Here is a 72,089-nt window from a genome sequence, read left to right as displayed (position 1 = left end):
AAAAAAAAAAGTGTGGCGTGCATTTGTTTTCAGCCCCCTTTACTCTGATACCCCTAACTAAAATCTAGTGGAACCAATTGCCTTCAGAAGTCACCTAATTAGTAAATAGAGTCCCTCTGTGTGTAATTTCATCTCAGTGTAAATATAGCTGTTCTGTGAATCCCTCAGAGGATTGTTAGAGAACCTTTGTGAACAAACAGCATCATGAAGGCCAAGGAACACACAAGACAGGTCAGTATAGCACAACTGCAAACCTACCAAGACATGGCCGTCCACCTAAACTGGCAGGCCGGGCAAGGAGAGCATTCATCAGAGAAGCAGCCAAGAGGCCCATGGTAACTCTGGAGGAGCTGCAGAGATCCATAGCTCAGGTGGGAGAATCTGTCCACAGGACAATTATTACTCGTGCACTCCACAAATCTGGCCTTTATGGAAGAGTGACAAGAAGAAAGCCATTGTTGAAAGAAAGCCATAAGAAGTCTTGTTTGCAATTTGCGAGAAGCCATGTGGGGGACACAGCAAACATGTGGAAGAAGGTGCTCTGGTCAGATGAGACTAAAATTTTGGCTTAAAAGCAAAACACTATGTGTGGTGGAAAACTAACCTTGCACATCACCCTGAACACACCATCCCCACCGTGAAACTTGGTGGTGGCAGCATCATGTTGTAGGAATGCTTTTCTTCAGCAGGGACAGGGAAGTTGGTCAGAGTTGATGGGAAGATGGATGGAGCCAAATACAGGGCAATCTTAGAAGGAAACCTGTTAGAGTCTGCAAAAGACTTGAGACTGGGGTGGAGGTTCACCTTCCAGCAGGACAATGACCCTAAACATACAGCCAGAGCTACAATGGAATGTTTTAGGTCTAAGCATATTCATGTATTAGAATGGCCAGTAAAAGTCCAGACCTAAATCCAATTGAGCCTAGGTTCACATTGGAGCGATTTGGCATGCGATTCAAATCAGCTGCAATTGCTGGCAATGACACCATCCGAATTGGTGCGACGCTGCATTTGCGGCCCAGCACCGATTTCCAAAAGTAGTTTCTGTACTCCTTTGGGAACCCGCACAGATGTCTCTGAAATCGCCCCCGAAGTTGGGACTTGCATGCGGTAATGAAATCGTGCGACTTCAGTTGAACTCGCACAATTTCATTCCCATTGTCAGTGTGAACCTGGGCTGAGAATTTGTGGCAAAACATGAAAATTGCTGTTCACAGACGCTCTCCATTCAATCTGACAGAGCTTGAGCTATTTTGCAAAGGAGAATGGGCAAAAATGTCACCCTCCTAGATGTGCAAAGCTGGTAGAGACATCCCCAAAAAGACAGTTCTACAAAGTGTTGACTCAAGCGGGCTGAATACAAATGCACGCCACACTTTTCAGATATTTATTTGTAAAAAATTTTGAAAACAATTTATCATTTTCATTCCACTTCACAATTATGTGCCACTTTGTGTTGGTCTCTCACATAAAATCCCAATAAATACATTTATGTTTGTGGTTGTAACATGACAAAATGTGGAAAATTTCAAGGGGTATGAACACTTTTTCAAGGCACTATAAAAGAATGATGAATGATGTCGGCATCCCAAGCCGATTAGTCAGTCTACTTCTGATGCAGGCACCGGCATTGTAAGTAAGAGAAACCGGCAGCCAAGCCATCTGAATGGTTCCGTAGTCTTCTGAGACCTGTGTGTGTCCCAGAAGGCAGCACGTGCGCGCGCGGGGGGGGAGCGATCTTGGAGATCGCTGCGGCAATCTTCCCAGAAAGTGGAAGCGGTTACCTGTCAAAACCATTTACCCACTCCCTCCCAAAAAGTGCCAAATGTGGCAGTGGAGTGGTGGAGGGTTCGAACAATCAGAGCTTACCCTTTTGTTGAGCCTGTCACCTGGCTGCAGATTACTTGTCCAGCTACTTCTTCCTCATTAGGTGTGACCTGTCTTAGCTGCTGAGGAAGAGAAGCTATGGAATTTATACTCTGGCCACTTTCAGGAATCCAGGGAGTTGTGGGAAATGGAGTTGAAGGAGCCTGTGCCTGCATCTGAGCATGGTGAGTAATTAGGAACTCTACAATAATCCCAGATCTCACTCAGACCTTTATGCCCTGTACACACGAGCGGAATGTCCGACAGAAAAAGTCAAACGGAAGCTTTTCATCGTCTAATCCAATCGTGTGTAGGCCTCATCGGACTTCTTTTTTTGAAAATTCTGACGGACCTAGAAATGGAACATGTTCTAAATATTTCCGACGGAACCAATTTCTATCGGGAAAACCGATCGTCTGTATGCTGTTCCGACGGACCAAAAACGACGCATGCTGTGAAGCAAGCACGAGACGGAAGCTACTGGCTATTGAACTTCCTTTTTCTAGTCCCGTCGTAAGTGTTGTACGTCACCGCGTTCTGGACAGTCGAACTTTGATCGGACTTTGTGTTGACCGTGTGTAGGCAAGCCCGCTTGAATGGAATTCCGTTGGAGAAACCTTCAGAGTTTATTCCGACGGCTAAACCAGTTGTGTGTACGTGGCATTAGAATGTTTGACTCTTGATTAGTTATTTGAGAGCTTTGACACTTTCTACGAGTCATCATCCATTGTTATATTAGAGAAGATTTTGGTAAACATACAATCATTGGGCCTCATGCATACTGGATGTTTTTACAGCTGCTCCTAGGGTGTCTGGCATTTTTTTTTCCTGCCTCTAAACTCCCCTGCATGTTAGCTTATGTGTCCATGCACACATAAACTTTCAGAAGTGTTTAGTGGCAGGAGAGTTTAGAGGCAAGAAAAAAATCCACTGCCAGTGCGTCCAGGAGTAGCAGAGCTTTGGTAGAAAAACGTTTGTAAGCACGTGAAAATGCTGGACGCGCGAAAGCACGTGTAAACGCGCATTACTGCTAGGCGAGTTTAGAGCTTGAGTGTGAATTCATTTCAATGGCCAGAATAAATATTTTATTCTGACCAATGAAATAAATTGACGCCCAAATGCTTGATGCGGGTAAACGCGGCTAAACGCGTTACACACTTTTACAAGCGTCGGGTGTCTTTTTTTGCCAAAACGCTGCTGCCAGGAGGAAGGCTTCTAGAATAGTTTAGAAAATGTCCTGAATGCATTAAGCCTAATGCCGCGTACACACAAGCGGACTTTCCGGCATACTTGGTCCGGCGGAAACATGTTTTAAATCTTTCTGTCGGAGTTTCTGGCGGAAAGTCCGCTCATCTGTGTGCTGGTCCGACGGAAAGCCTGCTCGTCTGTATGCTGGTCCAATGGACCAGATACGACGCAAGGGCAGGGTATTGCATTCCAGCCGGAGAGAGCGTCGTGTCAACATCTGGAGAAGAGAAGAGGGAAGAAAACAAGAAGCCCAGAAGTCCAGACCTCCGCTGGCAAAAGAGCGGCCTGAAGACAGCGGAGGAGCCGGCCGAAGAACTGGAACGCCAGAGAGAGCGGAGAAGAAGCAACCGGACGCCGGGAGAAGAGGAACCGGAGGGACCCCCGAAGCCAGAAGAAGACCCCCGAAGCCAGAGGAAGACCCCCCCCGGAGCTGTTTAATAAATTATTTTAAAAACCTGTGTAGTGTGTTTTATTATTGACGCTTTTTCCCTAGGTGAATGGGTAGGGGTACCATGTACCCCATACTCATTCACATAGGGTGGGGGCAAGTCCGTTCATTCTGAAAATCCGCCGTAACTCCGGCGAAAGTCCGTCGGAAAGACGGGCGGACATAGCCCGCCGGAAAGTCCGGTCATGTGTGGGCAAGTCCGTCCGTTTTAAAGTCCGGTGCACCTGGTGGACAAAGTCCGTCGGAAAGTGTGCCGGACCAAGTACGTCAGAAAGTCCGATCGTGGCATTAGGCCCCTTTTACAATTGTAGAACATGAAAGTCGCGTGACTTTGACGCACGACTTTGCTGCGACTTTGACATGACTTGAAGCAATGCCTGTGTAATCTTGAGGTCTATGGACCTCAAGTCGCATTAAAGGCGGACCAAAGTAGTGTAGGGACATTGATGTGGCACAGATATGAACAGTACTCATTGGAAATCATGGGGTACGATTTGTCATGCGACTTTGCAGTCCCAAGTCACAGGACAAGTTGCACAAGTATGAAAGGGGCCTTAGTCTGCAGTTGTGCTGTACTGCAGCAGGAAACACGAAATGGAATGTGGGCATAAAAACCTAGGAATAATGAAAAGTGACAGTGTTTCACTTGTCTTGTGTCGACAGGGTTTTGTACAAGCCGAGTGGGTTTTGCATTCCTGCACAAGTCTACAGGAATACAAAACTTGCTTGAAATGGTAAAATTTAGGTCAGCCCGACAACACATGCCCATATACTCACCTTACCTGTGCTCCCTACTTTTCTGCAGCCAGTGAAAAATAACATATTTGTACTTACTGTAAAATCTTTTTCTTGAAGTCTATTGAGAAACACAGAAATGTAGGTCATACTGCTGCCTTCAGGAGGTCTGGACACTGGCAAATGAAAAATGTTAAGCCAGACCCAGTGTAGCTCTGCCTCCAACCATCATGCCTTAATTTTGAGGGCAAGCAGTTCGTAAAGCAAAAAACACATAGGGGCGGGACTTATGTTCATGAATGTACATCAAGAAAACAGAATATTAAGAGTAAAAGCCAAAACCTAGGATACCTAACCCTTGACTTCAGGGAAAAGAAGCATGGGCACAAAAGGAATGTCCAGACCAAAAGACCAACCAGTTAACAGCCAGAGCCTTAAGCAGAACACTCTAAACCCCTGACAGCAGGCAGACAGTGATCCATCATATAAGAGATAAGAAGGTATCTTTCAAACTCACACCCAAAGATGTTTCAGAGGTGTGATAGCTACAATTAGGGGAACTATGCATATATATATATATATATATATATATATATATATACACACATAATACACAGTACTGTGTATTAGGAACGAAAATATTTGTTTTGTTTCGGATAGATTCGTTATGTTACTAATTTATTAGATTAGTTGATTTGTTTCGGAATTTGTTTAGTTTAGTTTTTAATTTTCTAATCAATTCCAAATTTTCAGAACGATTTGAATTTGGTGTGAAGAATAGCTGATTGTTTTAAGAATGGGCTGGGAAGATGGCCACCGCGTCCTTAACAACTAATGATTAAGCAGCTGTCAGCGGGCTTCCCCACTGACAGCTGAAATGTAAACAAAAGAATGGCGGCAATGAACAATGCAGAACAAAAACAGCCTGGGGTCCCTCCCAATACATACCAGCCCCTTATCCGAACATGCAGCCCGACAAACCAGAAAAGGGAGGGGTCGAGCGAACCATACCAGGCCACATGCCATTAACATGGGGGGCTGCTTTGGGGCAGGAGCAAAGCACCTTGCACCATAGTACTCCTACTCATTCAGCAAAAAAGTGTAAAACGTAAATAAAAACACAACTGTTTTGACAAGTCCTTCATTAAAAAACAAAAAAACCCCAAAAAATAAATGGCCCCGAAGTAGATCCAACTTCAGTCATGATGCCTACTGCAACCACCGACTCGAAAAAAAAGCTCTGCACCCAACAAAGGCTCCTGCCGTTTGACATTCCTTTAATAACTAAGGGGCGGGACCAACCGGACCCCCCACCCCCTTGTGACGTCAACCCAGCAGGCCCCAGTCGATGATGTCACAAGTGGGCGGGGTAATCCGATGACATCACTGAGTGGCCCGCTCCTTAGTTATTTAAAAGCTGTCAGACGAAGGAGTTGTCAGACAATGGGATATGGAAGAGAGCTGGGTTTACACTGCTCCAAAGGCAGCCTGTGAGATCCCATGCACTGCTGGGAAGACCAGGGTGTCTGCCTGGTCGGCAGCCAAAGCAATCTGTGGAAAATGAAGAAGTCACCCCCTGCACCCCCACAACCACCAGGCCAGGGCCCCAATGTTCAGGGCATGTGGCCTGGTATGGTTCAGGAAAGGGGGGGCCCTCGCAAATGACTGGGGTAGTGATATTACTACTACCCGGGTCACCAACACTGACAAATATGGTGCCAGCTGTGATCAAGGAAAGAGGTGTGAGGGAGGTGAGTTGAGGTAGGCATCGGGGGTCAGGGGATGTCTGCTACACAAAAACTGTCACTTTGCCCTGCAAGGACAAGGTAACAGTGTCTCTTTAAGCCTCAATAGATTTACCAGAAACCTGACACACAGATCTCTAATTTAAACCATCAAGGACAGATTCACATGAATATTTCTCCATTCAGGATTCAACATGTATGTTGCATGAATTTGTGACAGGCATACAAAAAAAAAGCAAAGGCTGCACATTCCACAATGTTCTGGGGACTGACTTTTAATCAGTGGATCACAGAATCAGACACCAAAGCTGAGTGTAGATAGTAATACAATGTATGCTTACTTTCCCAACTTATTTTATACTTAAAAGACTAAGTTGTTGAACAATACTAAACACAGACAATTGTGTGAAATTCAAACATGCAACCATTGCATTCTGTATAATGAAGTGTATTTAAACCCAATAACTAAAAATGTGTATATTACACCCTACCAGTCCTTAGATGTGCTGGCTGCATTCATTTTTTTTTTTTTTTTTTACATGTAAAAGTAAAACATTACTGCGCCACCCGACTGGCTGAGTAAGCTGCTGGCACTACAATTAGACAAATTGTGTGAGGGGAATAAGGGGTAAAATGAAGAGCTAAATGTGCAAACAATAAAGTGACAGTGCAAAATTATAAAAATGACCAATATTATCACCTGCAAGGCAAAAATATTATACAAAACTGTGAAAAAACATATGAGTAAATATATGAAAAAGCATAATGTCCATCAAACTGCATCAAGGGACACGTGAATAAGTCCAAGTAAGTGTAGAAGTAAAAAAGTGATTCAATCGGTGGAGGGAAAATATTCAGCCTTCAGGACGGAGATCACCCATATGAATATGTACTAAGCTCCTCAGAGGGGACAGCCAAAGAGAAGAATCACCATCCAATGTGCAATCACTACCAATGAAGGTATTAGGGTACTCTTATGCTGCGTACAGACGATCGGAATTTCCGACAACAAATGTTCGATGTGAGCTTGTTGTCAGAAATTCCGACCGTGTGTAGGCTCCATCGGACATTTTTTGTCGGAATTTCCAACAAACAAAATTTGAGAGCTGGTTCTCAAATTTTCCGACAACAAAATTCGTTGACGTAAAATTCCAAGCGCGTGTAGACAATTTCGACGCACAAAATTCCATGCATGCTCTGAATCAAGTACGAGACAGAAGCGCTGTCAGGTCACCTGAGACCAGGTGACAGATACACTCCGTGGAAGTCTTAAGTGCACCGCTAAGGTAGTGGACCCTAGGACTGACTGCTGCGGACTGAACCCTGGGAGGTTCAGGAAGCAGGTCTACTGGATCACTGACACAGATCCCACTGGGAGCTAGAGCATAGATTCCCCAGGGCGCGGAGTCTAAGAGCCAGCAGGTGTTCACCAGAGCCTCTAGTGGTGAGGATGGACTGCGCTGCAGTCTGGCTCCAGGTCGCGGCCCCTAGGGTCTCACAGCTCACGGTAGACTACAGTAGAAGAGGTAGGAGGCAGCAGGCTGGAACAACAAGGATAGTAAGGGATAAGCCAAATGTCGGTGACTAGCAGACAAGGATAAACATAACACGCCAAAGGTCAGGGTCACAAGCAGACAGGGATAGTCGAGAACAGGCCAAGGTCAGTAACTGGAATCAGAAGTATGAAACACAGCAAGTACACACGAAAGCTAACACACAATGGTTGATCAGCAAGGTTGGCTTGCAATGCACAGGTTAACATAGTGTTTCTAATTGGAGGCTGAGGTGGAACTATGCTGAGGGAAGATTATATAAGCAGTCAGGTGAGAGTGGCTGGCCTCTAAAGGTGAACACATGGAGGAGGTAAGCTGACAGACAAAGATTACTGCATAACCATGACAAGAGCTCGGTCTGGTAAAACTAGCGTTCGTAATGGAGATAGCACATTCATCACACTGCAAAGTTTTTAAACTTTTAATGCAGCACATTCTCGTCTTCTTTATAATGCTAGAATAATGAAGTTGTTTTGCTGTTGATATTCACACAGAGTTCTGACAAACTGATTTCTTTATTATTTCTCGTGATCTCATGAATAATCTTTATTATTTTTATTTGCCAGATCTCCAGAATAATGTTTATATTTTTTTTATAGTGATCTACTTTTTTTATTTTTTTATCAAGATCTCCTGCTTTTTTTGTTTTTTTTGTTTTTATAGTGATCTCCATAATATTTTGTTTCATTTTGTGTGTCAAGTTACCACAACACCATTATTATCTTGTATTTTTCAACCTCAAAGAGATTGGTTGGTGTTGGTGTCCCTTGTTAATTTGACATTGTGACATTTGACATTTTGAAATGTACCTGCCGACTCACAAACAAACTGTCCTTTTTGAACTAAAACACATAGCCAAGTATTTTTGATAAAAAATAGACATTTATTAGGGGTCATAAAATAAAGAGGAAGGCAACGCTGGATAAACTGGTGAAATTGGCGAAGCCTTTGTACCCCAGGGCAGACTTCAAATATTTGACAGGCAAAATTGGTAGCCTGAGGAGTCCATTTAATAGGGAGCACAATCCGGTCAAGGACTCTGAGAGATCAGGAGCAGCAGCAGATGACATGTATGTCCCCAGGCTGTGGTCATACAACAGTCTGCGTCTTTTGTCAGACCAGACTGAACCCAGGCCATCACACTCTTGTCTTCCTTCCACGCTTGCTTCCAGGCTGTGGCTCTGATGTTGGAGTTGTGGCAGAAAGTTGAGGATGTGGAGGAGGAGGATGATCCAACTCGCACAGGTGGGTTTTGCTTGTGAGTTCGCCCCTCAACCACTTATTTAGGGCCAGATACATCACTTCCTCACAAATGAGGCGTTGGCCCACCTCCATTTCCTGAATTTTGCTGGCAGCCATGCAGGCATAGGCCTCTTGAATATTGGGGGTGGTTCTAAGGGCCACAGTCAAAGAAATCAAAGAAAGCGCTGACTCCTGCACGTTCCTCCCCTTCCTTGTCCTTTTTGTTGGAAGGCAGAGGGGAGGAACCTGGGATTCAGTCAGGCTACTGGGCCCGGCCACCTCCTGGCTGCCACTTACCCCCGCCACCTCCTGGCTGCCACCTCCTGGCTGCCACTTTCCCCCGCCACCTCCTGGCTGCCACTTTCCACAGCCTCCTCCTGGCTGAGGCTTTCCTGTGTATGAAAATGGGACATAGTTTTAGTTTATTGTTCATCAATTAAACACAATTTTGAGAAATATGTTAAACAATACCTGACTCAAGCTGGGCTCCTCCACTTCTTCCTGGGTGGAAGGCCCAGGTTGGACGTCGGAAGCCTCAGCTGGGGTGGAAGGAAGTGTGGAAGGAAGGGTTGAGAGTGATGGCCTGATTTCAGTCTGGTCTGACAGAAATGGCAGTCTGTCGTAGTACCACAGCCTGGGTACATAAACATCATCTGCTGCTGCTCCTGATCTCATGGAATCCTGGACCTTCTTGCGCTCCCTATTATATGTGCTCCTCAGGCCACCAATTTTGACCTTCAAATAGTTGATATTTGCTGTGGGGATCTGCGGCTTCACCAATTCCAACAATTGATCCAGCGCTGCCTGCCTCTTTATTTTATTAGTATAAAAGGGGTGTTTTACCTGCCACAAACAGGGCAGCTCTCTGTACATATCAATGGATTGGGGGAGGAAGCTGTGATCATTGAATCGATCCATTTTATCTGCAAGACACAACACAAGACAAACCCTAAAGTCAGGCTAAACTCTCATAATCTTGTCCCATTATAGGCCTCAATCTATAAGTAGTATAGACCACTGATGCCCCAAGTTCAGATTGTACCTTCGTTATCATGATCAGCACTTACGCTACTCCGTCCTCCACTCACAGATCGTACGTACGACGCACGCGTGTTATGCATTATATACACTGCACACGCGTGAAACTTCACCTGTCCCTGACCTTCTTTCTTGTATATTCCCCGCCCCTTCTTTTTCGGCGCAGTGGGAGAGCACATGGTGAAGAAAGAGCAGGTGCATGCAGAGGAGAGCAGCAACAAGGAGGACGACGAAAGCCTGGAGCCACAAACGTCACGATCCCAGAGGAGATTTAAGGCCTCAAATATGTCCTTTGTAGAGATGGTGGAGATGGTGGACATCTTGAAGAGGGCCGACTATGATGGGAAGCATGGACCTTACCTAAACCCAAATGTGAGAAAGGCCAAGATCATGGCTAAAATTGTGAAAAGTCTGCAGAAGAATTTTGAGGTACGGCGATCCAAGGATCAACTGAGGAAACGATGGTCAGACCTCAAATTGAGGGAGCAGGATCAGTACAGAAGAATCAAGAGAGTGCTGCAAAGAAGTATTTTGTCGTGTGTTCCTATTATTATTATTCCTTTTGTGCTACTCCATGTGCTTTTCTTTACTGTTGTACAGTTTAAAATGGCAAGTTTCAGGTTCATGGGCACAGTAATTGTTTGTAGTAAACATCGTTTGTTCGGCCACTAATACGATGTTTTTGGCAGATGCAGGTTAACTACATTTGTTTATGCCTACGCCGGCGTATAACACGCACCCCAAGTTTAGGAGGGAATTTTAGGGAAAAAAACTTTTAGGAGGGAAGTTTAAGGAAAAAACTTACATTTAAATGCCCATCAATTCAGCCTTATCAGTGTCCATCTGCAGCCTTGCCAGTGTCATTTGCAGCCTTGTCAGTGTCATTTGCAGCTTTCAGTGTAGCCCTGTCAGTGTACATTGTCAGTGCAGCCTTGTCAGTGTACCTTGTCAGTGTAGACTTGTCAGTGCAGCCTTGCAGTGTAGCCTTGTCAGTGTAGCCTAGCCTTGTCAGTGCAGCCTTGTCAGTGCAGCCTTGTCAGTGTAGCCTTGTCAGTGTAGCCTTGTCAGTGCAGACTTGTCATTGCAGCCTTTTCATTGCAGCCTTTTCATTGCAGTCTTCCAGTTTAAAAATGGCGCGGGGTCCTCTCGGGGGCACTTGGGTCCTCTTGCAGTCCCGAGCTCCGCTCACAGTCACGCCCAGTCCCTGTGTTATGTCCATCATAGGGCGGGACTGGGCGTGACTGTGAGCCGAGCCGAGCCGAGCCGAGTACACTCGGCTATGTATCTCGGCGGCTCGATTCTCCACTCACAATCAGCGGGGGATCGGCATATAACACGCCCCCACAATTTCCCCCTGATTTTAAGGGGAAAAAAGTGTGTGTTATAAATATGGTATTTGTATTAAAAGAAGGTTAGTACATTGTTGTCTAGATAGGTTTGTAACTAGAATGAAATGCAAACTTGATTCAGTGTAAAGAGAGGACACTCAGCAGCTGTTTACACATCTGGACGCAGGAGCACTACTGTGGGACACCAGAACACCCTTTTTAGGGTGTCCCACACAGATGATCCAGTGGATACTAGGGGTGTCTCCATGTGTGAAACTTGCACAAAACAGGTAATTATTCCAGCTTTAGAAAGGGAAAAAAAAATAGTTTTCAGCTTGGAACTCTGCCAAAACAGACAATTGTACGACACTTCCAAGCAATGTTTCATATTCCTAATTCTGGCCTCAAATATCTGTGTGCCCCCAACCTCATAAAGAAGGGGAAGTCACCACACCACAATCTCAGGATGTGGAGGAAGGAGAGGTTTATGAAGTGGGCGAAATAGTGACCACAACAGGTGAGTGTCTGAGACCACAGCTTCAGGTAATAGATGTATGCCTGCATATTTATAATACATGGTATGTTTTTTTATTTTAGGTGATGTAGATGTTGTGGAAGAAGAATCTAATTTCACAAGTGCACAGATCCTCATCGGGAAGATAATGGTGTGCAATCGTGATTTACAGAATCAATAAAGTGGAAAAAAGACTCAAAAACATCATTGATGTTTTAGGCAGAATCGAAAACACACCAAAATTATTCAAGTTTGTTTTTATTTTTCAGATTTTTCAAACTTTTTAAAATTTTTTTGAAAGCCAAATTTTGAAGATGCACACAGTGTGTCAACATGTGCTATCTGCCATCACAGGATATCACTGTACGCGTTTTGTGGGTGCAACCCCTTCCTCGCAACTAAAGTAGCTGAGAGGAAGGGGTTGCACCCCCGAAACACGTCTATTGATCCCCCATGATGGGAGATAGCACATGTTGACATTAGGCATGGGATCAGGAGGAAAATCCCCATTTTGACTCCCAATTTGTGTGCATCTTCAAAATTTGGCTTTCACAGGGGTGACATCACCCCATCTGATGAAGGCAATATCAACACAGTTTGGACATACTAATGTCTGATATTGCCTTCACTTTGTCAAAGTTGAACTTTGTAAGTTCCTGAGTTGTGTATGTTTATGGTTTTAAACATGCCTGTTTAACCCAAAAAAGGCTATTTCTACTGTCAAACCTAAAAATGTTATACAACAAATATGTTGGTTTGTTCAAAAACCATTTTCTAACACACATGTTAATGTGCTCTGAGTAAAATGTTTTCTACTCAACAAAGTGTGGCTTCTTCTTTCAATACTCAATACCAGTTTTTGGAGTAATTTGGTGTTTACAGTGACAATGGGGGTTATTTACTAAAGGCAAATCCACTTGGCACTACAAGTACACTGGCAGTGCACTTGTAGTGCCAAGTGGATTTTCCTTTAGTAAATAAACCCCACAGTGTGCTAAAATTTTCCCCAATCAGGCCAGTTGTGGGACTCAAAACAATTAATTCATGGTGCTGAAAAGGATGTGTTTTTTTAATCATTAATGCATTACATACATTAACAACAAAAACAAGGTGTGTGTGTAGCAGACTCACAACATAATAATTAGCTGAAGAAGAGATTGTCACTGCATGTATCGAATAAATTACGTATGCACTATTGAAGAAAATGGCCAAAAAGAAAAGCCCATTGGAGAACCTAGGGGACAGCTAAAAGAAACACAAGCAGTAAATCAAATTAAATATTTCAGTTTAACAAAAAAAATTTTAAAAATGTTTATCAAACATTTGCTAGCATATTAATGGCCCCCCTACCTGCAAAGTATTCCATATATTTTTGACGGACCTCGCGGGTGCTTTGGGGGGCAAGCCAGGACAGCCAGCTTCAAGCGCCGTCAGGGTTGTTTGTTCTAGAAATCCGGCCTCAGGCCCAACTGAGGCCACATAGTTTGTAGCATTTCTCCTGAGAAAGTTGTGTAGAATGCAGCTTGGAAGTATTATATGGTTTAGTTTATATTCCGCCATGTTGATTGGCGTCAGGAATAGGCGGAACCGGCTGGCCATTATGCCGAAAGCATTCTCCACCACTCTTCTGACTCTGGCCAGCCGGTAGTTAAAAACCCTCTGGTCCGGGGTGAGGGTCCTCATTGGGAACGGCCGCATCAGGTGATCATCCAGCCCAAATGCTTCATCAGCGATAAAGACGAACAGTAGACCAGCCACGTTGTCTTCCGGAGGTGGCAAGCCCAAGCCACCTCTCTGAAGCCATCCGTAGAACTCGGTCTGGGAGATGACTCCACCATCCGACATCCTGACAATTCTTCCCCACGTCCACATAGAGAAACTCATATGTCGCCGACACCACCGCCAACATCACTATATTATTAAACCCCTTAGAGTTGTAATAGTATGACCACGAGTTGGGGGGTGGCATGATGTGGACGTGTTCCCCATCAATTGCCCCTCCGCAGTTGGGCAAATTGGGAAGTCACAGTCTGCCATTCCTGTGGCATTGAAGGAAACTGTGGAGTGAAACAAGAAAAAAATATATTAGTACTTTTGCACATAACATTGCAAGCAGATTAGACACAAACATTCTTGGCCAACATAAGTATAAAACATTTATTTTAAGGAGTATTTAAAGAAAAAAAATATAAGGTCCACTTATCAGATTCCTCACCCCCTCTGATGGCCCATTGTAAAAAATTTAGGGTGGGGGAGGGGTGTTTTGGACAGGTAACCCTCTCCACTTCATTGAGAGCTGAATGCAAAAATAATGTTTTTGGCCAGGCCCTCCTTACTTACACTATTGGCAGCCCACTGGACAGGTAAGAAGTGTCATAATACAAAAATATAAATACACACTGTACAATGTAAATTGAAGCACATTTTTACATTAAGTGCAATAATTCATTTAATACATTTTTAGCCAAGGATTTTAAGCTATGTGGCAATCTTTTTCTCTTATGACCCCCTCCTATTGATTGGTGGATCCTAAGAGTCTTTACATGCTGAACCTGGGTCGCTACACTTTCTGTATGCTGGTTCCTGGAATGCCTGGATGCTGAATCTGTACTGCTGTGCAGTCTACATGCTAGTTCCTGTGACATTAAGGTTTCATCAGTTCTGCTTATTTGGCTCCTTGCTGCTGGCAGGTAGCCCACACCATTTGGTAAGAGTACCCTAATACCTTCATTGGCGGTGGTTGCAAATTGGATGGTGATTCTTCTCTTTGGTTGTCCCCTCTGAGGAGCTTAGTACATATTCATATGGGTGATTTCCGTCCTGAAGGCTGAATATTTACCCTCCACCGTTTGAATCACTTTTTCACTTCTACGCTTACTTGGACTTATTCACGTGTCCCTTGGCACAGTTTGATGGACATCATGCTTTTTCATATGTTTTTTCACAGTTTTGTATAATATTTTTGCCTTGCAGGTGAAAATATTGGTCATTTTTATAATTTTGCACTGTCACTTTATTGTTTGCACATTTGCACTATCATTTAGCGCTGCATTATACCCCTTATTTTTTTTTTACATGGTGATCCTGCCAGTAAAACACTTCCTGTCCTAGGATGACAAGGCTCAACAACTATACTATTTCAATGGAGGAGCAGTGGTGTCATCCTAGGTTGTCTGCACCTGATTATTGGACTACAGAACTCGACCCCCTATCTATGACATTGGGAGGAGGTGTTTTGTAGTCTACAGAAGTGAATCTAAAGTGGTTGTTATCCCCTGAAATGAAAAATGAACAAAGCATATCCTTCTATCGTGTGTACTTGCCTCAATCCAAAGCACCTAGTGTAATTTCTGTCTGCTCTCCCTTACCTCGGCTATCTGCATGAGTAATTTCTGACAGTTAATCCCAACACCCAGCAATCCCAGGAGACAGCCCCGTTCCCCACCCTCAGCACACAGCAGGTAATTGACAGCCTCAGCTTTGCATGTTTCTCTATGAGACTGTGTAAGGTGGGTGTGTACTTTCCCTCCACTAGGTCCCCAAATTACACTCAGCTTCCTGCTCTATGCTGTGCAATGTGTGACATTCGATCCTCACCCTCTGGCTTCTGGAGCTGAGAAATGCTATGCAAATTCTGTAATTTAAGTGGCTGTAGAGGAGAGAGGGCTGCAGATAAACAGGTATAACGTATAGTATATTGGAAGATTTATTTAATCTCTGTGCATCACCTGAGGCTAATTGGTATACATAAAGGTTTACAACCACTTTAACAGGACTGATAACACTGTTTGAGACTTCAGTGCAGATGCAGAGTACTGTATGGGTTGTTACAAGCTCACTCAATTTCTGTCAGGATCATCGTTTTTTTTGCATGTATAGTATTAAAAAGATATAACAAAATGCTGTCAGTGGTATATTTACCTTACCACAAAGGAACCAATAAGAGCAAGTTTACATGCATTTTAAAGCTCAACTCCGATCTGCAAGTAATATAAACATTTTGTTGCTTGTTTAGTCTAGACTCATGCCGCGTACACACGAGCGGACTTTCCGCGATACTTGGTCCGGTGGACCAGAGTCTGCTGGACAATCCGACCGTGTGTAGGCTCCGGCGGACTTTTCCGGCGGACTTTTTGCCAAAAGCCCGCCGGACCTAGATTTGAAACATGTTTTAAATCTTTCCGTTGGACTCAGTTTCTGGCGGAAAGTCCGCTCGTCTGTGTGCTGGTCCGACGGAAGGCCCGCTCGTCTGTATGCTGGTCCAACGGACCAGATACGAAGCAAGGGCAGGGTATTGCATTTCGCACTCGCTGCAATAGGAACGGGGGCATACCAGGCCCTTAGGTCTGGTATGGATTTTAAAGGGAAGCCCCTACGCCGAAAAAATGGCATGGGGTCTCCCCTAAAATCCATACCAGACCCCGATCCGAGAACGCAGCCCGGCCGGTCAGGAAAGGGGGTGGGGACGAGCGAGTGCCCCCCCCTCCTGAACCGTACCAGGCCGCATGCCCTCAACATGGGGGGTGGGTGCTTTAGCGGAGGGGGCGCCCTGTGGGGCCCCCCCACCCCAAAGCACCTTGTCCCCATGTTGATGAGGACAAGGGCCTCTTCCCGACAACCCTGGCCGTTGGTTGTCGGGGTCTGCGGGCAGGGGGCTTATCGGAATCCGGGAGCCCCCTATAATAAGAGGGCCCCCAGATCCCAGCCCCCCACTCTATGTGAATGAGTATGGGGTACATGGTACCCTTACCCATTCACCTAGGGAAAAAATGTCAATAATAAAACACACTACACAGGTTTTTAAAATAATTTATTAAACAGCTCCGGGGGGTCTTCCTCTGGCTTCGGGGGTCTTCTTCCAGCTTCAGGGGTCTTCTTCTAGCTTCGAGGGTCCCTCCGGTTCCTTTTCTCCCGGCATCCGGTTGGTTCTTCTCCGCTCTCTCCGGCCTCTTCTCCCGGTGTTCCAGTTCTTCGGCCAGCTCCTCCGCTGTCTTCAGGCCGCTCTTTTGCCAGCAGAGGTCCGGACTTCTGGGCTTCTTGTCTTCTTCCCTCTTCTCTTCTCCAGATGTTGACACGACGCTCTCTCCGGCTGGACTGCTCTCTGAGCGCTCCGTTGTGACTTATATAGGCGGCGACCCCACCCCCTTATGATGTCACAGTCCCTGGGCATGCTGGGACTGTGACGTTTTAGGGGGCGTGGTCAACTCACTGTTCTCATTATCATTGAAACTCCATGAGGTGAGATCCTGCATGGAGCCCCACACTGAGGGAGATTGACAGTTATTTTGTGTTTCTTCCATTTGCGAATAATCGCACCAACTGTTATCACCCTCTCACCAACCAGCTTGGCGATGGTCTTGTAACCCATTCCAGCCTTGTGTAGGTCTACAATCTTGTCCTTGACATCCTTGGACAGCTCTTTGGTCTTGGCCATAGTGGAGAGATTGGAATCTGATTGATTGCTTCTGTGGACAGGTGTCTTTTTTTTACAGGGAACAAGCTGAGATTAGGAGCACTCCCTTTAAGAGAGTGCTCCTAATCTCAGCTTGTTACCTGTATAAAAGACACCTGGGGGGCAGAAATCTTGCTAATTGATAAGGGATCAAATACTTATTTCACTCATTAAAATGCAAATAAATGTATAACTTTTTTGAAATACAGGAAGACGTTTAATAATTAGGTAAATACATACAATAATTAGTTAAATACATAACGAGGATCATGGGAAAGCAGCCCTTTTATTCGTTATATGTAAATCAATTTTACTATGAAATAAACTTTAACCTTTTTTACCAAACAGAACCACTGTTAAACATTAGCAGACCAACATGTTAGTCATTATGACTCAAGCAACAATATTTTATAACAATCAACTAATAGGTTACCAATCACTGTTCACCCACAAAGTGGACAACATTACCCCACGAGAAAAGATTCAAAGGAAGGCTGAAGATAATCCAGAGGTGATTACAGATGACAGACCTGAAGCAATTGCTGGCATTGCCCAGTGACAGGAGAGGATATACAAGTGAAAGGTTACTCTCCTTGGCTAGCTGTTTTCCCACCAAAAGATCTATCACCTTTCAGCACTTGGCTGGCTAAAAACCTGCCCAGCAACTGAGGTAAATCCTTCTAGCAACAGCAGGCAGCTTGTAACCTAAAAAAACAAAACAGAAAGAACCAGCAAAGCTTCCCTAGAGAGACTTCTACTTAAAGTGTTACACAACTCACAACAGCAAAATCAGTCTTTATATGCAGTAAAACAAGCTTGTTATACACACTGTAGAACTTAAGGGGTTAATCCTGTGCATTGTGTAAAAAGGCAGTTCGGTCCTGTATTCTCTGATCCTCCCCTTCTTCCAAAATCCCCAATCTATCTACTGATAGTACAGAGCCTTGGGGGCACTCTGCACATGCTTAGTTTGGTGTGTATTGCTGGGGGGGGGGGTGCACGTGATCAGCACAGGGCCAATCAGCACTGTCCAGACAGAGGGTCAGGGGTCATGCAGCCTCATAGGACAGTCAGAGGAGAATAAAAACTTCTTCTACAAGCTTTAACTAGTGCTCGGCAGGACACTGATAGAGGTCACAAGACTGCTATATACTGCTGATGAGAAAAGTTATCTACCAGTTGTGACTGCAGGCAGGTAAAATCGCCTGGTTGCATCCAGGATGGCAAATATGTGTGTCCCAGAGTCATGCTCTATGCAGATTTGTACCACTAAGGGGAAGTGCTGAGAATCCTGCAGGGGTAGAGTTAATGAGCCCAGCTGAAGTAAGTTGGCTGCTAAAGCGTGGGTCCCGCGAAAATTTTTTTTTTAGATGTCAGCAGCTGCAAATACTGCAGCTGCTGACTTTTAAAATAAGGTCACTCACCTGTCCCGGGGTCCAGCGATGTCGGCACCCGAGACCGATCCGTCCCTCGATCCTCGGGTGCTGCCACCGCCATTCTCAGTGAGGGAGTCGGGAAGTGAAGCGTTGTGGCTTCACTTCCCGATTCCCTACTGCGCATGCGCGAGTCGCGCTGCGCTTTCTCAATGGTCCCCGCTATCTCCTGGGACCTGTGTCTTTCCCAGGAGACAGCGGGGGAGTGCGGGAGGGGGCGTGACTCCCATGGGAGTCTATTCCCGGAAGTGGGTGCAGATACCTGTCTTAAGACAGGTATCTGCACCCCCCTCCCCCCTGAAAGGTGCCAACTGTGACACCGGAGGGGGGAGGAATCCAATGAGCGGAAGTTCCACTTTTGGGTGGAACTCTGCTTTAAGACCTCTACAAAAACTCCCCGCATGCTTAGGGAGGTGCTCCATCCTGGAAACAGTTTTGTGCCTGTTTAGACTGGGGAGTGTGATACCTGTGCGGTGAGACAATGCCTACGTGGCAAGCCTCTGTAACAGGGAGATAGGTGCTGAGGACAGCACAAGGCTGCACCTAGTTGATAACCAGGGAAACCTATGTGTAGTAATAGCCACGTTGGCAAGGATTTATTTTCATGTTCCTTTTGTTTTGCTGTTTTTGGACCATTGTAAATAAACCGAACCTTTTTGTTTTTTTTTTACCTTCACTGTTTGCGGTGCCTAATTTTTGTGTAGTGAACCCATCCAGGGGGTCACACACACCCACTGCTTAACCTAACCTCCTCACACAGTTTATATTTACTAAAAAAATTGCATCTCCATGTTCTGTGTACTATGAGAGACCAGATATAGTGAATGCAGAGTATTGGGTTTAGTAACACTTTTTAACAGTAACCATAGCCTTCTATTATTAATAGAATTAATTTACAACACAAAATGAATGGGTGATAGGGGTAATAATCCCATGGGGCCACTTTTCTTTTGTGGCCCTAACAGGACTATTAGTTCTGACTTGTATGATGAGGGGGTAAGTGTGTAACTGTGTCTGGGAGGGGAGGCTGTGGGGGGACTGGTCACACAGATTAAGGTAATCTGCTGGAGCAAGGATTGTGGCATTACTCCTTATTACTCTACCCCTAGACTTAAAGAATATGTTACCTCAATATTTCCTATTCCTGATATGTGTATGTTGTACCATATACTTGTGTTGACGACAAGTATCCTGTTCTCTTTGTATTGCTTCCTTCGTGTTAAATCCATGGTAATCCTGCCAGTCCCTCTGCTTTCCCATTTCAAACTGACCACAGGCATGAGAGCACATTCATCCCAGGGTGGTCAGTTTTCTGGCTGTGCTGGGAGAACATCCTGCCTGCCCTGCAATGATCAGACTTTTGCTGAAAGCCCCCTCTGCACAGTCATTTAGTGGCAAGATCAGTGTACTGCTATTTCTTAGACATGTGCAATTCGTTTGGTTCTGAAATAGTTTTTCTATGAAATTTGACTAATTCGTTAATTTGGAAATATTCAAATTAACGAAAACCCATTTAACAAATTTTTCCGAAAATTCGAAAGAATGAAAATCTGAAATTTGAAAATCTAAAATAATTAATTGACTAATAATAACTATTACTAAATATTAAATTATAGGTATTGGAATTTCCTGTAAAATTTGGCTGTTAGTGAACGTAAGGAATACGAATTTATCCGAAGTTACAAATTATCCGAAATAACGAATGCCGCATCTAAACAAATGAAACGAAAACAAAAAAAATTTTCAGCAGTGCACGTCTACGATTTCTCCATCTCCATCTCCACCTCCACCTCTCCAAGCCCCTTAAGCAGCTGAGAACAGAGGTTATGTGATCACTTATAGAAAAAAAAAACGAAAAGCTGAAATAAGTATTGAACACCTCACCATTTTACTAGGTAAATATATTTCTGAGAGCTAGTTCACACTGGGCCGCCTGACAAGTCGCGTCCTGTTCTGTACAATGGAACCGTTCTAATAGGAGCGACGCAAGTCGCTCCGACTTAGAAAAAGGTTCCTGTACTACTTTGGGGGCGACTTGCATTGACTTCTATATAGAAGTCGTTTTGCAAGTCGCCACTGCTGTAGTGTGCAGGTCGCCTGAGGCAGTCGCGCTGCAAGTCGTGCTGCCTCAGTGTGAACCGGTGTCTTGCCAAGAAAGTTCCCTCGGCGGATAAGTTCCCCCCTGTACTGCGCAAGCGCTACGCTTGCGCAGTACGAATGACCAGAAGCCGACGAAAACAGCCGAAGATGAAAATCTTCAATCAGCTGTACACGGCGCCTGCGCCCTAGGTCCAGGCTGAAGCCCCACCATCCAAGTGGACCTAGAGGGGGAATAAAAAAGTGCCGACCGAAGCGAGGCCGTGCCCGAAGCGTGGCGAGCGAAGCCAGCCCGCGAGGGGCCCCCTTACAGGCGCCGTGTACAGCTGATTTCTTCTGTATTTCGCTTCGGCTATTTCTGCCTGCTCCTACTGCGCAGGCGCTGCGCCTGCGCAGTAGATGGGGGTCCTTATCCGCCGAGAGGAACTTTCTCAGCAGAACACCGGCTCTAAAGGTGCTATTGACATAACATTTTTACCACATGTCTGTAACAACAAATGCAATCCATACATAAAAAGAAACCAAAACAAATAAGTTCAGCAATTAAGTTATGTGTAATAAAATGGAATGGCACAGGAAAAAATTATTGAACATGCTAACTGCAATGTATTTAAAGCAGTGTTCCACCCGCAAATTTTTATTTAATTATTTAAAGTCAGCAGCTTCAAACACTGTAGCTGCTGACTTTTAAAGTGGTTTGTAAACCCTTTACAACCACTTTATACTACAGGCAAGCCTATAATTAGGCTTACCTGTAGCTACACTGGATATCTCCTAAACCTGCACGGTTGAGGAGATATCCCTGTATTTGCATGTGCAGACGTCTTCGGTACATGCGCACTTAAGCAACGGCACGTACGTCCTGTTGCTTCAGTTGTACTGTGCCGTTACCGGCCTCTCCCGTGCGCATGCGTGGGAGTGACGATACCCAGAAGTAACCCCCTGGAGAGATGTTGTCCGCCAGAGCGGTAAACGAGGAAAGCTGCGGGGGCTTCGATCTTAGGTAATTCATAATGAGCAAGTATGTTATACTTACTAGATCATTATGCCTTTGCCTTGCAGGTTTTTTTTTTTTTTTTGGAGAATTTTTTTTTTTTACAGGGTTTACAACCACTTTAATAAGGACACTTACCTGTTTGGGGAGCCCGCGATGTCAGCCCTCCGAGGCCGATCCGTCCATCAGATCTGGTGCAGGCGCCACCATTCTAACTAAGGGAGACTGGCAGTGGAGCCTTTGCGGCTTCACTGTCTGTTTCCTACTGCACATGCGCGAGTCAGCAGCATGGCCAGCTGTCATCTAGGATGCACACAGGTCCCAGAAGACAGCAGGGGGGCTCGCCGCACAAGAGGATATGAAGTCCCACGCCGTGGACCGGGTGGATCTGAAGTACAGGCTGTAGTTCATAAAAAGGTACTATAGAATTTAAAAAAAAAAATTAATATCCAAAAACGAGGGGTGGTGTTTCGCTTAAGACCACCTCTCAAAAGTGGGTGAAACTCCTCTTTAATACTTGGTCCAAAATCCTTTGTTAGTAATGGCAGCTTCAAGTCGCCTACTGTATGGAGAAACTAGTCGCATGCATTGCTCAGGTGTGATTTTGGCCCATTCTTCCACACAGTCTTCAAGTCTTGACGGTTCTGTGGGCCTCTTCTATGAACTCTGATCTTTAGTTCTTTCCATAGATTTTCTATTGGATTCAAGTCAGGAGATTGGCTGGGCCATTCTAGCAGCTTTATTTGATTTCTTTTAAACCAATTGAGAGTTTCCTTGGCTTTGTGTTTGGGATCATTGTCTTGCTGAAATGTCCACCATCGTTTCATCTTCATCATTCTGGTAGATGGCAGCAGATTTTTATCAAGAATGTCTTGGTACATTTTTCCATTCATCCTTCCTTCAAGGATATGAAGTTTGCCAGTACCGTATACTGAAAAACAGCCCCACACCATGATGTTCCCACCTCCAAACTTCACTGTTGGTATGGTGTTTTAGGGGTGATGTACAGTGCCATTTGTCCTCCAAACATGGTGTGTATTATGGCATCCAAAGTGTTCCATTTTGGGCTCATCTGACCAGACTTTATTCTCCCAGTATTTCACAGCTTTTCTAAATGTTGTGCAGCAAACTTTAAACGAGGTTCAACTTGCTTTTTCTTCAGCAATGGAGTCTTGCGTGGTGAGCGTGCATACAGACCATGGCAAGTGAGTGCATTACTTATTGTTTTCTTTGAAACAATTGTACCTGCTAGGTCAAGGTCTTTCTTAAGCTCTCCACAAGGTGTCCTTGGCTCTTGGACAACTCTTCTGATACTCTGTCAGAAATCTTGTGAAGAGGACCTGGTCGTGGCCACCTTATGGTGAAATTGTGTTCTTTCCACTTCCGGATTATGGTCCCAACAGTTGTCACTGGAACATTCAGAAGTTTAGAAATCCTTCTGTAACCAATGCCATCAGAATGTTTTGCAACAATAAGAGTTCAAAATTCTTGAGATAGCTCTTTGTTTTTACCCATCATGAGAGGTTTCTTGTGTGACACCTTGGTAATGAGACACCTTTTTATAGGCCATCAGACTGAACCAGCTAATATTTTTCTGCACTGACAAGGGGCAGGATTGCTTTCTAAATACTGATAGATTATAGCTGGTGTCCTGGTATTTTTTTGGCACCTCCCTTTCTTCATGTGTTCAAAACTTTTTCCCTGTATCATTCCATTTTATTACACATAACTTAATTTCTGAACATATTTGTTTTTTGTTTCTTTGTATGTATGGATTGCATGGGTTGTTACCAACATGTGGTGAAAATTACATGTCGCTAGCACCTTTAGAAAAATTATGTGTTCAATACTTATTTTACCCACTGTATGTATGATGACCTTGTTGTTTTACAAGGTAGGGGTTGATAGGCATGCTATGAGGAAGTCTGCAAAAGCTGAAACGCGTTAGCATCTATTGTATCATGCTTTGATACATGTAGCCAATAAAGAATTTTCCTTGCAAGAGCACTCCGAGTCGCCGGCTTTAATCTTATTGATATCTACTACCTTGGGAGTTGAACGCCCCAGCCAGAGCACCGGACTCCAGCTTCTGGATATAAAATATAGTGGCTGAACAAATAACAAAACTTTTAAAGTAGTGCATACACTACTTTTAAAAACGCACTGTAACCGGATCACATTATACTGTGGTACCATGTGATCCGATGCAGGAAAACGTACTTGTGGTGTCTATAGGATTACATTGAAACCTTCAGCAGACTGCACACCCAGTATGTGTCCCAGTGTGAACTAGCCCTGAAGTACACTTACCTGCCTGATCATAATCCCCTGCACCGCTAACATTTTGGCACACTGCCTGTGTGCTGGGATGACTGTAGTCCTGCGCATGCATGCGTGTGATGTCATCCAATGCCAAAACAGCCGAAGAAACAGAAGAGGATGCTGCCGCTGGTGAAAGACCTCACAGGTGATGGACCATTGAAACCAAGGTAAGTATTTGTACCTTTAGTTCTGCTTTAGTGAGCATTTAACTCTCGCAGTGCCAGGGGGGAGCACTGCAAGAGTATTTTTTCTCTTGTGCCCAGAGTTGGACTTTAACCCTTTTGCTGCCAGAGCAGTTTTTTGGGGTTTTTATTTTTTATTTTTTGCACATGTTGAAAAAAATCATTTTAGCCCTGAAGATTACATAAAACCCCCAAACATAATATGTTTTCTAAAAGTAGACACCCATAGAGAACAAAATAGTGGTAGTTCCAATTTTTGTATGTAACACGATATTAGTGCAGCGCTTTAGGAAATGCAAAATTTCAGTAAACAATTACTCAATTTTCTGTTTAAAATATAAAAGATGAGGTTTCGCCAAATAAATAGATACCAAACATGTCAAACCTTAAAATTGCATGAGCCCATGAAATAGCGACAAACTTCAGTACCCTATATTTTCTATAGGTGAGGCTTTAAAAGCTCCTACAGGTTATCGGTTTAGAGTTAGCCAGGAGCTCTTGATCTAGAATTATTGCTCTCTCTCCCGTGTATATAGCAATATGTAACCTGTGTAGCTCACTCAATATTGGTGGGCACCCCCAATGCATATGCATTCATGTTTGTGCATGTGTGTGGGAGGGGGGGGGGGAGTGGATTTTAAGTGCTTGGGCGTAACTTTTTACAATTTATTTATTTTATTTTTTTGACAATTTTTTTTCCTTTTTTATATTCCAATAGTGGACATAGTCCCCATGTGATGATTTTTTGGTGGTAGGTTCTCTTTAATGAGGCACCAGGGGTCTTAAAGATCCCTGAAATCTCACCTGCCCTCCAATGAAGCTGATGGAATGCAGATTGCATTCCGTCAGCTTCTGCCCCAACCATGCAGCCTGGGGAAAGTGAAAGGGGACTTAGATGTAAGTTTTACACATCACTGCCAGGTAGGCAAGAAGGGGAGGAGAGTGGATGGATGTTTGTTCTGCTCCCTCTCCTCTACCAGGTGGCACCCACTATGCTGGTCCTGAATGCCCTGATGGGCATGTGGAGTCTGTGATACATCATGAGACTGCATGTACTTTGGGGGGGCTGCTACCAGGGATGTTTGGAAGCAATCTGGTGGCTGCTCGGTCGCTGGAATGCTTCGACCTGACAGCTAGCGGTCGGCTTGTCAGATAAACACACATATAATATGATGCCTTCCCCCTTTAAGTGGAACTAAACCCTCTCGTAGAAAGCTGCCATCTTTGCCTCTGTTTCATCTGTAACTGCCATAATGCTGCATATATGATCAGGGCTGGACTGAGACAAAAAAATTGGCCCTGGACTTCATCAAGACCGGCCCACTTTACTCCAAACACATGGTGTCAGGATGATTGAAGCACATTATTTCTATTACATTGTTATATAAAATGAAATAGCTCAACTCACCATAATGCAGAATACATGGGAGCCCTGAGTATGTCACTTGCCGTGTCGCTTGTCACCAGATGCAGCGTGTCACTTGTCACCTTTGCCTGCCTGCCACCAGATGCAGAGTGTCACTTGCCACCATCGCCTGCCACCAGATGCAGCACACCACTTGCCACGTCACTTGTCAGCAGCTGCAGCATGTCACTTGCCACTGTTGCCTGTCACCAGATGCAGAGTGTCACTTGCCACATCACTTGTCAGCAGATCCAGCATGTCACTTGCCACGGTCGCCTGTCACCAGATGCAGCGCGTCACTTGCCACATCACTTGTCAGTAAATGCAGCATGTCACTTGCCACCGTTGCCTGCCATCAGATGCAGCGTGTCACTTGCCACCCTTGCCTGCCACCTGATACAGCACGTCACTTGCCACCAGATGCAGCTTGTCACCGTCGCCTGCCACCAGATGCAGCTTGTCGCTGTCGATAGGTTTATTTGTTTAATTGGGACAATCAATAAAGATATTTAGGTATATATCCAATTGTTCTAGTAGTGAACTGTCTGTTGGAGCTCCTTTCTCCTCCCCCTTTTTTGTATGAGCTTGTCACCGTCGCCTGCCACCAGATGCAGCTTGTCACTGTCGCCTGCCACCAGATGCAGCATGTCACTTGCCATGTCGCCTGCCACCTGATGCAGCGTGTCACTTGCCACCGTCGCCTCCCACCAGATGCAGCGCGTCACTTACTACGTCACTTGTCAGCAGATGCAGATTGTCACTTGCCATGTTGCCTGCCATGGAGATGAGGCCCACTGTAGAGGCTGCCATGTCCAAAGCAAGAAGCGACTCTGTGGACAGGGGAGGAGAGATACACAGTGCCAACTAAGTGTACATTTAAAACAACTTTTATTCCACTAAAAGAACGTTACTGACAAAGGGAGTAGAGTGAAAGGCATTAAGACACTGTACAAGAGTCCAGGCTTATCAATCTGAATTAGGTTACCGCTGGCGGCTCCTATCGGGCCAGTAAATGCAGAGTACCGTTGTGTACTTCTACTTCCTGGTGGCAGTGGAACGCACAATGGGGCAGACATGATGTCATCATCCGGAAATGATGCAAGCCGTGGGAGGCAACGCATTTGCGGAGCAAGTGCTCCCTCTTTGGGCTATCATTTCCGGCTACTGACATCATGTCCGCCCCATCGTGCGTTTGACTGCCACCAGGAAGTAGAAGTACACAACGGTACTCTACATCTACTGGCCCGATCAGTTACCACTGGCGGCTCCCAATTCAGATTGATGATAAGCCTGGAAGGTTGGGACCCAAAACAGCATATGCTGTATAGGTCAGCCAAGCTTATATTGCCCAATGGCAATCGAGGGGAAGCTTTGGTAGCCAACAGGGGATGAGGTCCTAGGAGTCTTCACAGAGGTGTCTGCACTATGGAATGAAACTGGAGATGCATCTCCAGTTATAAGCTTGGCTGACCCATACGGCATATGCTGTTTTGGGTCCCAACCTTCCGGTAAGCCTCCATTCAATTGGGTGGTGGTATCTTCACAATCCTTTGTATATATATGACACTTTTGTGAAGGCTTCCAGGACTACATTCTCGGCTGATTACTACAGCTTTCTTCCCAATGCCGGTGGGCAATACAGGCTTGTTTGACCCATACAGTATATGCTGTTTTGGGTTCAAACTTTCTGGTAGGCCTCCATTTCACTTCGGTGGTGATATTTTTACTGTCTACCTGCTTATGCACATGGTGACCACAATGGCTTCACATAAAGATGGACTATGATTCACTAATACATATGATGGACATTTACAAATATTAGAGATTTTCTCATCACTATATTTTTTATTTATGTTTAAATCTTTAGCGCTACACTTTGTTGCAGTGTCATCAGTGCCCGTAAGTACCCATCAATGCCACCTATGAGTGCCCATCAGTGGCACCTCATCGGTGCCCATCAGTGCAGCCATATCAGTCCCCGTCATTGAAGAAAACATACTTATTTACAAAATTTTTTTACAGAAACAAAGAAAAACTTGTTTTTTTTTTTTTTTTTTAATTTCAGTCTCTTTTTATTTGTTGCGCAAAAAATAAAAACCAGAGGTGATCAAATACCACCAAAAGAAAGCTCTATTTGTGGGAACAAAATGATAAAAAATGTGTTCAGGTACAGTGTTGTATGACCGCGCAATTGTCATTCAAATTGCGATAGCACTTAAAGCTGAAAATTGGTCTGGGCAGGAAGGTGTCGAAGTGTCTGGTATTGAAGTGATTAAAAAGGAGATGAGGAAAATGAAGAACAAGTCACATGGCCCGGCCCCAGGCACGTACACACTTTCACATTATATCGCTGGATTTTTAGAGGGGGTACTGTAGCTTTAAATGTACCATGCTGCCAGCCACGAAAAATTCCGCTTCAGAAATTTCTAGAATAAGCTCATTTGTGAGGAAATGAAGCCGGAGGAACGCTGAATAAAACATGCCACGGTCCGCCCTGCACACACTAACAAAGCCTTGCTCTATAAAAATCCTGCTGCGTGCACCAAAAGCGTTAATCTCGCCATCACGCCGGTACCGGTCCGCTGGTCCCTTTAAACCCACTGGCATTCCTACGGACCAATCAGCGCTGGGATTCCTTACTCCTAGAGGTATTTTGTACTTCACCAATAAGCTTGAAGAGCCGCTGGCAGCTGTCCAATAGCAGCGCCTTGCTGCTATGTGTGACGACCCCACGAGTAGGCGGCAACCGAGGTTTGCCGAACAAATCAGAGAAGGAATACCGGGAAGAGGATATGAGTGACGGCCAGCTGAGCCAATGAGTGGCAATAAAAGCTCGGCATATAAGAGGAGAGGCTTGAGGAGGGGATCAGCTCAGTGGGTGTTACAGCTGTCAGGAGTAACAGCTATTACCGCGTGCAGAGCTGTGTGACCCGCCCCACTCAGCCAAGACCCTGACAGCGGCACCCGAGCGGCCTTCACGTTCACTTTTTACTTGTTTTTACACCCAATAATTCTTTTTTTTAAACCCCGTTTTTATTTGTTAAAGCGCAAGCCGCCGCCTCCCCGCCGAGCACGTTCCCTGAGCCGCAGCGTGTAGTGAAGACTGCAGGACCTGTTGCCGGGGCCCTCCAACTGCCGAAGCGTGTCAGAGAACCGGGCCGGGACTTCCCTCAGCACCTCATCTGAATGTCAGGAGAGCGAGGAAAGCGCCGAGCACCCGCCATGTCCAGCCAACCGGCGGCCGACACCCCACTCCCCTCCCCGAGATTCAGCGTCCTCTCATGGCCGCAACTCCGCCGCCTGGACGCCATCCTTGGGGAGACCGTGCCCATCCACGGAAGGGGCAACTTCCCCACCTTGTCATGCCGGCCTCGCCACCTGGTGCAGGTAAGCCTCGTGTGTGCCCAATGTGACCGGAGGGGGAGGGGACGCCGGCCTGTCACACACACACACGTGCTTCTTTAAAGGTCGTCTCTGCTAGTTGGAGCCGGTGTGTGGTGAGCCTGGCATCCTTAGGCCGATCATTGATCGTCCTATAGAGAGTTAGGAGACAGTGCCTGGCATCCTTAGGCCGATCATGGACTGTCCTATAGAGAGTTAGGAGACAGCATGTCTCTCAGGTCTGGCCTGATGAGCACCATTGAAAAATGCTGCCTCAGTACATTGCATGGTCATTATGTAACCAATGTGCTCCCCACAGCAGGCTACCGCCTGGGGATTTTAGTTTTAAACTTGGTCATAAAATTATTATATATTTTTTTTTTCTTTCCCCTGTGCACAGAGCAGTCCCTTATCACCTTTCAGTCACTCTAAGTGCCTCCTTAGCAAGCAGTGGGCATACTCACAATCCAGGCAGTCAGTGTGTGTGTGTCCATAGACATGCAGTGCCAGTAAGCCACGCTCCCTCTCAGGAGTTTGACTGTTAGGAGCCTAGCCCTCCCCCTGTTGTCACCTTAGAAAAGAAAGTGGGGACAGCACTGGGTCAGTGGTGGGGAGAGAATAGAGGTTTTTTAAAAAAAAAATATTAATTTGTTTTTTTTTTTTTTCGGACTGCAGTTTGCTCAAAATTTGTAATAAAAAAAAAAAAAAAAAATCTTTGCTATTCTGTAGCTTCCCTCCAAACACTTTGCATATTTTATACATAATGTAATTCTGCACTTTACAAATATGCTGCAAAAATCTCCCTCTTAGAGGATGCATCCATTTTAACTGGGCAGCTAAAGCTGCTGCCTGTTCACTAACTGGATTTACAGAGGCGCACCTCCAAGCTCTGCAGCCCTCCGCTTTCGTTGGCCCTCTTATGACTCCACCCCCTCACCTCTCCCTTCCTGGCAAACTCTCCGGTGAGTGGTGCCAGACTGGCGTTCCTCTTTAACCGCTTGCTGCCCAAACGCTGTGTTTACGGCGGCAGGTTGGCTCTCCTAGGCAAATTGCCGTAGCTGTACAGTGTGCCCATGGGTCGGGTGGACTCAAAGTCCACCAGCGGCCAGCAATTGCCTATTACAGAGGCAGAATGGTGAACTGCCTTTGTAAACTAGGTGATTCCCTATTCTGACAGGAGGCATGACGAGGATCTACTGTTCTCAGTGATCTGTCATGTCTCTGGCAGGTCCCCCCTACAGTTAGAACACACTTAGCCCCTTTGATCACCCTCTAGTGTTAACCCAATCCCTGCCAGTGACATTTACACAGTAATCAGTGGCTATTTGGTGCTATGTCAGTGGTCCCCAAAAGTGTCTGGTCTGCTGCAGTCCCGTTAAAAATCACAGATCCCCGCCATTAATAAAAATCCCATAAATCAGTCCCCTATTTTGTAGACGCTTTTGTGCAAACAAATCAAAAAAAAAAAATTTTTTTTTTTCTTCTCCATAATCAGTGTGTTATACCTACCTGCTCTTTGCAATGGTTTTGCACAGAGCTGTCCTGATTTACCTTTTCTTGGGTCCCCTGTTGGTACGTTGAGCTTTCCTCCCTGCAGATTACTTCCATAGCAAGCAGCTTGCTATGGGGGCACTCATGCATGCTCACTCCCAAGCCCTGTTCAGTCCTGCTCCTTGTCACAGGCCCTGATGGCTCCGGCTGCTGTATCTGAGCCGATAAGGCAGAGGGCCTTGGCTCTTGTAAAACTGCTGGATTGGGCTCAGGTATGTATTTAGGTGGGCTGCAGGGAGAGATGAATGTTTTTTACTGTTACATAAAATGAGGTAAAAACTCTTCTGCCTATACAACCATTCTAAACCTGCTCCTGCCTCTTTTCTAAGGCTTATACTAATTGGCCTGTAGAATAATGGTCTCCAGGCTTTGGCCTGCAGGCTATTTACTTGCCTTTATCCAGCGCCTGGCCTGTCCGTCCAAACCTTTCAAGTGAGGTGGATAGAGGAATAGCCCCCTTCCCACCAGAACATTGTGTTTTGACAGTGGCACCCACTGCTGTCAGGACGCACTGATCAGCAGCTAATCGGTGAACTTTCAAACATGTTCTCTTGAAAAGTTTATTTAAAAAAAATTAAGTGGGGATGGCCACACTGATCAAAATTTGTCTGCTCCCTGGTGGACTGGCCAATCTGTTTATGGCCAGCTTATCTGTTCAACTTTAACCACTTCAGCCCTGGAAGGTTTTACCCCCTTCCTGACCAGAGCACTTTTTACAATATGGCACTGCGTCGCTTTAACTGCTAATTGCGCGGTCATGCAATGCTGTACCCAAACGAAATTTGCGTCCTTTTCTTCCCACAAATAGAGCTTTCTTTTGATGGTATTTGATCACCTCTGCCATTTTTATTTTTTGCGCTATACACGGAAAGACCGAAAATTTTGAAGAAAAATGATATTTTCTACTCTTTGTTCTAAAAAAAATCCAATAAACTCAATTTTAGTCATACATTTAGGCCAAAATGTATTCGGCCACATGTCTTTGGTAAAAAAAAATGTCAAGTGTATATTTATTGGTTTGCGCAAAAGTTATAGCGCCTACAAACTAGGGTACATTTTCTGGAATTTACACAGCCTTTAATTTATGACTGCCTATGTCGTTTCTTGAGGTGCTAAAATGGCAGGGCAGTACAAAACCCCCACAAATGACCCCATTTTGGAAAGTAGACACCCCAAGGAAATTGCTGAGAGGCATGTTGAGCCCATTGAATATTCATCTTTTTTTTGTCCCAAGTGATTGAATAATGACAAAAAAAAAAAAAATTACAAAAAGTTGTCACTAAATGATATATTGCTCACACAGGCCATGGGCATATGTGGAATTGCACCCCAAAATACATTTAGCTGCTTCTCCAGAGTATGGAGATACTACATGTGTGGGACTTTTTGGGAGCCTAGCCGCGTACGGGGCCCCGAAAACCAATCACTGCCTTCAGGATTTCTAAGGGCGTACATTTTTGATTTTACTCCTCACTACCTATCAGTTTTGAAGGCCATAAAATGCCCAGATGGCATAAAACCCCCCCAAATGACCCCATTTTGGAAAGTAGACACCCCAAGCTATTTGCTTTGAGGCATGTTGAGTCCATGGAATGTTTTATATTTTGGCACAAGTTGCGGGAAAGTGACAAATTTTTTTTTTTTTTTTTTTTTTTTTGCACAAAGTTGTCACTAAATGATATATTGCTCACACAGGCCATGGGCATATGTGGAATTGCACCCCAAAATACATTTAGCTGCTTCTCCTGAGTACGGGGATACCACATGTGTGGGACTTTTTGGGAGCCTAGCCGCGTACGGGGCCCCGAAAACCAATCACTGCCTTCAGGATTTCTAAGGGTGTAAATTTTTGATTTCACTCTTCACTGCCTATCACAGTTTCGGAGGCCATGGAATGCCCAGGTGGCACAACTCCCCCCCCCCCCCCCCCCCCCAAATGACCCCATTTTGGAAAGTATGACACCCCAAGCTATTTGCTGAGAGGCATGGTGAGTATTTTGCAGCTCTCATTTGTTTTTGAAAATAAAGAAAGACGAGAAACTTTTTTTTTTTTTTTTTCTTTTTTTCAATTTTCAAAACTTTGACAAAAAGTGAGGTCTGCAAAATACTCACTATACCTCTCATCAAATAGCTTGGGGTGTCTACTTTCCAAAATGGGGTCATTGGGGGGGGGGGGGGGGGGTTTGCCACCTGGGCATTCCATGGCCTCAAACTGTGATAGGCAGTGAAGAGTGAAATCAAAAATTTACGGCCTTGGAAAGCCTGAAGGCGGTGCTTGGTTTTTGGGGTCCCGTACGCGGCTAGGCTCCCAAAAAGTCTCACACGTGGTATCCCCGTACTCAGGAGAAGCAACAGAATGCATTTTGTATGAATTTTGTTTTTTGTGTTTGTTTTGTTTTGAATGTAATTTCACATATTCCCATGGCATATTTGAGCAATATATCATTTAGTGACAACTTTGCGCAAAAAAAAAAAAATAAAAATAAAAAATTGTCTCTTTCCCGCAACTTGTGTCACAATATAAAATATTCCATGGACTCGACATGCCTCTCAGCAAATAGCTTGGGGTGTCTACTTTCCAAAATGGGGTCATTTGGGGGGGGTTTGAACTGTCCTGGCATTTTATGCACAACATTTAGAAGCTTATGTCACACATCACCCACTCTTCTAACCACTTGAAGACAAAGCCCTTTCTGACACTTTTTGATTACATAAAAAAATAATTTTTTTTTGCAAGAAAATTACTTTGAACCCCCAAACATTATATATTTTTTTTAAAGCAAATGCCCTACAGTTTAAAATGGTGGGTGTTTCATATTTTTTTTTTTTTCACACAGTATTTGCGCAGCGATTTTTCAAACGCATTTTTTGGGGAAAAAACACACTTTTTTAAATTTTAAAACACACTATATTGCCAAAATGTTTGATGAAATAAAAAAGATGATCTTAGGCCGAGTACATGGATACCAAACATGACATGCTTTAAAATTGCGCACAAACGTGCAGTGGCGACAAACTAAATACATTTTTAAAAGCCTTTACAGGTTACCACTTTAGATTTAGAGGAGGTCTACTGCTAAAATTACTGCCCTCGATCTGACGTTCGCGGTGATACCTCGCATGCATGGTGCAATTGCTGTTTACATTTGACGCCAGACCGATGCTTGCGTTCGCCTTAGCGCGAGAGCAGGGGGGACAGGGGTGCTTATTATTATTTTTATCTTATTTTAAAACTGTTCCTTTTCATTTTTTTTTTTTTTTAAATTTTTATTGTTATCTCAGGGAATGTAAATATCCCCTATCATAGCAATAGGTAGTGACAGGTACTCTTTTTTTTTTTTTTTTTTTTGAAAAAATTGGGGTCTATTAGACCCTAGATTTCTCCTCTGCCCTCAAAGCATCTGACCACACCAAGATCGGTGTGATAAAATGCTTTCCCAATGGCGCTGTTTACATCCGGCGAAATCTAAGTCATAAAATGCTCGTAGCTTCCTGTTTCTTAGGCCATAGAGATGTTTGGAGCCACTCTGGTCTCTGATCAGCTCTATGGTCAGCTGGCTGAATCACCGGCTGCATTCTCAGGTTCCCTGTTGAGACAGGAGAGCCAGAGAAAAACACGGAAGACGGTGGGGGGGGGGGGGCATTCCCTCCCACTGCTTGTAAAAGCAGTCTAGAGGCTAATTAGCCGCTAGGATTGCTTTTACATGAAAGCTGACCGCTGGCTGAAAAGAATGATACCAAGATGATACCTAAACCTGCAGGCATCATTCTGGTATAACCATTCAAAGTCGTGAATGGTGTCCTGAAGACAAAAAAATGGTTAACAATAAAGCACAGTAAACGGTAAAGTATAAAAAAAAATTGCATACCTGAAAAGCAAACATGATAAAACATAATAACAATAAAACATTGCAGAATAGAATACAGTAAAAAAGAGCAGAACAATAGAGAGAGAACAATAAAACGCCAACTATTTTTTATTTTATATTTTTGCTTGTGTGGTGGGTTTTTTTTTTTTTTTTACACTTTTTTTTGTAACTAACTTTTATAACGGTAACCGGTTCCAGGTTCGGGTCTCTCAAAATGCGATGGCATCTTGGGAGACCCTGTGAAAGTGTGCCTAGTCTGTGCAATGCTGTACCCTACGCTAATACTCAACTAGTGCATGGTAGCGTTCAAAACATTCACCAATGCAAAGACCAGGATTGTCAGGACAGGAGGGACAATAATAGCAGGTGTCATGCCTATATCCGCGCTTGCTGCAGACACATCTTTTTTGGGGGGGTTCGTTGGGTAGGGGTACTCGGGAGGACATAAAGAAAATGCCTCTCATGCAGCCGACTGCATTTGGTTGGGGATGTGAATGGGGGAAGTACGGGCGCTGCAGAAGTGGTGGGTTCCCAATTAGGATTGGCGAATGCAGCAGGAAGGGCATTATGGGCGCGACGGGCCTGTGTTTGTCTTCTTGGCGGCAGCGGGACACTACTTGTGCTTGCCACCTCACCAGCTTGAACTGCACTTATGGGACTCGCCACGTCACCAAGTGTTACTGCAGTGCGGGTTTGACTACGACCGGGGTGTACTAGGCCGCTGGTGCTTGCCAGTTCACCAAAACGCTACAAAAAAAACTGTTAGCGATCGCAGGGATCAGGCCTGACTCTGCGAACGCTGCAGTTATGCATTTAGTGTTTTGTAAGTGTCAGTGATCGATACTGCACTTGGGTGGGCTGGGCTGGGCCGGGCGGAGGGGCAAAACGCAGGTGCTAGCAGGTATCTGGGCTGATCCCGCTAACACTGCGTTTGTGGGAACCCTAAACTGCTGGGGACGCTAGTATAGATCTGATCAGATATTGATCAGATACTATACCACCAAGGGAGGTGTACGGTGCGTGCGTGGGTGTTAGCGGTACTGGCGCTAACCTGACACTGCCTGGGGCTGGTGCTTGCCAGTTCACCAAAACGCTACCAAAAAAACTGTTAGCGATCGCAGGGATCAGGCCTGACTCTGCGAACGCTGCAGTTATTTGTTTAGTGTTTTGTAAGTGACAGTGATCGATCGATACTGCACTTGGGTGGGCCGGGCGGAGGGGAAAAACGCAGGTGCTAGCGGGTATCTGGGCTGATCCCGCTAACACTGCGTTTTTGGGAACCCTAAACTGCTGGGGACGCTAGTATAGATCTGATCGGATCAGATATTGATCCGTTCAAATACTATACCACTAAGGGAGGTGTACGGTGCGTGGGTGTTAGCGGTACTGGCGCTAACCTGACGCTGCCTGGGGCTGGTGCTTGCCAGTTCACCAAAACGCTACCAAGAAAACTGTTAGCGATCGCAGGGATCAGGCCTGACTCTGCGAACGCTGCAGTTATTTGTTTAGTGTTTTGTAAGTGACAGTGATCGATTGATACTGCACTTGGGTGGGCTGGGCTGGGCTGGGCCAGGCCGGGCGGAGGGGAAAAACGCAGGTGCTAGCGGGTATCTGGGCTGATCCCGCTAACACTGCGTTTTTGGGGACGCTAGTATAGATCTGATCGGATCAGATATTGATCCGTACAGATACTATACCACTAAGGGAGGCGTATGCTGCGTGCGTGGGTGTTAGCGGTACTGGCGCTAATCTGACGCTGTCTGGGGCGACGCATATCACCGCCGGGCGATCAGGGGGCTAAACCTTTATTCGGTAATAAACGGCGGGTGCCCTGACACTATAAAAAATAAACGAACTAACCAGCGTCACCCGTAACACTTATACGGTGATCAGTGGTGAAAGGGTTAACTAGGGGGCAATCAAGGGGTTAAAACATTTATTAGATAGTATATGGGGGTCCCTGACGCTATAAAACGCTGACGGCGAACCTAAATATTTACCTCCCTAACTAGCGTCACCAGCAACACTAATACAGCGATCAGAAAAATGATCGCTTAGTGACACTGATGACGGGGTGATCAAGGGGTTAAAACTTTATTAGGGGGGGTTAGGGGGTACCCTAGACCTAAAGGGGGCTACCACTCACTGCCCTAACACTGTAACTGTCACAAACTGACACCAATCAGTAATCGGGAAAAAAAAAAATACTGCTTGGTGTCAGTTTGTGACGGGGGGGGATCGTGGTGTGTGTGTGTGTGTGTGTGTGTGTGTGTGTGTGTGTGTGCTTACATGTCTTCTCTCCTCGGCGCTGGAACGGAAACTGCCAAGCCGAGGAGAGATGACATCACATCCTCTGCCTGTGTGAAACTACACACAGGCAGGTGAGGATTCCGATTGGCTGGGAGCGATCGCAAGGGGGGGGGGCACTATCGGATGGTCTCCCCAACGCTCCCAGTCACAAGCCGACCGCCGCTGGCACCGGGGGGGGGGGTCCGATAGGACCCCCTGCCCGCGGGAGGCAGATCACGTACAGGTACGTGATTCTGCCGACGTATATCTACGTTAGGCGGTCGGCAAGTGGTTAACAGACCAAGCTGTCCAGCAAAAGTGGCAGTTAGCCAATGCCGGTGTTATCTGAGAAAGTTCCCCTCTGCGGATAATTACCCCCCCTGTACGACGCAGCACTGCGCAAGCGCTGCAAATGCGCGGTACAGGGGGTTCTTATCCACCTGGGAAACTTTTTTGGCGAGGCACCTCTTCAGTGTGAATACCCTTAGTTTGTAAATCTTTTTGCTGCAGTAGGATCACTTCAGGCCACCATTTTTAACTGCAGACAGGGTTTTATCTGCAAATTAAGACTTTGGCGTTTACTTTTTTGCACTTCAACCTGATGAGTGCAGGATAAAGCTATTAATGTTTGGCTTGTGTATAGTGTAATGTTACTCAACATTGTCTAGATTGTAACAAATTTAAAGCTTAATCCCTAGGTGTAATTTTGCAGATTAGCAGGTCATAAAGTGACTTGCAGACTTGTTTCTGCACCAGCCAATCAATCTAATGAGTTGTTAACCCTTAGAATGCATAAAACGTCTGTAAACACAAGATGTGCACTCTTTAACTTTGTGGGTTATTAACACAGGGCTAGTAAGAATTAGATTGTGCTGAGCCGTGATAAATGGCTTTGGCATCATGCCAAATTAATATCTGGCAACTTGCCAACACCTATTACTGATATTTGCACTTCTAGAAATGTATGTATGTATCTAAACCTTTAGGTTTAATGTATTTTAACCCCTTGGCACCAGCCGTTTGCAGCCTCTCAGCGCTGAGGGGCTGCATGTTTGCGTTAACTGCCCCAATACATCTGTGCCGAATACATGTTCCCTGCAGTTACCGTCACTTTGGCTGTCATGTGGTCCAAAAACTTTCAGTGGTCATGTGATTTTGAGCTGCCCTCTTGGTGTCACAAACCTCTTAAAGGGCTGGGAGGTGCTGGCAGCAAGAGGTTAACATGTAAGGCTAACATACACTTTATAGCTATTCTCCTGTTTGTGTGTCACCAGGTGGCTCACAGTTACTTATGAAGCAACAGTTAAAATTTTGCAGCTTAACAGTCCTTAATGTGATGGCTGCATTAAAGTACAGCTAAAGCTTGGATCACAGGAGTGCAGTTTGTTCTGCACTCCTGTGACCTGTTTTCAGCTGAAGTTGGCTGATGTCAGAGCCGGTTCGGGCTGGGGCAAGATTGTGGCAATAGTTGGGATCTACCCACAACCCTGGTTCCAGCTCTGTGACCCACTGAGAACCTGAGCCAGCCACTCCCACCCCTCCACATCATATGCTTTGTTTCCACTGAGTGGATCGGTTCGGTACTGTACGCTATTTTGAGTGTTCCCATTATGAAAGTGGCCCATACAACCGAACCGCACCGTTCAGGGTCCTGCTTCAGATGTGGGACCATAGAAAATAGTTTAGTTAGGGCGGAGCTATGATGCATTCCACTGACTGGCGGATGTGACGCCATGCTAGGCATTTTTACTAAACCCACGTATGGCCCCTGGCGTTCTGACTTGCTGTGGAAACGATCACCTGAATAGGCCGGACCATTCTAGGCCTTCCAAACTGTACCGACCCAAACTGCTCAGTGGAAATGAGGCATTAGTCTTCCAGGGAGCCAGTGACTGACCATCACCAGCTCTCTGCTTACAAAGCTCTGAAAACTGAGTGATCTTTAAACGCTCATTTCTGTCAGACCAATGCTGCATCCACCTAGGTAAGCATGATTCCCTAAAAGCTGAACGTCTCTAAGTTTCCAGTTTTCTCCCAAGGTGATTTCACTTGCAGGCCACCTCCCTGCCTTCACCCTGTTGCTGGACAGTAAGTGGCATGCCAAGCTAACATGTCACTATTCTCTTCCTTGCTTTTTCTTAATATTGCAAAACGACTCCTTTGCCTCCATCCTCTCTGTGCTCTGATGTGCAGGAGGCTGACCCAGGTCAGTTTGGGTATTTTCCCTACATTAAAAGGCTTGTTTTTCTGCCTGGAGCTCAGCTTTAAAGTTGAGGTTTCGCTTTTTAAAAACTCTTAAATCCCTTGGACAGGTTGCATGAAGCACTTGGCCTTTTTGGCTTCATCCTGCCAAGCGGCACTGATTAAGTGATGAGTAATTGGTCCACGTCCATAGGGTGCCATGGCTCAGTGTTGCCTATGGCTTCTCTCAAAGGAACGCTTATAAATTAGGCCTTAGAATGGGGTGCAGCCAGCAAGAGGTGCTGTTAATGCAAAATGTGACATGCTGAAATAAGCAGCATCTGGACAATACTGGGTGGTGCTCATGTTTAGGGTCAGTCATTAGGTATGTTTGGCCAGAATGCAGAATGGCACTTGACATGTATGACCCTAAAGGTGAGTACTAGCTTGACACTGCATCCAAACAATGTATTTCAGCCTTTTATAGACCTTTGGCTGTTGGCAGCAGGGCTGGATGTTATACCTTTGCCACCCTGGTACAGGGGGAGTGAGTACCTGTTTTTTACATGTACCCTGTTCCAACTTTTGGAAGATTGGGCCACAGTAAATAAAGTCAGCAGCTCTGTCCATCTTCCCTCCCCTTCTGCCAAGCTAGTGAGCACAGCGCAAGGCTACACTGTGGGGTTCCCTTACCTGCAATGGCAGCACCTGACCAGCCGATGTAAACATTGGCTGTGGTGCTGACATTGCTGGACTGCAGGACAGGTAAGTGTCCTAATGTTAAATTGGCAGCTACAGTATGTGTAGCTGCTTACAATAAAAATGGAAGGGACAGGTGGAAGGATTGGTTGTAGGTAATGCTCTTGAATGGGTATTTTTGCAGGAGGCAAACCTCTGAATTGAGGGCTTCAGAGCTGGAAATAGAGCTGTGGTTGTGCACTCATCTATTTTTTTTTTTTTTTTTTTTTTTTTTTTTTTTTTTTTTTCCCTAGCTTGTCTCGGTTGCAGGACCCAAAAGGAAATTTTGCAGTACACATGTCTTGATAGCTGTTAACAATAATAAATGTATGCTGCAATAAAACCATAAGTGATGGCATGCTAAGATTCCAGAGATGTGTCGTAATATACATAATTGTATAGGAATATAAGTACAACATGGTGACTAATGTCCATCTCCACACCCACAGCGATCAGCAAGTGGTGACCAAATTCTTGCGCTGCAAGTTTTGGTCATACTTAACCAGACTAGGCTGCATTCATATAGGAATGAGTGTCTTCAATAAAATCTAAGACTTCTATGACTATTAAAGTGGTTGTAAACCCTTTGTCTTTTTTTTACCTATAGGTAAGCCTAGAAGAAGGCTTACCTATACTATAGGTAGTGAAAATATCTCCTAAAACATGTGCTGTTTAGGAGATATTTCCCTTGTAGTGCGTCAATGTCGTCAGCGCATCATGTACTGTTCCCCAGTGGGAGTGACTTCATGTGGCCAGTCAGAGTTGGAGTCCGTGGCCCTGGAAGGAAGAGGGGTGAAGATGGATGCATACTGCACAGGGGACACTGCGGGCAAGTGTCACATAATGGGCTACTATGTGATGCATACTAGCCCTTTATGCTTTTAATTTGCAGGGTTTGCCAGAGCAAGAGGAAGTAAAACGATCTTTATTTTATGCTAAGTATTCTTTAGGCACGGTGGAGATCCTGTCACCACCCTTCCTCCATTTATAGAACACTTTTTCCATAGAAATACATTTTATGCATGGCATAATGACTAGGCAACCTCCTGTGATTAATGTGCAGAGGGAGCTGCTCTGGGTTAGCAGCTTTATCCTATAGTGTCTTTCCTAAAGTGCCCAGATTGTCCTCAGGCCTGACGACTTTCACCCCTATGGTGGCTCTCAGGATGCAGTCCCCTCATGTCCTGTTCTGACACATCCCAAGGAAATTTCTCCTTGCCTGATGTGCTTTGCGCTTATGAGTGTATCTCGGTTAGTCTCTATTAGGCAATTGAACTGGGACATGCTTACAAGTGAAGCCTGAACTTGTAAACAGTACAGTGGACCAGTAAGACATGGTCACCCTATATCTGACGAATACAATGATGTATAAATTGTACTCACTAAAGTGTAACCTTTTCCAATTTGGCACTAAGCTCAACCACTTCATTTTAATCTCGGGTGGATGACCAGGTGCGATATCAGCCTTTAAAAGGGTTCTTCTCCCACCTTTACACCATGAGGATTTGCGGCAGGATGTTCTAAAAACTGGTTGCTGCATTCTTCCTCAGGACCTGCTAACCCTGTAAATTTGTACCCTACTTTGAGTTCTTGACAAGGAAATATCCTCACACGTAGCTGTTGCAGAGATCAGGAGGAAGGGAGCAATTGCAAAACTACAAGTGAACAGTTGAAGGCCTGCACAACTTTGTCTGGGTGACAATGAGACCCTTGCACCAGAGTAGGAGCCAGCTCTAACTGATCTCTGCATCTGATGCTAGCTCTATTTCAGGCATGCAATAAGCAGCCTATTTAACAAAAGCAGTTTTCTGCATCTGTCAGATCCTTGGACAAATGGCTTTAATATAGTTATCTTTGCCCAGGACTCAAACAATATTTTTCCTGGTTCTCTACTAGAGTCGGATCCTGATAGGCCTGCCCTAAAAGGTATGCAATAAAGACAGAGGCAGTATTGTAGAAGGCTGCAAAGATTCTTCTCCCCCCAGAATACCAGAGTGCTTATTGTAATAGTGAAATGGAGACCTCCTACAGTAAGCTTCCCCATGGTGTTCTAGGCTTTATGGTAGCCTTCTTAAAGGTTATACCATTTGTCCAATTTTAATAAGCTCTCCAACACATCCTGTTCTGCAACAAACTTGCTCCTTCTCTCAACCTACCCATGCTTCTGTCTGCCAAGGATGGACCCCCTGATCTTGGTGGATTTCAAGGCCAACTCTAACAGTGACATTTCTTTAATCACTGCAGTGATAACACAGTCCCTCATGGTCCAGGGAGCATGTTCACCTTTTTGGAAGCCACATTTCCCATCAACATCCTGGAGCTCATAGCAGATGGTTGGGCAACTTCTGCACCCATCGGGATGTGGTTAGACAATGCCATGGCTTGCATTAACCACTGAGGGGGCACCAGGTGTCTGGCAGTTTTTAAAGAAGCAATCCAGACAATGTCATGGTTGGAAACAGTCCAGCGGTTGCTTTCCATATTTCCACGAATGGGCCCTTTACCTGGACATGAGTCTGACACGCTGAAAATGGAACTTCGGCTGTAGCCCTCCAAATCTAATTGAAAAGCCAGGACCAAACCTTCTTTAGCCCTACCCTCCGGTGCAAATTTTGCCTTTTTTGCGCAAAAAGTTACAACTGAAACAAGGAAGATCTGCTATCTCATAGCTCTGAATATTTTTTTTTTTTTTTCTGGTGTGAGCAAAAATGCTTTAATCCCAGAGATTACATTCTGACCCTTTTTACAATCTGGTTTTGACCAGAACTTGGCCTTCAAGTGTTACTAAACCCAGGACCCTGCATTCACTATCTGTTCTCCCACAGTTCACAGAACCTGGAAATGCAACTTTAGTAAATATATAAACTTTCTCATCCAGCAGTATATAGCAGTCTTGTGATGTCTGGTTAAAGCTTGTAGAAGTCTTTATTCTCCCCTAATTTGTCCTATGAGGATGCAGGACACCTGACCCTCTGTCTAGACCAGGCATTCCAAAGTCCAGCCTGTGGGCCAATCGCGGCCCGCATCCTGGTTTTGAACGGCCTGGCTGGTAATTTGGACATGTATATCTTTTGGGGCCACAAGATATATGCTGGCTGCCTTGGAGGGGGCGGGACGAGTGATGTACATGTAGGAGAATTTCCTGTTTACAGGGAGGCCTCTAATAGGAAGTCCTTTCTCCTGCGCTGCCATTGGACCACTGTTCTGTGCATCATAGGAGGCAGGACTTTGTATTAAAGAGTCCACCAAAAAAAAACCTTTTCCTGTATGTAATCTGTTAGCACTTGTCCCACCCCCTCCCTGTCTCCTCCAAGGCTGCAGATGGGCATCAATCAGGCTGCATTCATGGCACTAACTAGGCTGAATTGATGGGCACTGACCCTTATTTTGCTTCAGTTCTTTATTTAAAATACTTTTGGTGTTTGGACGAAAACACTTAGACTGAATTATTATAATGGTTCAAAGAATGTCAGGCAGAATGGTCAGCCCTCACGCATGTTCACTTCATCAAATCTGGCCCTCTTTGAAAGTTTGGACAGTGCTGATTGGCCCCATGCTGTTCACATGCAACCTACCAAAAAATGCACACCAAACTGAGCATGTGCAGAATGCCTCCAAGGCTCTATACTATCGGCAGATGGCTTGGACAGTAAAAGGGAGGATTAAAGACAGGACCAACAAGCTTTTTTTTTTTTTTTTTTTTGCACAATGTGCAGGATTAACCCCTTAGGTTCCACAGTGAGTATAACCAGCATGCTTTACTGCATATACAGATGATTTTACTGTTGTGCATTTAGCAACACTTTTTAAGCACTCTTGATGGGTCTCAGTATGTTACCATCTTTCAAAGACCCCTGGCTTTGCTTTCCTTGTAAGGGGTATCTTGCAATACACCCAACCACAGCACCCTGTGCTTCTTGGGATCTCAACTTGGTTCTCTCTACCCTGCAAGAAACCACCCTTTAACCACTTGACAACTGGGCACTTAAACCCCCTTCCTAACCAGACCAATTTTCAGCTTTCGGTGCTCTCACACTTTGACTGACAATTACTCAGTCATGCAACACTGTACCCATATGAAATTTTATGTCCTTTTTTTCACACAAATGGCTTTTGGTGGTATTTAATCACCGCTGGGTTTTTTATTTTTTGCGCTATAAATCAAAGACTGAAAATTCGATTTAAAAAAAAATGATTCTGTTAAGAGTGTTGGCAGAGTGTATATTGAGCAGCGCTGTGGGCACTAAACATCCAGCCCACAGTGTTGCTATCTCTCCCCCTCTCCCCTTGCACTGTACCAATCGGTACAGATAGGAGGGAGGAACCGGCGTCATGACGTGACGCCGCTTTGTTTACATGTGATTGATCCGTCATTTGAAGGAACGATCATGTGGTAAACGGCCGTGATCAGTGGCTATTTACCGTGACCCGGCGGTCACGGATCTTCCCGGGTGCGTGCCCCAGGGGACGCGCGGGAGCAACAGTCTGGAATGACGTCCACCCAGAACTAGCCGACCGCGCTGTTGCCGTCTTTTGGCAATGGCCCAGTCGACAAGTGGTTAAACAAATTGTGGGATATTTCATTGAATAACCTCCTTGCAATAGCCTTTTTGGTTGTGATCTCTCCTGTAAGGAGCTGTTCCTCATGCTTCACAAAGGAAAAGTTGTCTTCACCCAGGACCACCCTGTCTTCCCAAAGGTTGGATCGGGACTAAATCTGAGATGGAATACTATCATTGTGCACTGCTCCAAAGGAAATCTCTTTATGGCCTATGCCTAGTCGGAGCCTGTAGTCTACCTCATCGGACAGATTGATTCCCTGTTTGGTCCTCAGGAGCTCAAAGTACAGCCTGCTTCCAAGTGCACAATTGCAGAATGGATGAATCTTGATTGCTAGAGCTTGCGCTGTGGACAAATCTTGCATTTACATGCCACAGTCCACCAATTCTGTGGGTGTATCCTCAGAAGCATGCCAGTGTCCAATCACCTGAAGGGATGAGCCTAAGAACACTTGGCTGCCCTCTACCTGTGTAACTTTACAGGCAGGTGTGTGTGTGTGGTGTGGTTTTTTTTTTTTTTTTTTTTTTTTTTTTTTTTTTTTTCCAGAATGTGCATACTTTAGTAGGGCTGCAACTAATAATTATTTTCATAATCGATTAGTTGGCCGATTTATTGTTTCGATCAGATAATAACCTTAAGTGTGGTGTGTAATTTAACTGGCACACCCTGATGTACGTCAGCAGAATAGCACGGCTGGGCAAATGGGCGTACCTGTACGTCCCTTCAAATTTGCCACCGTGTGATTGCGTGCACGCCAGCTGCTCCATGAGTTGGGTTGCGCGGGCTCTATCGCCGTGGGGATACCCGCAATCGCCTCATGGAGAGGAAGAACAGGGAGATGCTAATGTAAACAAGCATCTCCCCATTCTGCCTAGTGACAGTGTCACTGATCTCTGCTCCCTGTGATCGGGAGCAGAGATCAGTGATGTCACACGTAGCCATGCCCCCCTACAGTTAGAATCACTCCCCAGGACATAACCCTTATACTGCCCCCTAGTGATTAACCCCTTCACTGCCAGTGTCATTTACACAGAAATCGGTGCATTTGTATAGCATGGATTGCTGTATAAATGACAATGGCCCCAAAAATATCCGATGTGTCAGCCATAATGTCGCAGTCACGATAAAAATCGCTGATCGCCGCCATCACTAGTAAAAAAAATAAAATTGATAAAAATGCCATAACTATCCCCTAGTTTGTAAACGCTATAACTTTTGCGCAAACCAATCAACGTGTATTGCAATTTTTTTTCTTTTTCCCAAAAATATGTAGAAGAATATGTATTGGCCTAAACTGAGGAAAGGTGGTGGGTGGGGTGTGTGTGTGTGTGTGTGTGTGTGTGTGGTGTGTGGTTTTTTTTTTTTTTTTTTTTTTTTTTTTTTTTGTGATATTATAGCAATGTAAAAAAAAAAAAAAAAATGCGTTTGTCAAAATTGAAAGGACGTCAATTTTGTTTGGGTGCCATGTCGCACAACCGTGCAATTGTCAGTTAAAGCGATGCAGTGCCGAATCGCAAAAAGTACTCTGGTCTTTGGCCAGCAAAATGGTGCGGGGCTTAAGTGGTTAATATGTAACGTTTAAAAAAAGGCAATTTATTCTTAAAAAAAATCCTATGGTTAGGGAGCAAAATCTCTAATCCACTCTAAGAATAACAGACAGAAGAGATACTGTATATACTATTGGAGGTTAAATCTGGTAAATATCATCACTCAGATCACTTCTGGCTCCTCCTGCCTTCAGAGTGCTCCAATAGCAAGCTGCAAATTACAGTATAGCGTGCCCCTATAGCAAGGTAAAAAAAACTTCTGCTTTTTAGACCCACTCACTTCCTGCTCATGACCACATGTTCAATGAGGCAGTGCTCCTCACACATTCACAAGTTCTCAGGCACTTACTGACGTGTGGATGGTGTACTGAGCTGTATGTGTACTGCACTGTATTTCCTGTTATGTAAACAAAATAATGCATTCTGTACGCAGGCAAACTAATCAGCTGGCCGATTAATCGATTCTGGAAATAGTTGTCGACTAATCGATTAGTTGTTTCAGCCCTAATACTGTGCACTCACTGGGTACTCGCTAAAAATGAAGTGTTTATAGCCATATTAGTTCTTGCGGTGCTGGTGCAGATCACATATCAATTTCTTTGCTGTAAAAAGTAGCAAGAAATTGATCTGAGAAAATGCTTTTTTCCTTATTGTGTTCGTGCAGTATCTTGGGAAGAAGTACTGTTTTCATGTTTTGGATTTTTTAAGTTCATTCAAGAATATTCTTACAAAATGCAATGCATTAGTCTTGCATGTATTCTGATGTGAAAATCCCTTATTTCTGTGGCCTAACAGTAGGTTATTGGAAATGGGACAGCAGACTGCCAAGTACTTAAAGTAGCATGGAGATGGTCTAGATGGCAAATAAAGCTTTGAGACTTCAAACTGAGGTGTCAATGAGCTTATTAGCCTCTAAAGTGTAAAGCTATTAACAGGTTCTTACTATGCCACATGGATAATTACAGTACTGAGAGTATTATCATACAGCTGCTCCTGACAGGTCTGTAAGGTGTGGTACACCCAAACAATACGCTTTAATGCTGCTTATCAGTCCACTGTTTTAGCTTCTCGCTGCGCCACAAGGTTTGTACACCTATATTGGCACAAATTATGCTAATTCGAAGCTGTGTTGCTATGCTTGCTGTCACTAGTACTTTAGAACTGCACAAGGCATTTTTTTTTTTTTTCTGGCGTGTAATCTCTAAAGCAAAATTTTTAGATCTCCCTACTGGAGAGGGACACCGGTCTGGTTTCTATTTCTTTCTGTGTAGATGTTTACATGCAAAGTTTTTCTTAATGGGCAAGCTGAATGTACCAAGTTGACCACTCAACTTGGGTACAATCGGCCTGCCAGATTTTCTTGCAATTATTACTAGTAGTGGTATGGCTTCCCCTGTCGCAACTGCCTGTGGTGATGGGGGAAATTGTGCAAAACCTGTGGTTGCAGTAAAGAAACTTGCACCACCTGCCTTACTCCCTCACTTTCACCCCCTTTCTGCCCAAGGCCAGTTTTCAGCTTTCAGTGCTGTCGCACTTCACCTTATTTTTATTTTTTATTTATTTATTTGTCCTGAGCTTTCTTTTGGTGGTAATTAATCGCCACTAGGTTTTTTTTGCTAGGCAAATGAAAGCATTTTGCAAAAGTAATTTTTCTTGCATTGCTGTACTGATAACTGGGGCACTGGTCAGTGCCCTGATTATCAGTGTTTGAGGTTGTGAACCTTCCTGTAATTGTACCTATAGGTTCTGTAAATATCTCCATGTGCAATTTAGGAGATATTTACTGTGTACTGCACAAATTTAAGTGCATGCGCTCTGAAGGAATGGATGCCCATGCCATTTCTTCAGAAGTCCGTGCCAAGACGTCACACAGCCAGAGTCCACGGCCCCCGAAGGAAGACAGACGAAGATGGCTGTGGGGATGACACGGGCTTCGTTTGCAGGTAAGTGTCACATAATGTGCTAGTATGTGGTACATACTAGCACATTATGCCTTTTCTTTGCAGGGAAGGAAAGAAAAAAAAAAATCAGTTTACTTCCTCTTTAACAATGTACTCACTGTGCCCTGTCAGACTTGCCAGCTCTCAGATGGTGTGAGGTAAGGAATGCTGACAACCTGCAAGTCTGCATGCAATTTGGCCCTTCCACTGCAGTGTCCAAAGGACACTGTTAAAGCGCACAGGTGTGCATGTGGGAGGATGTCCTCCAGAACTGGAGTCATGCTGTAGCGGTCTTTCATCCATATAGTGCAGCCAGGAACAGGTTGAAATAAAGAAGATTAAGTGTGAAGGTAGAAAACCTTTTCAGCCTTCACATCTCTAAACTGTTCTAGATCAGTTTTTTGTTCTTGCTGGGCATTAAAGCTGACCTTTAGATAAAACAAAAAAATCTTCTTAGTTTTAGTGACCTGAAATGTAGTGTGGGGATTTTTACTAAGACTGAAGTGCAAAAACTGGTGCAGCTCTACATATAAACCTGTTTTCTTGTCTAAGCTTACTTGAACAAGCTGAAGTTAGAATCCTTGTGCAGCTGTGCATGGTAACCAATCAGCTTCTGAGTGTTCCAGTTTTAGTAAATCTTACATTGGGCCATGTAGATAACTTGATACTTTAGGATAGTGTCTGCAGGGATGCCCTGTCCTCTTCCTGCTGCTGAACTTACATTACTGTAATGGTTTCAAATGTGAAGAAACATGGACCCACTCCATTTGGGAACTTTTTTTTTTTTTTTTTTTTTTTTTTTTTTTTTTTTAATAGTGTAAACTGCATTTAAAGCAGAAGTAAAGTCCACTGATTTTTCTTACCCCTCCTGCCCCCCACCGGGTGGGTTGTGCCATAATGTAATAGTATGCACAGCATATTACATTATGGCAGACTTGTCATAGTGTCCTCTAGCACAGCACTGGGACCAATCTGGTGGGCCCCCGGCGCATCTGTCTTTGCCCTCTTCCTTCCAGATCCCGGGCCTATTTGATAGGCCAGGCCACGATGGTGCCACTTCCATGAATGTGCACAGGAGTCACTGCCTTGGGGCCAATCAGGATTGCAGCCGTTCACTGAGCTGCACATGCGTGGCCCAGTGAACATGACTGCTGACAGGCAGAATGATGCATTTGTGACAGACCAATAGGGTCTCTTCTGTTATAAATGCCCTGCTTGTCAGCCATTTGATTACACATTGACACAATCTGGGGGGGAGGAAGGGGTCAGAATTAACCTGAAGCAAACACCAGGAAACTGGGGCTTAGCAAATGTATATTTTTCTCTACTTTTACTATGTAGACTTTAACCTGCTGGATATACTTAGACCATCTCTTGAGCTATGAGGGAGAAGTAAGCAAATGAGATTGGGCTGTAGCACCTGGCAACCAGTGGTTTATAAATGGACTACTTTTTCAATTTAGTCCAGAGAAGTAGTAATCTGGTTGCTATAGGCAACAATCTCCTTCTGTTCCAGTTTCTCAGACTACCTCACCAGTGCTTAGCACTGTATAAGACCAGCTCACATCTATGTATGTGTATACATACAGTAGCTAAAATAAAATGGTTAAGATTTTTGATTTTTCGACCTGCAAATTGGTTCTGACTAATCGTTTAAAAGCATAAAAAGTTAAATAACATGGGAATGGGAGTGTCTGGATTAAAATACACACACCTGTCTGATCAAAGCTTGGAAGCCTGACAGACGCTGAGGGGAGAATTGTCTCAAAACAGGTCAGAGCATGGAGAATTGCTGGATGTGCAGATTTTGTATGTTTATGGTGTTTGATTTATTTTTTTTATTTCCTTCTGATGCTTGTGATGTAATTCCTCAAGTGTTTGTATAGACTTTAAACACCCAGTTAGTATGTGGACCTAAAACTCAGACTGACTTATCTGTCAAGTGCAGGACCATCCAGTTGAATTTTGTTATTTATTTTTTTTGTGTATAGCATTCAGTGGGCTTCTACAGTTCTCTAAGGTTACAACTGAGATGGCCACCATATTGGAGGTGCAAAATGTCACCAGTTCACTGTTCCTTCCTAGTCTGGCCCCCCTGATACCACTGAAGTAGTCAGGAGTAGTAGGTGGGTTATGGCTCTGATAGAATCCTGTGAGGCTGATTAGAGTTTACCTATGCACTGATTTACATGCTCTAAAGCCTCTAATATGCTTTATGGTGCCTAAATGCCAAAAACACCTTATGCGTAATAGCTGGTTCATGAGGGTTTTTTGTTTTTTCATGCAGGCAGCTGTAGTATAAGCACCTGTAGGAAATAGAAGAAAAAATGTGTTTTTTTTTTTTTTTTTTCCTAACTGGGGCTTCTGAGTAATTTTCTAGCAAAAAAAAAAAACTTAACTTGTAAACACTTCTATAGAGGCCTGGTCCTTAAGTGGTTAAATTATGCCTTTACATTGCACTGTGGGGGCTTGTGGTGCCATCCAGTGTACTGTAGGAAAATGCAAACCGATCAAACTAGTGTTATGGTGTTAAAGGGGCACAATTGTGTTTTTTTTTTTTTTTTTTTTTTTTTTATTTGCATTTAACCAATGTGGAAAAAAGGTCACCACAGTTTGAACAAACCCTGAATGCACCAGACCAAATATGAGGGGGTCCATATGCGTTGTGTTTTTAAAGCAGCCAATTTTAATTTTCAACAGAATTGGTTAATCAAGGTAAAGTTATTTGTAAATCCTTGATTTGTTTAAAGTCTTATTTGCCTGCCCAGTTCAATGGTTTTTGCACTGAGCAGCCCAAATCCTCCCCTTTTCTGGTCCCTGCCAGAGCTCCTTGCAAACAGCCACGTATGATGGAAAGAATGCAGTTGGTGAGTCACAAAGGATGGTCCTGTGTTGTAGACCTATCACAGTAAAGGATTTGTACTGATGGCTAGGAATGTGGTGTTCTCCTGCATGTTTTATACACCATCCCTTTTACTGTCAACATGTCTGGAATCCTGCCAACTGTAGAGCAGAAACTAGTGCTGCTGGTCCTTCCATATGCAAACCTTCAACTTGGTGTATTTCTCCACTGGGTATTAAGTAGCCTCGAATAGGCTATCTAATCTGACAGCCCTATAGGGGTAGCTCTGCTTCCCATTACACTGTAAGACTTTAAGCCAATTCAACTTTATTTATTTTTTTTTTTTTTTTTTTTTTTGGGGGGGGGGGGGGTTTCTCCTGCAGCTGGTCCCTAAGCCACACCCTAGCGCTCTTCCCAGCAGTTTAATTGCATAGTGCCTATCACTATGCCCTCAGTACCCTTTGTAAATTGGAAGATTGGGGGTGTGGTGCAGATCATGGAGGATGCAGCAACAGTGAATATGGACTGCAGGTTAAAGTATGTGAATTCTGCCTTGTAAAATCCCTTTCATTTTTAATAGTAATGAAAAACATTTTTGTGGGTAGATAAATATAAATCATAAAGGCATATATTTTCTATCCCTCTCAAAGCTGACCACACTAAGATGGATGTGCTGTCATGCCTACTGTGGTAAGTTTTGGGGTGCAGAGGGACTGGCAGGATCACCAGGTATTTCAGACAAATATGAAGAGCAGGATACTTTAACACAAGTACAACATACACCTCAGGAATAAAATGTTGGCTTAACATGCTCCTAAGTGTTTGGACAGTGGCACAGTATAGTACTAGGGCATCTCTTACCCTAATGCTGAGAATACGTTAAACACCTAACATTGTAGTACTTTAATGCACTATGCAAACAAAACCAGCTACGTTTGTCAGATTTCACATGCTAGATTTGCACTTAACTTCCATATACAATTCTGTATTTGTACAGTAAAATGCTATGAACTATTGCACAACGCATAACTAAAACGGACTGATAGGACTTTAGAAATACGCTCAAACATTATGCAGAGACCACAGGCTGAACATCATGCTTGGCAGCTTTAGGAGCTAATCATGCTCCAATATGGACTACGGAACCAGTAGTATCCACACTTGTGTGCGGGGGTGTTTTTAGAGTCCACTATAGTGGAGGGGTGGGGAAATGGTAATTTTAGCATGTTTAATTTATGGGAAACTGCATCTTTTTAATGGTTTGCTAGCATTCATAACTGTTATGTTCTCTTGCAGGTGGTGCGAAGTCGCCTACAGCAAAAGGGTATTGTAGTTCACAATGTGCGACTAAATGGTTCTGCTGCAAGTCATGTGCTGCATGAAGACAGTGGTCTTGGATATAAGGATTTGGACCTTATATTTATGGTTGACTTGAAAGGGCCTGATGCATTTCAGGTGGTGAAGCATGCAGTGTTGGATTGCCTCTTGGACTTCCTGCCACCTGGCGTTAACAAGGAAAAGATCACACCGATGACTTTAAAGGAAGCTTATGTACAGAAGCTGGTTAAGGTTTGTACAGAAAGTGATCGCTGGAGTCTGATATCCTTGTCAAATAACAATGGAAAAAACATGGAATTAAAGTTTGTGGACACTCTAAGACGTCAGTTTGAGTTTAGTGTTGACTCATTCCAGATCATACTAGATTCAATGCTTTTATTCAACCAGTGCTCAGACACTCTTATGACTCAAAGCTTCCATCCCACTGTGACTGGAGAGAGCATGTATGGAAACTTTGAGGAATCCATGGACCACTTGCGTAACAAGATCATTGCTACACGTAACCCAGAAGAGATCAGGGGAGGTGGACTTCTTAAATACTGCAACTTGCTGGTTCGAGGATTTAAACCAAAATCAGAAGTGGATATGAAAACAATGCAGCGGTACATGTGCTCTCGATACTTCATAGATTTCCCAGATATAAGAGAACAGTTAAGAAAGCTAAAGTGCTACCTGCAGGACCACTTTGTGGGCATGGAAGGCAAGCGTTATGATTGCCTGATGACCCTTCACAATGTGGTAAATGAGAGCACCGTATGTTTAATGGGACATGAGAGGCGCCAGACATTGACACTAATTGCCTCTTTAGCACTTCAGGTACTATCTGAGCAGAATGCTGTCCCAGCTGTCCCAAATTTCACCTGCTACTACCAGCCAGCTCCATTCATGAGTGATGGGAACTACAACAGCTACTATTTCACTCCTCTACAGCCTCTTGTGTCCTGCAGTCACTCCTCATACCAGACATGGCTCCCATGCTGCAACTGACATGCAGGCTGAGCAGTGACTGGGGTATATGCTTTGCCTGTTGGTCTCCTACACTTGACAGGGGAAACCTACATTTTGTGTTCTAATTAAAGTGGCTTTTTCCTCCTAGCTGGAGATCATAAAAGCATTCATTTGCATATACTGTTTCCATCAAACAGGACTTACTGAAGGACTACCATTAGTATTCTCAAGTGGGGTTTTTTTTTTTTTTTTTTTTTCTCCCCTACGACTTCTATGTAAAACTGCTGCAGGCTTTAGAAATGTAAATACTGGGTGTTTGGACCAAAGAATAGGAGTTAGAACTCAAGTGCCTGATTGATTTAACTCCTAGCTTCCAGAGATCCTTTCTGCCTACTTTCAGTGTTCGAATTGCTGAACATCCTACCAGCTCAGCTTCTTCTGACTTATGTCATTTACATTACTGATTTATAGGGTAAAGTAGCTGTTGGTGACCCAAACTTGTCAGTTTGTAGTGTTTAAGTGCCATATCTTTATACACTTAGCATTTGCAGAGAATTCTAGTGTTTTCATATCAGTCTTAGACTTCAATATTTTGTTTGGTGCTATAGGGCCACTTCAGTTTCCGTCACTGCTTTATTTCATTAAATGTAGATCATGTCAACTCAAATTACACCCCCGCCCTTCAGATTTTTTTTCCCTCCCTCCTAGAAGTACTGATCTACAAATATTGTCAAGGTGGGGTGTTTATTTTTTTTTAAATAATACGTTTTGAAGTTCACCACATACTAAGTAATTTTCTAGCAAAAAAATTATTTTAACTTGAAACCAACATTCAAGTTGGACTGCCCCCTTTTTTTTTTTTTTTTTTTTTTTTTTTTTTTTTTTTTTAAAACTTTCTTTTGATGGCTGTGGCTTCAGAAGAGCAGAGAATTCTTTGCATAGAAAGAATCGGGGAAACACTTTAATCAAGATCGTGATAACGATTCTTGACAATTAATCGTGCAGCTCTAATATTGGGTAAATGCAGAATGTTAAGGACTGACTTTTTTTAAATCAAGTTTTCTACCCTGAAAAGTTGCCGTGCTATTGTAAACCTTATTTTTGCAAAAGTCCAGGCCTGTTGAGGTACTATGCAGATTATTTTCAGAACAGTGTACTTTATCATTCAGTCTTGCAGTTCCTTCTGTATAGTGCATTGTCAGTCTTGCATGTCTTGCTTAATGCACTTTAGTATTCTGTGTGTTTCTAGAAAGTCCATCTAAGAGGGTTTGTTTTTATATGTATAATTTTTTTTTTTTTTTTTTTTTTTTTTTAAATTTCATGCTGCCTAGGGTTCTATAAAAATGGAAGGGTAGGTGTTTCCGTGGGAAACTGACTACATTTGATAAGGTGGCCATGGATGGAGCACACCTGAGACACTTGCCCAGCAAGAGTAGATGGTACACATGCAGTCTGTTTCCTTTAGCTTGGCCATACATGGATCAAACTTTGGCCAGTTCAGCAGGTACTGGCAGAATTTTGCTCCGTGTATGGTAGTTCCTGTTCAAGAGACATCAATTGACTTCTCATGAACCAGCTTGTAAATTCTCACTTGACCAGTGCATGCAGCTAATAGGCTGCAGTACTAATCTATGTATTCCAACAACGAAGGACTCCTGCTGTCAGAATGACATTAAGGTGAATTTCCCCGTTGCTGTTGGCCTTGAAGGTGGAAATGCCACCCTTAACAGTCGGGTACATTCTAGTGGTCTTTTGCCAGTTCATGTTCACCATAAGCAACACTACTGCTAGCCATTGAATCTTCTAGGCCAATAAGCAGTTCTATTTAGTTCCAGGATTTTTATTTTTTTTTTTGCTCCAACAATGCATCTAATTTCAATGGGACATTGATCCCAGCTAAGTATGGATCAGTAATACAGAAAAATGTCATGCTTGTGAATGCTCTGGCCCAAGGGCTCACTTGCATGGGTGCTCACTCCCATGCAGCAGCCAGAGCCATTTGTTTACTTTCATACTACCACTGAGCTGCTGCAGGCATCCCATAGAAAGTGGGTACCTTACACCCATTCCTGTGTACCTGTCAAACTCTGCTATGCATAGGTTTACTGTAACTGTTACCAAAATGCCTTTTCCATTGCCTAAAAAATAGATATATTCTTGCAGAAATTCCATAAGTCTAATCTAGATTGGAGGGCACATGTATGGGGTTAATCCTCTGCATTGTATGAAAAGGCTGTTTACTAAAATTGCATTTCCATGTTCTGTTGGAGGCCAGATATGGCGAATGCAGGGTCCTGTGGTTATTAACACTTTAAATATGAACAAAGCCTATTCCTCCATAGTGTGTACTTTGTCTCAGTTAAGAGCACTCTCTTCTGTCTGCTGCTTTGTTCCTCTGCTATGCCAGCATGAATCGCTTCTGACAAGTGTTCCTGACATCAAGACCAAGTGACGGGAGGGAGCACCAACATGCAGCCTGTGATTGACAGCCTCTGTTTTCCTGTATGAAAAGGATCAGCTCTGCAGAGTCACTTCAGCTCTGTCCCTTTTCTCAGTTTTTAGACTTCAGAAAAAAAAAAACGTTATCACTCTACAGCCTTTCAAACGGGTACAACTTGTGTAGGAGTATTTGTTTTCTGTATCATGCGAGGCCAGTAACTTCACTGGGTATATGTAAGGGTTTACAACCACTTTAAACTTTGAAAGGTGGCTCTACTCATTGACCAACACACTGCTGCTGTAGATTGTTTGCTCCAGTATTGGTATATTTCCCCCTCCCATGAGTTACTAGAACTGTGGCTAGACTATGGACATTGAAACATTTATGTTCTTAAGGCTACTTCACACAGACCACCTGAGCTTTAGCGGTAAAGTGCCGCTGCACTTTGCAGGCGCTTTAGCAGTGCTGCCCATTGATTTTAATGGCAGGGGCACTTTAGGAGCAGTGTATACACTTCTCCTGCACCCAAGATGCTGCTTGTGGTAGTGTGTTCTCTGCCCCCCATCCCCCGCAAGCGCACTGCCCCCAGTGTGAACACTCGGGCTTTCACACTGGGGAGGCTTGAAAGGTGCTTTTCGGGCACTAGTTTTAGCACCAAAATGCCTGAAAAGCACCTTCAGTGTGAAAGGGGTCGAAAGGCTGTTTGGTTTTCCCGAAAATGGCTTATGCAGTCAAGGGGCTAAATTTGATATTAAATCTGTACCGCTTTGTCCGTTTACTTGGAGGCCAGTTTGACTCCCCTAAGAAGCCTGACTAATAAACCTCTAGTTGGCAACCTGTCCTGTTAAAGTGAATTTTTTTTTTTGGCAATGCTGTGAATGGGCATCCTAGCTTTTTTACATCTAACATGTCAGGATGTGGGGGAACTAGTAGTTAGCCAGGCTTCTGAGGGGACCAAGCTACCTACAGGTAAAATACAATTTTACAGCTTTTTAATATATTATATAATTTGGTTTGCTAAATTTATAGTGTTTACAAACCATAGGATAATTTTTAGGGGGGGGGGGGTTGACAATACTACAGTAATCGGTGATAAAAATATGCACTGTTACTGTACTAATGATGCTGGCAGGGAAGGGGGTTAACACTAGGGGTGATCTAAGGATTGAGGGGGGGTGGACTTGCTAGAGAAACTGTGATCCATGTTCCTGATTAGCTCTTGTTTATCGGCAGACCGCCTATTTTCTCTGGGGAGCAATTGCGGGTGGCTATATAAATATACTTTTTTTTTTTTTTTTTTTTTTTTTGTCATGCAAGGAGTAAAGGTGTTCAGAGGGGCTGGTTAATTTCCAGTGTGCATGAGACCTAAAAATTAGAAGGTTGGCCATGTCAGGAGCAGACTGATGTCACAATCTGACTCAGCCAACCTTGGGCAATTTTGTATTCTGTGAATACAAAGCTTCCTTCTGATTGGTTGAGTGCTGCTCAGCCAGACTATTTCTGGTAGAACAGGTCTCCTCACACCTGGAACACAGTGCTGTATATGTAGCTGAGGCTCCATAAAGTACACCTAGTGGGTGTACATGTTAAATGGATATACTTCAAGCTGATTTCTTGGAGCTCTTTATCAGATGTAAATATTGGCATATGGACATGCATCTGTATTAAGGAGCTGCAGCTGGTGTGCAGTTCTGGCCATAGGACTCTGTTGATAGTGTTTTGTAGGTCTGTAGCCATGTACAGCATACTCTGCTACTTGCATTTGCAGGAGTATGCAAGTAGTTTCCCAAACATGGAACTTTCTTTTTTAGGAAACGACATGCTATATGTGTAAATGCAAGTTCCAGCACTTACACATGTCTACTAGAGCATGCCTAATTGTTAAAGAATCAAGATAATGGATTTCCCCCCCCCCCCCCCCCCTCCCCCAAGCATTTCCTCAATTTAGTGCAGAAAGTTCTCTGCTCAAGCTAACAGCTGTTAAATCCAGGCAGCCTGCACCAAGTTTCTCACATTGCTTAGGCTGAGATGACTATAAACATTTGGGCTGCATCACACCTGAGCGTTCAGCTTGTAAAATCCTCATCTAAAGTTCCAAAACGCCCAAGCAAAATCCCATTAACCTTTTTCTGACTTAGTAAGGTAAGTTACAAAAAGTAAGGTTTTTGGAATAAAAAAAAAAATAAAAATATATATTTAGAGATGCCCATTGCCAATAGGTGTGTACCATCTGTGTGTGAATGGGCATACTCCTAGTGTCCGTCTGTGGTTTTATAGAGCCTGATGTTAAAGTGGAGTTTCACCCATTTAAAAGTTAGCAGCTACAAAAAGTGTAGCTGCTGACTTTTAATAAACACTCACCTATCCCACGGTCCAGCAATGCGGCCGCCTAAACCCTCGCTTCTCTACCACGCTCTGGCTCCCGCATTGCAAATGTGGGTGCCCGGCTGTGGCTTCACAGCCGAGTGCACACTGCGTCAGCGCATTATGAATGGCCGGGCAATCTTCTGGGACTTGTCCCAGAAGATTGCAGGAAGAGGTGACCTTCCTTCCAGTGACGGGAGAGGAAGTGGGAGCTAGGTACACCCCCTAAAAATGGCATTTCAAGGTGTCACGAGTACTTCAAGCGGAAGTTTCATTTTTGGGTGGAACTCTGCTTTTAAAGACTTAATTTTTTTTTTTTTTTTTTTTTTTTTTTTTTTTTTTGTGCACTTTTGGTTGTATCAGGTCGACCAGCATTCATGCTTGTAGTCTATGGTTTGGGGTTTTCCCTCCTAAGCTGATACAATTCTCTTTTGGTTATGTGTTGTAATTTTTCTCGTGGTCTTTTGGACATCAGGTGGTGTTCTCTAGGCCTGTCTCTTAGGTGGGGAGATTTGGCCTCATCTAGTACCAACTTTGGGTGTTGTCCTTAAGACCACCTTGAGGTGCAGACAGTCCCCAGTTCTGTTTCATGTTGGGTCTATTAGAAGTTGTTGCTACCACCCCTGAGGTTTGACTGCTTTTGGACATCCTATTACAGACTGTCCTGAGCTGTATGATAGAAAGTGGGAATTTTGGAGTCCACCGAAGGGGCACTGGTTTCACTCCTTGGTTTCTGAGGTTCTGGGTACTGTGTGCTCCATAACTGAAGCATGCTGTTTGTAGCAGTGTTAATTTTGGCAGCAAATTTCAATTTAGTTTTAGTCCCATTTTAGTCTTCTGCAATTGTTTGTTGCGTTTAGTTGCATAAATTTCCAGTACATTTTAGTGAACGCACTCATTTTAGCCATCTAAAATCGAATGGGTGTAGTTAAATTGTAATTCATTTATTTAAGCATTTCTCTACAATTTCCAAACTCATTATACTGCTGGAGCGAAGAATCTAATGTTTATGGTATTGAGGTATGAACATGCACTACAGACCAGTGTTAATTTTGATGTCAAATTTCAACTTGGTTTTAGTTTTTTGACTAAAATGGCATTTTAGTTTTTAGTCTACTAAAATGTTTTAGTCAACAAAATTAACACTGGTCTGTAAGAGGTTATCTACAATCGTTTGATGTTGTTCAGTCCTAGTATGCTTGTGTCTCCCAATGGACTCCCAAGAAAAGGGTTTTACAGCAAGTACAAAAATCTGTAGCCGGGTCTAATGAGGCTAAATATAATGCACATGTGATCACACATGCGCTGACAGGAAGACAGTAGTTGCCTAATGGTAGGTTTCTGCAAGCACTGCGTCGCATGGTACAAAAGTACCATATGATCTGGTTGCAGTGTGTTTAGCTAAATTGCACCATGCGCTACTTATGATTTAATTTGAGCCCATGCAAAATGAATGCATGCGAATTGCACAGGAATGTGCAGCATACTATTATTTTTTTTTTTTTTTTTGTAGTGGTGTGGAATAGGTAGTGTTAATCCTGTTCATTACTGGTAGATGCTTTAAATCTTAGCCCCAGTTGTAGTGTAGAGCCTTGGTGACTACATTGACGGTAGATTAGAACAATATCAATTTTTAGTTTGGACACTCCTGCACTATATACTTGCTCAAGGTAAGTAAGTGCTTGTTCAGTGCACGATCTTAAAACACAACATTCAGTAACATACCATGCATGTGGGTTGGGATGCCTTTCAGACTGCATCAACACCTGCATTGTAACACTATTGTGCCTTGTGCTGTGTTACAAGAAATTTTGCAGGTTCAGATTTTTTTTTTTTTTTTTGTCTTGCTGCAAAAGTGCCAAATGTGGCAGTGGGGCGAGGGAGGATGCAAACAAGCAACAGCTTGGCATAGGTGGACCCTTACTTTGCAGTTGGTCATGGCACCTAGCATTTCATATGGAAGTCTGCAATAGCAGCCCCTGGTTTGTGTTCTAGACATGTTTTTGGTATGTCTCTGTCCCCACTTTAATGCAGGGAATTATAGCACTTTTAGAGACCAATTTGAGGAAATTGGTGTAAACTTATTTATAGACACTTGGTTATAATCGTGCAGATACCATAACTGCTTTTGCTTAGTTTTAAAAGTTTGGGGGTGGAAATTATTTAAAGTTTAAAAAAAAAAAAAAAAATCATCATACTTGCCTAGGTGGAGACAGCATCAGTCCCCTGCCATCTAAGATTGAGAATCAAGTGATCAAAGACTAATGCTCGCTTGTGTCTCAGTGCTCCATGACCAGGGAGGTGTCTGTCACTGGCTTTCTACTCAACTCTTCCTTTTTTACTTTTTATGTGATCAGGTTTAAATAAGGTAACTGGTAGGTTCAACCAGGTAGTACATGAAAATGACTTCTAAAATACATGTGTGACCACGCAGAAAAAAATTTAGGTTAACATACTTAAGACCATCTATTTAGTTTGTGTTTTTGCCAAATCCAGCTAGCTATCTAGTTATAGCTTCAAACCTCTGTAAAATGCATGGGTATATAATGTTCTTGTCACAATATATGAAGAATATAAACGTGGTTGGTCTAAATGTGTTATTTCACAAAAAACTGTTCTGCATGTAGTACAGATTTATGCCATCAAAGTTGGGCTAGGTTAACACCATTGTGATTTCCCTGCATCTGTGTTTGTATGGAAGGTGCAGAGAGGGTCCTTCTGCCTTCACATTTGCAGGGAATCTGCATATTCCTATGTGCTTCACAGCATGGGAGAATGCTTTGATTTCCAGTAATAGGGGGTGCACTTAAGAATTAATAGCACACCTGTGTGCACGCCAAACAGCAGTGTTTTTGATATGAGAAGGGGTGTGTGATTTAAATGCAGTCCCGCACCTGCATATATTGTGAACCTAACTGATGGTGCTGTAACTGCATGAGGAAAATTTAACTACAGCAATGGCAGAGAATGCAGTTTCACATGCTTATTAAAAGCATCAAGTGCAAATTGATGGATTTAGGAACCACCTTGTCACTTCATAAGTGAAAGATATAGTAGGGGTGCCACTTTTATATCTTTCTGTGTAGGCTGTACTAACTGTTGAATATGTTAGAGGGGGCATGGCAAGTGGTACATGGCCTAAGGCTCGGTTCACACATGGGCGGCACGACTTGCAGGTCGCCTCAGCGAGGCGACCTGCAAACGACTGCCGGGGCGACTTGCGAGACGACTTCTGCATAGAAGTCTATGCAAGTCGCCCCCAAAGTAATACAGGAACCTTTTTCTAAGTCGGAGCGACTTGCGTCGCTCCGATTAGAACGGTTCCATAGCACAGAACGGGAGGCGACTTGTCAGGCGACTAGGTCGCCTGACAAGTCGCCCCAGTGTGAACCGAGCCTAAATCTCAGCGCTGGGTCCTAGACACCATCCCTTAACGGCAGGAAAAGACTACAACTGTTAATTTGCTATACCAAAGTTAAATGCGATCCAAAACTTTGTTACTTTGCAAAAAAACAAGTATAATGAGTGCTATGAATACCAGTAGTTTGCTAGGCACTAGCATAATTTCATAGAACCTAGTGTGGGGTGTCTATTTTTACTCTGCTTTTACAGCCAACACCTGTCCTGACCCTGCTTGTAAAAATTACTGTCTTGCACTGCCTGACTTAATGAGAACACAATTTGTGATGCTGCAGAATTTGGGTGGAACCCACGCATGTTAACTAACGAGTCATAAGGGCAGCTTAACATTGTCTTGCTGTTTTTATAATATGCAAAAAAGACTTTGGGCATCTGTACCCCCTGCTAATTTCCAAGCCTGGTTTTTATTCATGCCTGTAGGAGCTTATAAAACTAGTTGTGTATGTTGACAAATGCAGTCGGTGTGGTTTACCAGAGCACTTCTACTTTTTCACTTTGCTAACAGAGAAAAAGCACTATATAGTTCTGACCAAATTTAGGCAGTGTTCTCTAGGGGTGGGAGCGCCTGACAATTGGTGACTTCATTCTTGTAGCTGCCTGCTCAGCTCATTCCTGGAATCTGAGCACACGTTTAACTCTTTCAGTCCATACCAGGGCCCATGTTTCAACTTTAACACAGCAAAGTAAACTGATTTGCATGTACTAGTCAGGCATACCATTACTTCTAGCTTGATATTGTGCCTTTTTACTTTTGCCTCAGCTCCATCATGTTTGAGGTTAAACTGTTGCATTTGGGAGTTAATGTGGGTTTTTTTTTTTTTGCTTGCAATGTTCTGTAACCAGAATATTTTCCAACGTGGCCCATTATTTATTTTTATTTTTTAAGGGGAAAATGTGCAGTGTTATTACCACTCTCTTATTGGGTTGTGGAGAAAAAGAAAAAATAAATCTATTTTCTCAGTCTGTCTTTTTTTTTTTTTGTGTGTGTGTGTCTCTACAAAATGTACTGCCTTTTACGCTGAACTGGTGAGTTACTGGTCTAGGTGAAATACAACATGTAAAATACATGTGGGTGAGTATGTAGTGCCTGATAGTGATGACACGCTGCAAACAAATATACTGACAAAATATAAATAGTTGGTAAATGCCAATCTGACTTGAAGTTTTTATGGTTGTGCTTAGACCAAAACTTTAAACACTGATTGTTTTAAAATTACAGATCAAGACAAATCAGTCCATAAGTGCAGTAGTAGCTTTGCCCCTGAACCTCCCTGCCATCTCTTCAATTTTGGCAAGCACTGCATTAGGAGAATAGAAGTGGAGAAGCTGGCCCGTTTGTATTCTGCTACCATGGCCTGTCTCTAAATTTTCCATTTATGATACTTGCTGTAATTTTTAATTTTTCTGGTGCCAGTCCATGGCAGCATACCACAACATGTATGATGTCAGAAAACCTCTTGTCAGGTGGCAGAGGTAGGTGCACAGCTTTGACTTTCACTATCTTTGTTTACTGGAGAATAATGAAGATTGTAGTTGGGCACCTGGCCCATGGCTTGGGCTCTTGCCTAGGTTGTTTTTTTTGGGTTTTTTTTTTTCCATAATGTGACTTAAAAGTACTGAACATATTCAAGTCCAAAAAAAAGTTTGACAACTGCATGTGTAATGATCTTAGTTGCTTGATTGGTGGTGGGGAATTGTGAGAGCCAACACGTCTGGTTCTTGACAGCCTATTCATTCTTCCAAAAATTGGGGAAGGTGTGACTTCTAAAAATTGTGACACGTCTGCTAGAGGTGTTTGGAATGCCAGTAACCATTAACCACTTGACGACCGCCTCACGCCGATGTACGTCGGCAAGGCGGCACGGACAGGCAAAATCACGTACAGGGTACGTGATTTGCCTTCCGCGGGTGGGGGGTCCGATCGGACCCCCCCCCCCCCCCCGCCGCGGTCCCGTTCTGTCCCCCGGCGATCAGAGACGAGGGGGAGGCCATCCGTTCGTGGCCCCCCCCTCGCGATCGCCGCCGGCCAATGGGAACACTCCTTTGCTGCTGTATGCTAAACAGCAGCAAAGGAAGTGATGTAATCTCCCCTCGGGTCGGTAGTTTCCGTTCCGGCCCGAGGAGAGACGACATGTGAGTAAGTGCACAACACACACACACACACACACACACACACAGTAGAACATGCCAGGCACACATTACACCCCGATTCCCCCCCCCAATCACCCCCCCCCCCCCCCCCCTGTCACAAACTGACACCAGCAGTTTTTTTTTTTTTTTTTTTTTTTTCTGATTACTGCTGTGTCAGTTTGTGACAGTTACTGTGTTAGCACAGTTACTGTTACCCCCCTTTAGGTCTAGGGTACCCCCCTAATAAAGTTTTAACCCCTTGATCACCCCCTGTCACCAGTGTCGCTAAGCGATCATTTTCCTGATCGCTGTATTAGTGTCGCTGGTGACGCTAGTTAGTGAGGTAAATATTTAGGTTCGCCGTCAGCGTTTTATAGCGCCAGGGACCCCCATATACTACCTAATAAATGTTTTAACCCCTTGATTGCCCCCTAGTTAACCCTTTCACCACTGATCACTGTATAACCGTTACGGTTGACGCTGGTTAGTTTGTTTTTTTTTTTTATAGTGTCAGGGCACCCGCCGTTTATTACCGAATAAAGGTTTAGCCCCCCGATCGCCCGGCGGTGATATGCGTCGCCCCAGGCAGCGTCAGATTAGCGCCAGTACCGCTAACACCCACGCACACAGCATGCGCCTCCCTTAGTGGTATAGTATCTGATCGGATCAATATCTGATCCGATCAGATCTATACTAGCGTCCCCAGCAGTTTAGGGTTCCCAAAAACGCAGTGTTAGCGGGATCAGCCCAGATACCTGCTAGCACCTGCGTTTTGCCCCTCCGCCCAGCCCACCCAAGTGCAGTATCGATCGATCACTGTCACTTACAAAACACTAAACGCATAACTGCAGCGTTCGCAGAGTCAGGCCTGATCCCTGCGATCGCTAACAGTTTTTTTGGTAGCATTTTGGTGAACTGGCAAGCACCAGCCCCAGGCAGCGTCAGGTTAGCGCCAGTACCGCTAACACCCATGCACGCACCGTACACCTCCCTTAGTGGTATAGTATCTGAACGGATCAATATCTGATCCGATCAGATCTATACTAGCGTCCCCAGCAGTTTAGGGTTCCCAAAAATGCAGTGTTAGTGGGATCAGCCCGGATACCTGCTAGCACCTGCGTTTTGCCCCTCCGCCCGGCCCAGCCCACCCAAGTGCAGTATCGATCGATCACTGTCACTTACAAAACACTAAACGCATAACTGCAGCGTTCGCAGAGTCAGGCCTGATCCCTGCGATCGCTAACAGTTTTTTGGTAGCGTTTTGGGGAACTGGCAAGCGCCAGCGGCCTAGTACACCCCGGTCGTAGTCAAACCAGCACTGCAGTAACACTTGGTGACGTGGCGAGTCCCATAAGTGCAGTTCAAGCTGGTGAGGTGGCAAGCACAAGTAGTGTCCCGCTGCCACCAAAAAGACAAACACAGGCCCGTCGTGCCCATAATGCCCTTCCTGCTGCATTCGCCAATCCTAATTGGGAACCCACCGCTTCTGCAGCGCCCGTACTTCCCCCATTCACATCCCCAACCAAATGCAGTCGGCTGCATGAGAGGCATTTTCTTTATGTCCTCCCGAGTACCCCTACCCAGCGAACCCCCCAAAAAAGATGTGTCTGCAGCAAGCGCGGATATAGGCGTGACACCCTCTATTATTGTCCCTCCTGTCCTGACAATCCTGGTCTTTGCATTGGTGAATGTTTTGAACGCTACCATTCACTAGTTGAGTATTAGCGTAGAGTACAGCATTGCACAGACTAGGCACACTTTCACAGGGTCTCCCAAGATGCCATCGCATTTTGAGAGACCCGAACCTGGAACCGGTTACCGTTATAAAAGTTAGTTACAAAAAAAGTGTAAAAAAAAAAAAAAAAAATATGAAATAAAAAAAAAATAGTTGTCGTTTTATTGTTCTCTCTCTCTCTATTCTCTCTCTCTCTATTGTTCTGCTCTTTTTTACTGTATTCTATTCTGCAATGTTTTATTGTTATTGTTATTATGTTTTATCATGTTTGTTTTTCAGGTGTGTAATTATTTATACTTTACTGTTTACTGTGCTTTATTGTTAACCATTGTTAACCATTTTTTTTGTCTTCAGGTACGCCATTCACGACTTTGAGTGGTTATACCAGAATGATGCTTGCAGGTTTAGGTATCATCTTGGTATCATTCTTTTCAGCCAGCGGTCGGCTTTCATGTAAAAGCAATCCTAGCAGCTAATTAGCCTCTAGACTGCCTTTACAAGCCGTGGGAGGGAATGCCCCCCCCCCACCCCCACCGTCTTCCGTGTTTTTCTCTGGCTCTCCTGTCTCAACAGGGAACCTGAGAATGCAGCCGGTGATTCAGCCAGCTGACCATAGAGCTGATCAGAGACCAGAGTGGCTCCAAACATCTCTATGGCCTAAGAAACCGGAAGCTACGAGTATTTCATGACTTAGATTTCGCCGGATGTTAATAGCGCCATTGGGAAATTGGGGAAGCATTTTATCACACCGATCTTGGTGTGGTCAGATGCTTTGAGGGCAGAGGAGAGATCTAGGGTCTAATAGACCACAATTTTTTCAAAAAAGAGTACCTGTCACTACCTATTGCTATCATAGGGGATATTTACATTCCCCGAGATAACAATAAAAATGATTAAAAAAAAAAAATATGAAAGGAACAGTTTAAAAGTAAGATTAAAAAAGCAAAAAAATAATAAAGAAAAAAAAAAAAAAAGCACCCCTGTCGCCCCCTGCTCTCGCGCTAAGGCGAACGCAAGCGGCGGTCTGGCGTCATATGTAAACAGCAATTGCACCATGCATGTGAGGTATCACCGCGAAGGCCAGATCGAGTGCAGTAATTTTTCCAGTAGACCTCCTCTGTAAATCTAAAGTGGTAACCTGTAAAGGCTTTTGAAGGCTTTTAAACATGTATTTATTTTGTTGCCACTGCACGTTTGTGCGCAATTTTAAAGCATGTCATGTTTGGTATCCATGTACTCGGCCTAAGATCATCTTTTTTATTTCATCAAACATTTGGGCAATATAGTGTGTTTTAGTGCATTAAAATTTAAAAAAGTGTGTTTTTTTTTTTTTCCCCAAAAAATGCGTTTGAAAAATCGCTGCGCAATTACTGTGTGAAAAAAAAAAAAATGAAACACCCACCATTTTAATCTGTAGGCCATTTGCTTTAAAAAAAAATATATGTTTGGGGGTTCAAAGTAATTTTTTTGCAAAAAAAAAAAAAAAACTTTTTCATGTAAACAATAAGTGTCAGAAAGGGCTTTGTCTTCAAGTGGTTAGAAGAGTGGGTGATGTGTGACATAAGCTTCTAAATGTTGTGCATAAAATGCCAGGACAGTTCAAAACCCCCCCAAATGACCCCATTTTGGAAAGTAGACACCCCAAGCTATTTGCTGAGAGGCATGTCGAGTCCATGGAATATTTTATATTGCGACACAAGTTGCGGGAAAGAGACAAATTTTTTTTTTTTTTTTTTTTTTTTTTTTTTTTGCACAAAGTTGTCACTAAATGATATATTGCTCAAACATGCCATGGGAATATGTGAAATTACACCCCAAAATACATTCTGCTGCTTCTCCTGAGTACGGGGATACCACATGTGTGAGACTTTTTGGGAGCCTAGCCGCGTACGGGACCCCGAAAACCAAGCACCGCCTTCAGGCTTTCTAAGGGCGTGAATTTTTGATTTCACTCTTCACTGCCTATCACAGTTTCGGAGGCCATGGAATGCCCAGGTGGCACAAAACCCCCCCCAAATGACCCCATTTTGGAAAGTAGACACCCCAAGCTATTTGCTGAGAGGTATAGTGAGTATTTTGCAGACCTCACTTTTTGTCACAAAGTTTTGAAAATTGAAAAAAGAAAAAAAAAAATGTTTTTTCTTGTCTTTCTTCATTTTCAAAAACAAATGAGAGCTGCAAAATACTCACCATGCCTCTCAGCAAATAGCTTGGGGTGTCTACTTTCCAAAATGGGGTCATTTGGGGGGGTTTTATGCCACCTGGGCATTCCATGGCCTCCGAAACTGTGATAGGCAGTAAAGAGTGAAATCAAAAATTTTCACCCTTAGAAATCCTGAAGGCAGTGATTGGTTTTCGGGGTCCCGTACGCGGCTAGGCTCCCAAAAAGTCCCACACATGTGGTATCCCCATACTCAGGAGAAGCAGCTAAATGTATTTTGGGGTGCAATTCCACATATGCCCATGGCCTGTGTGAGCAATATATCATTTAGTGACAACTTTTTGTAAATATATTTTTTTTTTTTTTTTTTTTTTTTTTTTTTTTTTTTTTTTTTGTCGTCTTTTAATCACTTGGGACAAAAAAAATAAATATTCAATGGGTTCAACATGCCTCTCAGCAATTTCCTTGGGGTGTCTACTTTCCAAAATGGGGTCATTTGTGGGGGTTTTGTACTGCCCTGCCATTTTAGCACCTCAAGAAATGACATAGGCAGTCATAAACTAAAAGCTGTGTAAATTCCAGAAAATGTACCCTAGTTTGTAGACGCTATAACTTTTGCGCAAACCAATAAATATACGCTTATTGACATTTTTTTTACCAAAGACATGTGGCCGAATACATTTTGGCCTAAATGTATGACTAAAATTTAGTTTATTGGATTTTTTTTATAACAAAAAGTAGAAAATATCATTTTTTTTCAAAATTTTCGGTCTTTTTCCGTTTATAGCGCAAAAAATAAAAACCGCAGAGGTGATCAAATACCATCAAAAGAAAGCTCTATTTGTGGGAAGAAAAGGACGCAAATTTCGTTTGGGTACAGCATTGCATGACCGCGCAATTAGCAGTTAAAGCGACGCAGTGCCAAATTGGAAAAAGACCTCTGGTCCTTAGGCAGCATAATGGTCCGGGGCTCAAGTGGTTAATGGCACCTGTGGTTATCCAGCAAGGGCAGTGTGAATAGTCCCTTAATCCATGGACCCATTGTGTTCTTGGGGCGGGAAAGCTGTTTTCAAAGGATAACATTTATAGCAGCTAAAATCGCATGTAAAAACCAACAGGCTCGTTGTAGCCAAGTTGATCATGCATGGTTTGAATTTCAGCCAGTTCCTGCTGAGATTTGAGTCTATGGCTGGATGTAAACCCGGATTATGAAATTTTGAGCTGGGCACATCTGCAATGTTATCTCTCTAAAGCACTATGTCCCGTAGCTGTCTCCTGCTCTGTTTTTCTGTTATCAGCCTGATAACTCCTGACAAGTTCTCGGGCTGCTTTTATCATGTGACATACTTTTTGTGTTTTTCTGTTTCTACAGATCAAAGGGATGAATGTCGTTCTATAGATGAAGTCAGTTTAAAGCAATCTGTCAAGTAGTAAAAATAAGTATTGGTTCCTCCCCAACCGTTTGTGCTGTGGTTTTTATTCTATTTATTTTTTTTTACCAGAAGCCCATCCAAAACAATGTACTGGCTGTAAAACTATTCCCAGAGGGTGCTTCCATGTGACTATGGTGATGCATAAGAAATGTCTGTCTTAAAGCCACGCCCACCCTGTGTGACAACACTAACTTAGGCAGGCCATAGGTGGTGTGAATGCCTTTCCTCCTATAGGGTGTAGGAAAGAAATTTTGCAAGATTTCCCCCATCAACGCAGGCAGTGCTGACGGGGAAATCGGCAGTTGTCGCTTGCGATTAATTGCAAGCAAATATCTCAGGCTGGTTGTACTTAAGTTGATCGACCTTGGTGCATTTAGCCTGCCTGTTTACAAGTTGAATGTTGACCTGCTCCTTCGGAACTGGTCGTGATTCAAACCGTGTATGGCTGGCCCCTAAATTTCCCCCTCCTCCCAGACTCCAGTAGAGGAAATGCAAACACATGATGGTGACTGCATATCAGCATGTGCTGCCCAAAGTAGGACTGTAACAACTAAAATGTCCTAAATCAACTCAGTGGGGAACTAATACTGAATGGGAGGAATTCATAAATAAAGCTATTTTAAATGTAACACCTTTTTTTACTTTCACCCTATGTTGCAGCAATATGCTAAATGTATTACTGCTACAGAAGTTTGCCCTTATATCTGTCAGTCATGAAAAAGGAGCTAATGCTAAATCTCTCTAACGAGAGCAGAGCCAATAACACACTTTTTTTTTTTTAATGGTGGGTCATTAGGACAGGAAGAGACTAACATAAAACCTCAATTTCTACTCTTTATCAATGTATCATCAAGTCTGTGGTGTCATGGACAAAAAAGGGAAAATGTCCTTAATGAAGATGTACACAATGGTCAAAACCTGACATGTTTTTTAACCCTTCTGTATTGTAGATGTTAAAGTAAAAAAAGGGCTGGGCTTTAATTTGAAAATTGGTATTTAGATCAGTGGAGTTCTACCCAAAAATGGAACTTCCACTTTTCAGATTACTCCTCCCCACCTCCGGTGGCACATTTGGTACCTTTTTTCAGGGGGAGCAAATACCTAATACAGGTATTTGCTCCCACATCTGGGGAAAGATCTCTGCAGTGATCTACGACATGTCTGGCCCCCCCCCCCCCCCCGCTTTCTTCCGGGAGACACACAGGTCCCAGAAGACAGCAGGGACTATTCAGATCACGCAGCATGACTTGCACATGCGCAGTAGGGAACCAGGCTGTGTCGCCACAAGGCTTTACTTCCTGATTCCCTTACTGTAGATGCTAGTGCCTACACCTGGGAGCCAAGAGACAGGTTGGCTTCAGGTGAAGACATCGCAGGTGCCCTGGGCAGGTAACTGTCCTTATTTTAAAAGTCAGCAGCTGCAGTATTGGTAGCTGCTGACTTTTTTTTTTTTCGGCGGATCTCCACTTTTAGGGGCTTACTAAATGATCCAGTTTGCCAGGAAACCATTCTCCAATGCAAATGAATATATTTCAGAATAGAAATTATTAGATGGCAATGCAGCCTAGAAAGGCCCAAATGACTCTGGTCCTAAAGTAAATCACATAATACTCTAATTATATTGTAAATGTGGTTACATTCCTTGTTGAGGAACAATGTATGCAGTACTAAGAGACTGAACTGCCCTTTGGACAAGCAAACGGTTAGGCCCCTTTCACACATGCGGACCGTATGTCCGTATTTCCCAAGGCGTCTTTCAGGACAGCACCTGAGAGATAGCGACTCCACCCACAGGAAACACCTTCTTCCTCCAAACTTTAAAGGGAGGCACCTCCCTACCATACCTCCAGTTTTTGTGTTTCCTCCGGCCCGGAGGGAACATCTTTTGAGGGGGAGTCAGGTTCTCTCAGGTGCTCCTGGGAGACGGGGCTTCCTTTCTTTTTTTTCCTCCTTCAGGAGACCCGCTGTCCTCCCGGCCTACCCAAGCCTCGGCAGCGGTAGTAATCGGGCTCCTCTTCCCCTCCTGGTGCTCGGCGAGAGCCGTAGACCCGGTGATCCGCACGGTCGTAGGAGCGGCGGTGCGCGTGCGCCGCCGCCGCCATGTTTTTTGGCCGGCAGGCGCGGCGGAAGTGACAGGGCGAGGTCACTGGGTCAGCAGAAGCGTCATTTCCGGCGTGGATGCAAGGGGGGAGGAGGGTGGACAGGAACTGGCGCCTACTTCCGGTCCGGTGCAGATGCACTATGGGAGTCCGGAAGCGGCATATAAAGCCACAAGTGAGGAGCTGCACACCAGAGATGGAGGACTCAGCGTCTGCAGCGGTGGGGACAGGCACAGGCGCCAGTAAAGCTCAGGTAGGAGCAGCAGTTTAAGTCTGCCTTTCTTCCTTTTCCTGGGTTTGGTCTATTTTCTTTTCTTCTCTACCCCCTAGTGGCAAGGGGCCTGTGTGGGCACTAGAGGCTGACTGGTTTCTTCTTAGTGCACCTGTGGGTGATTCTTGTGTAGCTGAGACCGGGTCTCACTAAAAGGTCCCCTGGTTTTTTTCCCTTTTTTGTTTTTTCTCTCACAGGCTAAAAGCTCTGACCCAAAAAAGAGATGTCCTTCTTGCAGGGCCAAAATGGGAGAAAATTGGAAAAAAGTCTTATGCAGTACATGCATCACTTCTTTAGTTAAGGAGGAATCAGCTTCAGTTTGTGATGACCTGGTTGCCTCTGTAAAGAAGGAACTATACGCCACGATTCAGACTTTTCGTGACTCTTTTAGTCAATCCAGCTGCTAGTCAGCCATCCACTTCTGAGGCTTCCCAGGGTTCTATTTCTATCCCCATGGTAGAAGCTTTACCTGAAGGCCCCTCTATCAGGGAGGAGCAGTCCCCTACATTTCCGGTTCATTCGGTCATTTCTGACACCATTACTAAAGAATGGCAAGATCCAGAGAAAAAACCCTTTTTTTCCAGAGCCCACAAAAGGCGCTTCCCTTTTGAGGAGGACCCTTCTGCGGTGTGGAATAAGGTACCCAGGTTGGATGCGGCCTTTTCACAGGTCTCTAGATCCACAGACCTGTCTTTTGAAGACATGGGTGTTCTAAGGGATCCAATGGACAAACGCATGGATCTTTTGCTCAAGAGATCATGGCAATCAATCATGAGCAATTTAAAACCAGCAATGGCCACAACCTGTGTAGCCAGGAATCTGGAATACTGGGTGAACCAACTTAGATCTCATATAGTGGCAGATTCCCCCAAGCAGGAGATCTTAGATTCTTTCCTACCCTGATTTCTGCGGTTGCTTATATTGCAGATGCTTCGGCTGAAGCTATCAAAATGTCAGCTAGGTCTGCAGCTTTAGCAAATGCTGCGAGAAGAGCTTTATGGCTAAAAACCTGGCAAGGTGATACAGCTTCAAAGAGTAAACTTTGTGGTATTCCCTTTTCAGGTGACCTTCTTTTTGGCCCTGATCTAGATAATATCCTAGACAGAACTGCCGATAAGAAGAAGTCCTTCCCGGGCAAAAAGAAAAAGCAGACCCCAAAACGTCTTTTTCGACCTCAAAAAAACTCAACAGCAGGAAAATAAGTTTCAGGGCAGGAGAAAAAAATTCGTCCGCGGAAAAGGCGGAATTCT

At 44.1% G+C, this 72,089-nt stretch overlaps 1 protein-coding gene across 1 annotated transcript; it reads left to right on the top strand.

The window, feature by feature from the left end:
• The first annotated feature begins 28,469 nt into the window (after positions 1-28,469).
• Positions 28,470-53,283, top strand: TENT5B (terminal nucleotidyltransferase 5B). The gene is made up of 2 exons (XM_073616167.1): positions 28,470-28,989; positions 51,797-53,283. The coding sequence occupies exons 1-2, from the start codon at positions 28,789-28,791 to the stop codon at positions 52,823-52,825; spliced, it is 1,230 nt and encodes a 409-aa protein (XP_073472268.1). The 5' UTR covers positions 28,470-28,788; the 3' UTR covers positions 52,826-53,283.
• Positions 53,284-72,089: the final 18,806 nt, after the last annotated feature.

Source organism: Aquarana catesbeiana, linkage group LG02 (genome assembly GCF_042186555.1).
Source record: "Aquarana catesbeiana isolate 2022-GZ linkage group LG02, ASM4218655v1, whole genome shotgun sequence".
Classification (NCBI taxonomy): domain Eukaryota; kingdom Metazoa; phylum Chordata; class Amphibia; order Anura; family Ranidae; genus Aquarana; species Aquarana catesbeiana.
Note: the sequence above shows the minus strand (reverse complement) of the source record. Positions and strands in the feature narration are given on the sequence as shown.

Excerpts from the sequence above, each read along its gene's own strand:
- TENT5B (XM_073616167.1), top strand. The coding sequence starts at position 28,789 with ATGTCAGGAGAGCGAGGAAAGCGCCGAGCACCCGCCATGTCCAGCCAA. Across the intron at positions 28,990-51,796 it reads GGCCTCGCCACCTGGTGCAG|GTGGTGCGAAGTCGCCTACA; the intron begins GTAAGCCTCGTG and ends GTTCTCTTGCAG.